This window comes from Phyllobates terribilis, unplaced genomic scaffold (assembly GCF_046119375.1).
Source record: "Phyllobates terribilis strain yellow unplaced genomic scaffold, ASM4611937v1 Scaffold_8__6_contigs__length_399053987, whole genome shotgun sequence".
Taxonomy (NCBI): Eukaryota; Metazoa; Chordata; class Amphibia; order Anura; family Dendrobatidae; genus Phyllobates; species Phyllobates terribilis.
This window is the reverse complement of record NW_027362768.1, coordinates 279,542,223-279,614,311: the sequence shown is the minus strand read 5'-3', so window position 1 is coordinate 279,614,311 and position 72,089 is coordinate 279,542,223. Positions and strand designations below refer to the sequence as shown.

Genomic DNA, 72,089 nt, shown 5'->3' with positions numbered 1-72,089 from the left:
GTCATAATTATCGTCACCATCCCAATTCTCTGTCTTCTGAAACACTCTCTGCTCACTATCAAAGAGGATGCATTGCAGGCGGAGCACGATGAGATGGAGCAAGGAACCATACAGGGTGATTACACCCAGCCAAGCCTCATCTCATCCCAAAGTGGATTGGATGACAATGAGGAAGAGGAGGAGGAGGAAGGACAGGAGCTAGTTTCATACACTATAGACGGAACTACCTGCACAGCTGTCATACCGTCTGTTCAGCGTGGATGGCCAGAGGACAGAGAGGAGGAGGAGGAGAGCATGGTCAGTCATTCTCTTGGTGAGGACACGGAAGTCTTGACTGTTAATAGTCTGGCACGCGTGGCTGAGTTTATGTTACGCTGCCTTTCCATGACCCTCGCGTTCTCAAAATTTTGGGTGACAGTCATTACTGGTTGGTGACACTTCTAGACCCACGCTACAAGGAGAACTTTATATCTCTTATTCCTGAGGCGGACAGGTCTACAAAAATGGGGCTGTACCAGAAGGCCCTTGTTGCGGAACTATTTAAAAAATTCCCATCTGAAAACGCTGGCGCACACTTCGTTGGACAACCAAGGAGTACAGGCGAGAGAGACACAACTTGAATCCAGCAGAGGCAGGGGAACACTGTCAAAGTTCTGGGAGAGTTTTCTCAGACCCTCCCATCGGACAGGCCCTGAGGCACGGGGTACTCTCACAAGGAGTGTAAAGTTTGGGAAGATGCTGAGGGAGTACCTTGCCGACCGTACCAATGTCCTCCGTGATTCCGCTGTGCCTTATAATTATTGGGTATCCAAGCTGGATGCGTGGAATGAACTGGCTCTCTATGCCTTGGAGGTCCTGGCCTGCCCTGCCGCCAGCGTTTTATCAGGGCCGGTTTTTAGTGCTGCTGGTGGAATTATAACTGATCAGCGCATCCGCCTGTCAACTGAAAATGCTGACAGGCTGACTCTTATAAAAATGAACAAGGGCTGGATTGGGCCAGACTTCTCAACACCACCGAATGATAGCAGCGTAACAAACTCCAATCCAGTGTATTTTCTTGAGAGGTGTATTCCCATGCACCTTTTCACACCCACACATGGGTATACGCTTCCTGATTTTGGCTATTTGCTCTTGCCCTCCTCCTTCTCCACCACCATATCACCAGGGTGACCGTGGTCCGTGATGCAACACCCACCTAATTTTTTTAAAGGGTGTATATGATGCCCGTAAAAAAATTTTTGATGCAGTATGTTCATGTATACCCCCCAGGGGTAAATGTTTGCCAGCCAATACACTTAGTGCATGGGCATTACAAGCATAGGAGGCCCGCTCCTTTCTAATAAGAACATTTTTTTATGAGGCCCTGCTCCACGTCTCTTCCAAGGGGCATTGAAGTGCCTCCAAATTTTGGGCAGCCCTTGCATTCACTGCATAGGCCAACACTATGGGAAACTCTCTCCTTTCTAATGGGAATTTGTTGTTACTGTGTCCCTGCTCTATGTGTCTTTAAATTCTTAGTGGGGTTTTTCCTAAAATTGGTCAGCCGTTGGACTCACTGCATACCCTATAACTGTATAGCAGACCTTCTCCTTTCTAATGGGAACATGTCGTACCTTGTTACTGTGGCCCTGCTCCGTGTGTCTTTAAATTCTTAGTGGGGTTTTTCCCAAATTTTGCCAGCCCTTGCAGTCACAGCATGGGCATTACCACTATAGGAGACCCGCTCCTTTATAATGGGAACATTTTTTTTATTGAGACCCTACTCTATGTCTCTTCAAAGGGGTATTGGGTTGCGTCCAAATTTTTGGCAGCCCTTGCAGTCACTGGATACGCAATAACAGTATAGGAGACCCACTTGTTAATAATGGGAAAAACAAAGCATAGCCGGCTGATGGCTCTCTAACAATCGCTAGGGCCGACTGCTGGCCTTTTAAGAATAGTAAGGGCCATCTGATGTCCCTATAAAAATAGGCTTTATGAGTTTCAGAGTCCCTCCATAATAAATAAATCAGGAAGTGTCTGATGATGTGTCACACACCACATTGCCAGCTAAGGTTGTAAAATGTTAAAATGACTTTTCCCGGTGAATGCATTTGTCTGAAAAAAAAAACTTAAAAAAACCAAAATAATAGGATCTTTCTTTAGTATAAAAAACAGCGTCACCAATTTAACAACAATGTAATCACATTTTTCAGCTCATGCACCTCCTCCTCCATCTCCGAAATGACCACATCAGTCACAAGCTGACAGCACTGTAGCACTACCTTGGCCAAGCGGCAACAGGCTGTGCTGAAGATAACATGCTTAATGCTTAATTGACAAACCGCCCAGCGCTACAGAGTTGTTGAAAGCTGTAACACAGCAGCCTGATCTGTGGCTCTCACCGCTGAACATACAGCCAGGCATGGTCGTGTGTGACAATGGGCGGAATCTGGTGACGGAGAAATGACAGCCGGGGTAGATACAGTTTCCCTCTATGCCAGTCCTTTCACTGTGCTAAAGAATATGGCTGTGGTGAAATACAACTCCCACTGACAAGCTGTTTCAGATTGAAAAACATTGTGCCCACCAGAGGATTTGATTCTGAGGGCTAACCTTTCTCCCCTGCTCAAGAGCCCCATAGCAGCTGCAAAGTTAGCGCTATCATGAACTCTCCTGAGGTAGAAGCCAAGGCACACCAGAGGATTCTCTTTTGGGACCGTCCAACCCTGCCGAGAAGTAGTCCTGGCTAAGAAAAGTGTGTGGAAAGGTTCCCGGACACTCTATGGCTGCTTTTTTACGGAGGTGGAAACCCACGCAAACACGGGGAGAACATACAAAGTCCTTGTAGATGTTGTCCTTGCTGGGATTTGAACCCAGGATCCCAGGGCTGCAAGTCTTCAGTGCTAACCACTGATCCAATGTGCTGCCGTTCATCCTCTAAGATCTAACAGGCTGGAGAAACTTGCACCTACTGCCACTCTATCTTCAGCTCCTTTGTGAGAAAATGTATTTGGGCATCCACTCAGTCTACCAAATAAAATTCATACATGAAGAAAGCGAGGTGACACACCGATGTAATAAAATCTTCCTTTAATTCCATTTCCATTAAAAATGCAGGGAAGCGGCACCTTTAGCGGACGACGGCCGTTTTGCGTGTCTATCACGCTTCCCCGGGTCCAGGCATATGGTCATGGGGGTGTGCAGGGGTTAAAATACTCCCTACCCCACCCCCTGGACCAAACAGCCATACAAAATGTTGCAACAAAAACTACAAAATTAAAAACAATTGTTTTAAAAATAATTTTTACAAAATATTCATCGAGCCATCATAAAAGTACTGCCATGTCTAGCTTGTCGTTTAAGCCGAGGGGTCCCTGGGCATTAGTTCGGAGGATCCATTTCGCCTCCCTCTGTAAGAGGATCCTATTGTGGTTTCCTCCCTTGCGTGGCAATTCCACTTTTTCTAATCCTATGAAGCGCATGACTTCAGGATTACCCCTATGCTCACTGCAAATATGCTCTATTAAGCTTTTAGAGCCCTTCCCTGAAAGGATTGAATTGAAATGCTCTCTGAACCGTGTGAACAGGGGTCTAATTGTTTTGCCTATATAGAACCTTCTACACTGGCAAAAAATTGTAAAACTTAAAATTGTGGATGGCAATCTATCCACAGAATCTTTTTCAAAACCCACATCCTGTAATGCACTGCTTCACTATCAGAGTGCACATCCTTTACACTCGCAGCAGTCTCTACCCTACAGTCAATTTTTACGCTTGAGAAAAATTAATAACAATACTGCCTCCTTTGTAAAAGAAGCACGAAATCTGAAAATGAAGTTTAAACAAAGAGGATATCCAGACGATATCATAGAGAATGCCTATCAAAGGGTAAGCCAATTTCCTCAGACCTCGTTATTAAATCCCCCAAAAAATGAGGACAATACAGATAAGTTTAAGAGATTCCTTTTCAATTTTAAGTTTGGTCCTATGGATAAAAAAATTAGATCAACAATTCTGAAAAACTGGCACCTTGTCACTGCAGACAGGGATTTCCAGGTGGGAGTGGGAAACCCATTGATTACTTACCGCCGGGGACCAAATTTGAAAGACAAGCTTGTAAAGAATCGCATAGAGGGTAACTCGGCGAGGAATTGGTTAAATAAATCAGTAATCACGGGCAATCACAAATGTGGTACGTGTAATTTTTGCAGTTTTCATGAGAATGCCCGGCAAATAGAACTTGGAGGGGTACACCATGTGATCAGGGATCTGATTACATGTAGAACCAAATTCACGGTTAAGGCTGTGTGCCCACGATGCGTTTTTAATGCGTTTCTGCAGCTGCGGAAACGCATTAAAAACGCATGGTAGAAGGGCAGCAGTGTTCCCCAATGATAGTCCTCATGTGCTGTGCACATGCTGCGGAAATTTCCGCTGCGGATTATTATTGCGGAAAAAAACGCAGCACTACCAATTATTTTGCGGAAATGCTGAGTCTTCGCCGCCACTGACTTGCATTCATTAGAACGCGCCAATTCCGCAAGACTGCATCTGTACTTGCGTAATTGGTGCGTTCTAATGTGCGGATGGTACCCGGGTGTAGAGGACAGGAGACTCTCCTCCACACCCAGGTACCATTAAAAAATCTGTAAAAAAAGAATAAAAAATAAATGTATATTTACCTTCTGGCGGCCCGCGGTGCGCTCCTGCTTGCTTCCCGGCACTTTGCAGTGGATTAAAGGACCTGTGCTGATGTCGGCAGGTCTTTCAATCCACTGCAACCGACCGAGCGAAGCAATTCAGCGCAGGCCATCGGAGGGTAAGTATATATATTTTTTTAACCACTCTCTTGGGTCACACTATATAAATCCATGCAGTTTGCATGGATTTATATAGTGTGACCTAGTTGTCACAAGCACTTTCCAAGTGATGCTAATCGCTTGGAAAGCGCTTGTCAATCCGCATGCGGAAATGTCAGTGAATAACGCTCCATTTCCGCATGTCCCTGGCAGGAAAACGAATGTACAATCCGCATGCGTTTTTTTTCTGCCAGGGAGATGCAGAAACGCTCAGGAAAAAATCCTGAGCATTTCTGCATTGTGGGCACATAGCCTTATGCAATTTTTTGCCCGTGTAGAAGGTTCTATATAGGCAAAACAATTAAACCCCTGTTCACACGGTTCAGAGAGCATTTCAATTCAATCCTTTCAGGGAAGGGCTCTCAAAGGTTAATACAGCATATTCGCACTGAGCATAGGGGTAATCCTGAGGTCATGCAGGATTAGAAAAAGTGGAATTGCCACGCAAGGGAGGAAACCACAATAGGATCCTCTTACAGAGGGAGACGAAATGGATGTCATGAAAGTTAGCCGCCATCTTAGGTATGATACGTCATACCTGAAGATATTCCCTACTGTCATTTCTAAAAATCCCTCACACAGCTCCTACCATGTCACAATTCTCCAGCCCCTGGTAAACAGAGCAATTCGCCCTCACCTCTGGAGATCAGTCTCAAGGAACTTCTTTGATATGGTAAATAGATGGGCCAGCTCTGTTGTGTCCAGAGACCCTAGGCGGTAATTAACACCGTGATGTTACTTGAAACCAGAAGTAAACCATTTGTGCAAGCCTGAAAACCTCTCCACTGCCTCAAGAAACCATGTGCTTTCTTTGTGGAAAATGGCCGCCAAAAGCTACAGATATACCATCAATTCATAACCACACGATACAAGTTAGGGAACCCGAACAAAATGTATCATGTGGGGAATGTGCCCGCGGACACAGTCATGGGACTTATAAATCCATGAGTGGCCTGGAAAGCTAGATATTTAGAAGAACCATATACAAGGTCCCAGGGGAGGCATGTTTAGAGTCAATGGCTTCCCCAGAAGAGTAGGATCACGACGAGACCTCTGGTGATACGATGAGATCACCCCAGGGAAAGTTATGGTTACTTTTCTCAAATGGAGCCAAAACTGGCATTAGTAGGGGGGGCGGGGCGTAGTAAACTGACATCACCAACAGTGGGCGTGACAGGACTCTAGTATAGCCGACAGCCAGAAACCCCCTTCAGTTTTGACCAAGGAGATGATGTGAACAACTCCTAACGTCGGGTCCAGGTGTCTGTGTAGCACCCTGAGGATTCGGCTGCTACAGGGGTATTGCACCTCAACCCGGAGGTGTGATATTCCACTCCCGGGTAAGGATGGAGTGTGGGACTGAGCTCAGAAAGCTGCATGCACTACACACATCCCATTTCCGGAGGGCAGACCAACGGTACTCCCACTTAGAAATGTGCAGGTACGACCGAGTCTGTCCTTGGCTGGAGTGGGAGGGGGGTGGACCATCCCAGTAGTGTAGGGGCAGATAGGGGGAGCAGTCTGGGTAAAGATAGGAGCTCATTGGGTGCTGGTCACCTGAGCTCACACATAGAGGGAGTATATAAGGTGGGAACCATCTAAGATCAGGGTCAGTCTGTGAGAAGTCAGCCTGTTGTAGTGAAGACTTTGCAGAGCAGTGGAAGAGAGCAGAGGAGCAGAGCAGCCCCAGAGCCAGAGTGAGAGAGGAGAAAACGAAAGACCCAGAGGGGGAGAAAGAAGGAACTCTGAGAGCCCAAATACAATCACAGGGTGAAGAGTTGGCAACAGGGTACCGGATCCCAAACTGGTGGGGGCTACAGCATACCTCAGCCAGAGACCGGAGGCCGTGGGCAGCATCTGCCACGGCCACCCACTATATCCACCCGGAAGGCAGACCACGCATAGGGTCAGGGAACCCAGAGGCAAGGGTTCGCCAACAAGAGGCCCGAGGGAGCCGGACATAGGTGGATCCCTGGTGGGGAAGGCCAGAGACGAGGACAGGACAGAACGGGAGCTCAGAACCACGCTCCAGAACTACTTGGGGGTTGGCCGAGTCCAGGACCTGGTGGACGCAGCACGGCTCGGGTGGTCACTCAAGGCCGGAGTGACCGGAACATCTGCAGTAAGTAAAAACCCTGAACTGCACAACCCGACTCTGTCTCTGATTACCATCCTCCCTGCGCCTCCACAACCACCATCCTCTGCACCTGACCCCCTGAGGCTATACCCCTCCCGTTGGGGGTTATACTACCTAAGCTGCACCAACACCATCAGCCTCAGCGGACCCTGCTGCAGCGGCGGCCGTAGTGACCGCAATTCAACGGGTGGCGTAGTCGACATAAAGAACTTTAGTAACATCAGTAAGGACTGCCACACACTGAGCTTGACACCCTGGGCACGGACCGGGTCACAGCCACTCGGAGACTACAACCCCCATCTGATCCGGCTCCGGGTATCCCTAACAGCACTGGCCCAGGGGGCGCGTCATCTGAGTGGGAGGAGCACCTTTGCCATGTGCTACTGAGGCTTGGACGACTGCAACTAAGCTTAAACCTGTGGGATAGCAAATCCTCCCTTGCACCACAAGAACAGTAACTGATTTATCGTTGTTATTCCTGTGTTTTGTATTTCTAATTGTTATATCTCTTATTCTGGCAAAATACCATTGTATAGTTAATTGTATAGCCTTGTAATCTAGTGTATTCTTATAATCGATTAAATCATAAATTAATCGTGGGCTGTATCCTTTACTCTGCATATACGAATCCATAGGTCCGGAAACGCTTGGCTGAAACGCTACTGGGTTGGTTCCTGACCCGATGCAAGTCTATTAATGGACCGGGCTTGTATCAAACAAGAACTGGTGGCAGCATACCATCTGGGGGATTTGAGGAAGGCTGGCAGTGACGGTCGGAGGTGTGGATATATATTACTGGCGCAGCCAGGGAAATATATATATACCGCCCTCACTGCAGAGGGCCTCAAATACCCAGAGGGCTACAGGACGGCCTCTCCAGCGACCACTCATTCTAGGTGCAGTACCTTGACTGACCTGAGAGGCAGGGGGCGCCAGAGAGTTGTGCCTGTATCGTGGCATCACGGATTGGTGACGTGTAAGGGACAACACACCACCGTGTTTTCCCCCGCTGGTAGCAGCTTCCTGGCACTACTTACTCTAGGCTCAGTACCTTGACTCACCTGAGAGGTAAGGGGGCACCAGAGAGCTCAACCACCGGCCGGCATTTCATCACAGGATCCTCCGAACTAATGCCCAGGGACCCCTCAGCTTAAACGACAAGCTAGACATGGCAGTATTTTTATGATGGTTCCATGAATATTTTGTAAAAAAATTTTTTAAAACAATTGTTTTTAATTTTGTATTTTTTGTTGTAACATTTTGTATGGCTGTTTGGTCCAGGGGGTGGGGTCGGGAGTATTTTAACCCCTGCACACCCCCATGACCATATGCCTGGACCCGTGGAAGCGTGATAGACACGCGAAACGGCCGTCGTCCGCAAAAGGTGCCGCTTCCCTGCATTTTTAATGGAAATGGAATAAAACAAGATTTTATTACATCGGTGTGCCACCTCGCTTTCTTCATGTATGAATTGTGACTTACTTTGTTTCTGGAGGGAATTGCACCCGATGGTAAGTTTGATTGCTCCAGCTGGTGAGGTCGAGCTTCTGGAGTCTCTGCACAAGGACTGAGTCGCTGCAGTGCTGGTTGCCTGTGCATTTGTATTCTACCAAATAAAATTCCTGAGAAGGAAAATGGGGATGGCTTCGCTACTGGTACTGGGGGCAGTGCTAATACCATGGTGTCGTACCATAGTTTCCTGGAAATATTCGAGGCTGGTAGGAGGCAAGCAAATTCCACAGAAAAGTACCAGCAGTAATGTTCAGGGACCCGCGCTTGTAGAAGACGGAGACAACACCGGGAGAAATAGTGACGGCTGGGGACAGAGTATGGACACGAGGCATGAGGCATGTGGTTGTGAAAAGCTTCCGCCTCCACGAGCCTAAAAGGCCACATTTCAAGTGCAAGCAGCTTTACAGGACTTCCTGTGAAAAATGACATGCAGGCTAGATAGGGTTTCCCTCTATGCCAGTCCTTTCACCGAGCTAAATAAAACGGTCAGCAAAAAAAGTTGTGGACTGGCTCCGTACCGTCCCTGGCCACATTCACCTGTCCACGTGTTTGTGGTTAGGCAGTCCTTCCCAGTAAGTGCACTGGGGAGGGCACGGGTAATGTTGTGGGACCCGTGCTTGTGGAAAGCGGAGGCGATACCGGGAAATATAGTGGCGGCTGGGGACCGAGTATGGACACCCGGCCGCCGCCGGCATGAGGTTGTGAAAAGCTTCCGCCTCCACGAGCTTAAAAGGCCATATTTCAAGTGCAAAAAGCTGCCCAGAAATCTGGCAGTTTAGTGTTGCGGCCTGTGGGAGGGTGGCTGGCTGCATACTTGCACTTGCATTCCAAGTAACAAAAAACTAAGCAGATGGTGACCTCTATCATCGTGGCCTCTATCATCATGGCCTCACCTCGGCACTATGAACTCTCCTGAAGGAGAAGCCAGGGGCCGCCGGAGGAGTCTCCGGTTCTCTGGTGGGCCAGTCCAACCCTGCCGAAAAGCAGCCCTGGCTAAGAAAAGTGTGGGGGAAGGTTCCCGGACACTCTATGGCTGCTTTTTTAATGTGGATCGGCCATGCTTATGCATGTTATTTCTCAAACCGCATTACAGATCAGGCCATTGTCCAACTCTGTATTAAAGAAATTAAATGCGCAAAGAAAGATGTGTGTGTGTGTGTCAAAGCACCACCGACAAGGGTGAGTTGATGTTGGACGGGCTGCCATTGCTTCTGCAACAAGCTGCATTACAGGACTTCCTGTAAGAAATGACATGCAGGCTAGATAGGGTTTCCCTTTATGCCAGTCCTTTCACCAAGCTAAATAAAACTGTCAGCAAAAAAAGTTGTGGACTGGCTCCGTACCGTCCCTGGCCACATTCACCTGTCCACTTGTTTGTGGTTAAGCGGTCCTTCCCAGTAAGTGCACTGGGGAGGGCACAGGTAATGTTGTGGGACCCGTGCTTGTGGAAGGCGGAGGCGATACCGGTAAATATAGTGGCGGCTGGGGACCGAGTACGGACACCCGGCCGCCGCCGGCATGAGGTTGTGAAAAGCTTCCGCCTCCACGAGCTTAATAGGCCACATTTCAAGTGCAAGCAGCTGTAAAAAATTTGGCAGTATAGTATTGCAGCCTGTGGGTGGGTGGGTGGCTGGCTGCATACTTGCGCTTGCATTCCAACGAATGGGGTAGGGACAACTGAACGCTGCACTGGGACAAGGACGTGGACGGTGATTGTTGCAAGTCTGCAACGACAGGTGCATGGCGGGAGGCATCTTCGCATGCGCCAAGGATCACTTATGATGGGCACACTTTTAGGCAGTGACCTGGAAGTCAGAGATGCTTCAAGAGGTCTTCCCCATGCTGTTCTCATGTCTTTTCAGCACTGTATGCATGTGTCTGATGATGTTTCACACACCACATGGCCAGATAAAGTTGTAAAATGTTAAAATTACATTTCCTGGTGAATGCATTTGTCTTGGTTGAAAGCAATGCAAAAGTGCAAAAACGCATCAAAAACGCAACGTGTGAACATAGCCCACGGTGTGGAGGAGTATTTTTGGTTTTGGTTATTTATTTTGCCTTCTATACAAGTCATTACCCTGGAAAAGATGTTCCTTAACATATTTCCTAGGAAAATCCATTTTGGTTTTGTTTTTGTATGTTTTATTGCGAGTCTGTAAAAGTGACGTAATACTCTGACAACGTTGTTAACAGCAGTGACCTGGGAGTCAGAAATGCTTCCAGGGGTCTTCCCCATGCTGTTCCCATGTTATTTGAGCACTGTTCCCATCGATTTGGGCAATTTTTAGGCCCCCTGCAGACCGCCGGGGGGAGCTGCCTGAAAAATGCTCGAGTTTCCCATAGACTTACATTGGGCTCGTTGCTCGGGTCGAGCACCCGAGTATTCCAATTTGCTCGACCCGAGCAACGAGTACCCGAGCATTTTAGTGCTCGCTCATCACTACTAATGATGTCATATTCATTCGATGATGTCATAATCATTCAATTATGTCATAATCAACTGATGATGTCATAATCATTCGTCAATGCCATAATTAACTGATGATGTCAATCATTTGGTAATGTCATATTCAACTGATGGCTTAATCAACTGATGATGTCATAATCAACTGATGTCATAATCAATCGATGATGTCAATCATCTGATGATGTCATAATCAGCTAATGATTTCATAATCAAATGATGATTAACAGGAAAATATTAACAGAATATTAGCCCCTTCTTCCATGCCCTCTCCTGTAGTGTTTGTCCAGAGATGACAATTATACAGTGTCTTCCTGCAAATTATCACCCACAGCCAAAAGGCCTTACATAAACCAATGCCAGCCAAGAGCTGTCCCCAAACTTAATTAAGATGCGAGCCTCTTGTCCTTGGAAGACGCAGGGGGAAATTACTGGCAGGATTGAAATAATTTGCGTGTAACTAGCAAAGTTGTTTTCCCCAGCTTCAAAGAGAGTTTAACAGAAATTTCAAAAATGAAATATTGTGAAGCCATATGCTCACTGGTCGCTTACTGATAGGCTGTGTGCCCACGTAGCGTTTTTCAAGCGTTTTTGATGCGGAATTTCCGCAGCGGAAACGCTTGTAAAACGCTTGGTAACCCGCACCCCATGGTCCCCAATGGGATTCCGCAAGTTCTATGCACATGCTGCGGTTTTTTCCGCAGCGTTTATGCTGCGTTCAAAAATCCGCAGCATGTCAATTAATTTTGCGTTTCCGCAAGCAGAATTGCCATAGTCCAATGCATAAAAAACGCAAGGCAATTCCGCATGTGGAAAACGCGTGATAAACGCGCAAAAAACGCGCGATAAACGCGTGCGGAATTCCGCATGCGTTTTTCCGGGAGAGGACTTGCATTTATGCAGCAGAAATTTTCTGCTTCATAAATGCAACGTGGGCACATAGCCATACCTACGCAGCGAGTAATCTGGATAGCATGCTCACGACTCCGGACGAAATACTGACAGCATGACGGCACGGTGAGATATCGCGTGATCTTCCCGGTGTCGTCCCTCTGTGTGTGTTGGAATTACTAACAGTCATAATCAACTGATGGTGTCATAATCATTCAATAATGTCATAAACTGATGATGTCATCAATAGATGATGTCATAATCAGCTAATGATTTCATATTTAATGGATGATTTCAGAATCATTTTATGAATCAACTGATGTCATAATCATTGATGATGTCAATTATTTGATGATGTCTTATTCATACAATGATGTCATAATTAACTGATGATGTCATAATCAACTAATGATGTCGTAATCATTCGATGATGTCATAATCATTCGATGATGCTCTAATTAACTGATGATGTCATAATCATTTGATGTCATATTCAACTGATGATGGCTTAATCAACTGATGTCATAATTTATTGATGATGTCATAATTTATTGATGATGTCAATCATTTGATGATGTCATAATCAACTGATGATGTAATAATCATTTGATGATGTCATAATCAACTGATGATGTAATAATCATTTGATGATGTCATAATCAACGGCTGATATGATAATCATTCAATGATGTCAAAATCATTTGATCATGTCATAATCATTTGATTATATAATCAACTGAACATGTCATAATCATTCGATGAGGTCATAATCATTTGATAATGTCACAATCATTCAATCATGTTTTAATCAAATGATGATGTCATTGACATTCGATGATGTCATAGTAAACTGAGGATGTTATACTCATTTGATGATCTCATAGTTAACTGATTGTCATAATCATTCGATGATGTCATAATCATCTGATGATGTCATAATCATTTCATGATGTAATAATCATTCGATGTCATAATCAGCTAGTGATTTCATAATCAACTGATGTCAATCAAATGATGTCAATTATTTGACAATGTCTTTTTCATACGATGTCATAATCATTTGATTATGTCAATCAACTGATGATGTCATAATCATTCGATGATGTCATAATCATTCGATGATGTCATAATCAACTGATGACGTCATAATCATTCCATGATGTCATAATCATTTGATGTTGTCATAATTATTCGATGATGTCATAATCAACTGAAAATATCTTAAACATTCGATGATTTCATAATGATTCGATGTCATAATTATTAGATGATGCTATAATTAACTGATGACGTCATAATCAGTTGATGATATAATCAACTAATGATGGCATAATCAACTGATGATGTCATTGTCATTTGATGATGTCATAATCAACTGCTGATATAATCATTCGATGATGTCAATCATTTGATGTCATCATTCGATTATATAACTAATGATGTAATAATCAAATGATATCATAAAAAATGATGTCATAAGCATTCGATGTCGTCATAATCAGCTATTGATGTCATAATCATTCGATGATATAATAAAACTGATATCTTAATCAACTGATGATGTCATAATCCTTTGATGTCATAATCAACTGATGATTTCATAATTAACTGATGTCATTCAATGATGTCAAGATCAATTGATTGTCTTAATTATTTGATTGACATAATCACTTGATTGTCATAATCAACTGATGTCAACTCTTGATGTCATAATTATTTGATGATGTCATAATCAACTGATGTCAATCAACAGATGATGTCATAATCAACTGATGTCATAATAATTTGATGATGTCGTAATCATGCAATGTCAATAATTTGATAATGTCGTAATCAACTGATGTCAATCATTCAATTATGTCATAATCAACTGATGTCATAATCATTCGATAATGTCATAAACAACTGATGATGTCATAATTATTTAAGGATGTGATGATCAATTGTCAATCATTCGATATAATCATTTTATGATGTCATAATCAACTGATGATGTAATCAACTGATGATGTCAATCATTTAATGTCACAATCAACTGTTTATGACAAACATTTGGTGATGTCATGATCAACTGATGATGTCATAATCATTTGATGCCATCATAATCAACTAATGTCTTATTCATTCGATGATGTCATGTTCAATGGATGAGGTCATAATCATTCGCTAATGTCATAATCATTTGATGTCATAATCAACCGATGTCATAATCAACCGATGATGTCATAATCAATGATGTCATAATCAACTGATGATGTCATAATCACTAAACGATGTCATAATCAACTGATGATGTCGTAATCATTCAATGATTTCATAATCATTTGATAATGTCATAGTCAACTGATGATGACATAATCATTTGATAATACACAATAATTCGATGATGTCATAATAATTCCATGATGTCATAATCAACTGGTCATAATCATTCGATAATGTCATAAACAACTGATGATGTCAATTATTTGATGATGTGATGATCAACTAATTATGTCAGAATCATTCGATATCAATAATTTTATGATGTCATAATCAACCAATGTCATAATTATTCAATGATGTCATAATCAACTGATATCATAATTATTTAATGATGTCAAAATCAACTGTTGATGACAAACACTTGGTGATGTCATGATCAACTGATGTCAATCATTTGATGTCATCATAATCACTAATGATGTCTTATTCATTCGATGATGTCATGTTCAACGGATGATGTCATAATCATTCAATTATTTCATAATCAACAGATGTCATAATCAGCTGATGATGTCATAATCATTCGATTATGCCATAATTAACTGATGATGTCATAATCATTTGGTGATGTCATAATCAACTGATGTCATAATCATTGATGATGTCAACTATTCGACGATGTCTTATTTATACGATGATGTCATCATTAACTGATGTCATAATCAACTGAACATATCTTAATCATTTAATGATGTCATAATTATTTGATGATATCACAATCTACAGATGTCATAATCATTTGATGTTTTCATAATCAACTGATGATGGCATAATCAACTGATGTCATAATTAACCGATGATGTCATAGTCAACTGATGATGCCATAAAAAACTGATGTCAATCATTTGATGAAATAATAATCAAATAATGATTTCATAATCAAATGATGATGTCATAATCATTTGATGTCATAATCAACTGATGATGTAATAATCATTGCTGATGTCATAATTATTTGATTACGTCTTAATCATTCGATGATGTCATAAATAACTGACGTCATAATCAACTGACAATGTCATATTCATTTGATGATGTCATATTCAACTGACGTCATAGACAACTGAAGTCAATCATTTGATGATTTCATAATCATTTGATGTCATAATCAACTGATGATGTCAATCATTGATGATGTCATAATTATTCGATGATGTTTTAATTATACAATAATGTCATAATTAACTGGATGTCATAATCAACTGATGTCATAATCATTTGATGATGTGATAATCAACTGATATAATCATTCGATGATGTCATAATTAACTGATGTCATAATCAACTGAAGATGGCATAATCAACTGATGTCATAATAAACTGATGATTTCATACTCATTAGATGATGTCATAATTAACTGATGATATAAACAACTGATATCAAACAGATGATGCTATAGACAACTGATGATGTCATAATCATTTGATGTCATAATCAAATGATGATGTCATTATCATTCGATGATGTCCTAATCAACTGATGATGTCGTAATCGTTCAATAATGTCATAATAAACTGATCGTCATACACATTAGATGATGTCATAATCAACTGATGATGTCATAACCAACTGATGATGTCATAATCATTTGATGTCATAATGAACTGATGATGTCATAATCATTCAATAATGTCATAATAAACTGATGATGTCATACCCATTAGTTGATGTCATAATCAACTGATGTCATAATCATTTGATGAGGTCATAATCATTTCATGATGTCATAATCAGCTAATGATTTCATAATCAAATTATATCAATCATTGATGATGTCATAATTATTCGATGATGTCTTAATTATACAATGATGTCATAATTAACTGTGGATGTCAATCATTTGATGATGTCAAAATCAACTGAAGATGTCATAATCAACTGTTGATGTCATAATTATTCGATGTCTTAATTTTACAATGATGTCATAATTAACTTTGGATGTCATAATCAACTGATTATGTCATAATCATTTGCTGATGTCATAATCAACTGAGAAAATCTTAATCCTTTGATTTCATAATCATTCGATGATGTCATAATTATTCGATGTTATAATTAAGTGATGACGTAATAATCATTTAATAATGTCATAATCATTTGATGATGTCATAATCAACTGATGATGGCATAATAAACTGATCATATAATTATTCGATGATGTCATCAACTGTTGATGTCATAATATTTGATAATTTCATAATCAACTGATGTTATAATCAATTATATAATCAACTAATGATGTTATAATCAATGTCATACCCATTAGATGATGTCATTATCAGCTGATGATGCCATAATCATTCAATGTCATAATTAACTGATGATGTCATACTCAACTGAGGACATCACAATCATTCGATGATGTCACAATAAACTGATGTCATAATCAACTGATGTCATAGACAACTGATGTCATAATAATTTGATGTCATATCAAACTAATGATGTCATAATCATTCAATGATGTTATAATAGACTGATGTCAAACATTTGATAATGTCATAATAAACTGATGTCATAGTCAACTGATGTCATAATCAACCGAGGATGTCATAATGAACTGATGTTATAATCATTTTATGATGTTATAATAAACTGATGTCATAATTATTTAATGTCATAATCATTTAATGTCATAATCAACTGAAGATGTCATGATTATTCGATGATGTCATAACAAACTGATGTCACAATCAACTGATGATGTCATAATCATTTGATGATGTCATAATTAACGTATGATGTCATAATCAACAGATGGTCATAATCAACTGTTGATGTCATAATCATTTGATGATCTCATAATCAACTGATTATGTCAATCATTTGATGATGTCAATCATTTGATAACGTCATAATCAACTGATGATGTCAATCCTGATCTAAGGATCTCAGCTTTTAGTTGAGATGAATCTGTGCTACACTTTATGTACATGCTCAGTAGTGAGGCAGAGCTGTGGAGTCGGAGGTTTGGCTTACCGACTCCACAACCTTGCTTAACATTATAGCTTTGCGGGGCTCATATCCCACCAAGCACAACATCTCCAAGGTGTTTGTACGTTCTACCCGTGTTTGCGCAGGTTTCTTATTTGGTCTGATCCCACTCAAGAGCTGCTGTAGTAGAATTTCTGAGAAAGTTGATAGTGACAATGATAGAAAGGTGTCAGAACACAGCGCATCGCAGATTGCTACGGCCATGCTGATTCTTGTCTACCACCACAAGCGCTGACTATCGTTAAGCATCAACAGGACCGCGGAGAAACTGAATAAGGCTAACCTCTCTAAGCCAGTAGCGGCAGTGTGATGCTCTTTGCAATGTTCTGCAGGTGAACCTGGATCCTGGCCTTCATGTGGATGATACTTTGACATGTACCAACTACCTAAAAATGGTTGGTGACCAAATACACCTCTTCATGGCAGTGACATATTTCATCATGATATTTCACCCTGCCTCACTGTAAAAACTGTGACGAACATGATTTAAGATTTCTCTTGGCCTTCTATTTTCCCAGATATAAATCCAAATCGAACATCTGTGAGATGTGCTGGAAAAACAAGTCTGATCTATGAAACCTCAACTTGCTACTTTTAGAACTTAAAGAGGTTGTCCACTACTAGGACAACCCCTTATTAAACGAAATGTTTGGCCCCGATAAAATAAACAAAAATCTATACTCACCTCCCGAGCTGGCTCCGTTCCAGCAGTGTCTGCACTCGCACTGCCAGGGCTGTGATGCGGTGGAATGACACGTGATGCTAGGGATCAGCTGCGGCACGAGAGGAGAGTATAGTTTTTTTTACTTTATCGGGGCCGTACATGTTTAAGAAGGGGTTTTCCTAGCAGTGGACAACCCCTTTAAAAAATCTACTGCCAATAGTTTTGGGACTTTATAATAGCAGCACTCGGAGCTTGCCTCAATCGCTGCTATTAAACCATCTAAATGGTACTGTCAATCACTGACTGCAGCATGTAAATGACGAGATTACCAGTGCACATGCATGAGGCTTCCATCTGCCTCGTATGACGTGATTGTCTCGTGACGATGGTTTATCATTGCAGCCGAGGGTCTGGTGAATACCCCTCATCACCTCCATATTATTCCTCTTATGAAGCCCAACATCATATTCCCTATATCAGTGCTGGCGAACCTTTGGGACTCGTGCCAGAGGGGGCACGCAGAGCCCTCCATAAAGGCACACGCGCCATCGCAGCAGCACTAGCGCTCCTGGACAGGGCTGGCGGCTGAGGACTCTGAAGCCGCCGACGCCAGCCCCTACTTCAGCTAGATATGCGTTCTCTGACACACATCTAGCTGAAGTGTATTGCAGCACACCAACTTGCCAGACCCGTGCGCTGCAATACACGCTGCCAGCAGCTGGCGTCAGCGTACACGTGACTGGGCGCATGGCAGTGACATCATGCGCCCCGTCGCAAGGACGCTGAAGTCAGCTGCCGGTTACAGGAGAGGACGCAGCGCGGGAGAGGAAGGAAGGAGAGTAGGAATGTTTATCATGGTTTTTTTTGTATGCGATGAACAACAGCACCACCAGGATGGGGGGGAGGCAGCATATATACATGGAGTGGGGGTGGTGGAAGGCAGCATATATACATGGAGTGGGGGTTGTGGAAGGCAGCATATATACATGGATTGGTGGGGGGGGCAGCATATATACATGGATTGGTGGGGGGGGCAGCATATATACATGGATTGGTGGGGGGGAGGCAGCATATATACATGGATTGGTGGGGGGGAGGCAGCATATATACATGGATTGGTGGTGGGGAGGCAGCATATATACATGGATTGGGGGGGGAAGGCAGCATATATACATGGATTCGGGGGAGGAAAGGCAGCATATATACATGGATTCGGGGGAGGAAAGGCAGCATATATACATGGATTCGGGGGAGGAAAGGCAGCATATATACATGGATTGGTGGGGGGGAGGCAGCATATATACATGGATTGGGGGGGAGGCAGCATATATACATGGATTGGGGGGGAAGGCAGCATATATACATGGATTGGGGGGGAGGCAGCATATATACATGGATTGGGGGGGGGAGGCAGCATATATACATGGATTGGGGGGGAAGGCAGCATATATACATGGATTGGGGGGAGGAAAGGCAGCATATATACATGGATTGGGGGGAGGAAAGGCAGGATATATACATGGATTGGGGGGAGGAAAGGCAGGATATATACATGGATTGGTGGGGGGCAGCATATATACATAGACTGGGGGGAAGGCAACATATATACATGTATTGAGGGGAGGAAAGGCAGCATATATACATGTATTGGGGGGAAGGTAGCATATATACATGGATTGGGGGGGAAAGGCAGCATTAAAAAATTATGGAATCACTCAATTCTGAGGAAAAAATTATGAAATCACCCTATAAATTTTCATTCCCAAAACTAACACCTGCATCAAATCAGATCTGCTCGTTAGTCGGCATCAAAAAGGAGTGATCACACCTTGGAGAGCTGTTGCACCAAGTGGACTGACATGAATCATGGTTCCAACATGAGAGATGTCAATTGAAACAAAGGAGAGGATTATCAAACTCTTAAAAGAAGGTAAATCATCACACAATGTTGCAAAAGGTGTTGGTTGTTCACAGTCAGCTGTGTCTAAAATCTGGACCAAATACAAACAACATGGGAAGGTTGTTAAAGGCAAACATACTGGTAGACCAAGGAAGACATCAAAGCGTCAAGACCGGAAACTTAAAGCAATATGTCTCCAAAACAGGAAATGCACAACAAAACAAATGAGGAACGAATGGGAGGAAACTGGAGTCAATGTCTGTGACCGAACTGTAAGAAACCGCCTAAAGGAAATGGGATTCACACACAGAAAAGCTAAACAAAAGCCATCATTAACACCTAAACAGAAAAAAACAAGGTTATATTTTGCTAAGGAAAAGCAATCGTGGACTGTGGATGACTGGATGAAAGTCATATTCAGTGATGAATCGCGAATCTGCATTGGGCAAGGTGATGATGCTGGAACTTTTGTTTGGTGCCATTCCAATGAGATTTATAAAGATGACTGCATGAAGCGAACATGCAAATTTCCACAGTCATTGATGATATGGGGCTGTATGTTAGGTAAAGGCACTGGGGAGATGGCTGTCATTACATCTTCAATAAATGCCCAAGTTTACATTGATATTTTGGACAGTTTTCTTATCCCATCAATTGAAAGGATGTTTGGGGATGATGACATCATTTTTCAAAGAAGATAATGCATCCTGCCATAGAGCAAAAACTGTGAAAACATTCCTTGAAAGAAGACACATAAGGTCAACGCCATGGCCTGCAAATAGTCCGGATCTCAATCCAATTGAAAATCTTTGGTGGAAGTTGAAGAAAATGGTCCATGACAAGGCCCCAACCTGCAAAGCTGATCTGGCAACAGCAATCAGAGAAAGTTGGAGCCAAATTGATGAAGAGTACTGTTTGTCACTCATTAAGTCCATGCCTCAAAGACTGCAAGTGATGCATTGGAGTGTTCTTTTGTGTGTTTGTTTTTCATGATTCCATAATTTTTTCCTCAGAATTGAGTGAAATATTGTCCTCCATTAAAAATGTGGGGAAGTGGACATGATGGTGATGGTGCATGCAGAGGCCAAGGACGTGGGCAAGCTGAAATTGTGCCACAACAAACACTCACATCTTATCGCTCGACCTTCCTGTCCCAATTAATGGGAGACCGCAGAACACCACTATTGAACACAGAGCAGTGTCAAAAGGTTATTGGTCGGATAGCAGATAATGCTTCCAGTCACTTAGCCACCACCACCACCCTGTCTTCCACACGGTCAAGTCTCAGTAGCCGTGAGTCTGGCCCGTGTATTCCTCACCCTGATCCTCCTTCCTCCCACCGTGCCGAGTTTCTGGAGACAACTTATCCCACACTTGGACAATCAGAAAAGCTGTTCACTTTTACATTTGTAGATTTGGGCCTCTCGCCTGGCCAGCTTCAAGCGAGTCAAGAGGAGAACACGTGTAGCGATGCCCAAATATTGGAGCAGCCACGGTCACACGAAGGCGAAAGTGTAATTACTGTCGCAAGAGGTGGATGATGATAATGAGACACAATTGCCAGAAAGTCAGCAGGACCAGGGTGCGGAAGTGGAAGACAAGGTGGTGGATGATATAGTAACTGACCCAACCTGGCAGGGGGACATAAAGAGCGAGGACAGCAGCACACAAGGGAAGGAAGGCGTAGCACCACAACAGGCAGGAAAAAGCAGAGTGGTGGAAGCAGACACAAGGCGGGAAAGCGTTCCTCGTAACGCCAACACAACGGAAGTTGCCAGTACAACTGTTAGGTCTTCCCAAGTCTGGTTATTTTTTGAAGCCAGATAATCCCAAAAAGGCCATTTGCACAACCTGCCAGGCCAGCATCAGCAGAGGTAGCAAAACTAGCAGCCTGACCACCACCAGCATGATCAGGCACATGGCAGCAAAGCACCAGACTAAGTGGGCCGAACCCCAGGGTCCAGGAAGTGTCTGCAGGTGACACTACTGCTTGTTGCGCGTGCACGCCAATCCCCTCTCCATGGCGCATGCCAAGATGCCTTCCGCCCTACACCTGTCGTTGCACACTCTCAACTAGCACCATCAGCAAGCACGTCCATATCCTTGTCCCAGCGCAGCAGCATTCAGTTGTCCATACTCCAGTCCTTGGAATGCAAGCACAAATACACAGCCAACGCCCCACAGGCCACACTACTAAATACACACATTTTGCGAATGCTTGCTCTCAAAATGTTGCCTTTTAGGTTCGTGGAGACGGAAGCTTTCCGCAACCTGATGGCGGCGGCCATCTCTCGGTACTCGGTCCCCAGCCGCCACTATTTCTCTTGGTGTGCCATGCCCGCATTACATGAGCACGTCTCCCACAACAGTAGACATGCCCTCAACAACGCAGTTACTGGGAAAGTCCACCTAACCACGGACACGTGGACAAGTGCTTGTGGGCAGGGACGGTACATCTCGCTGACGGCACACTGGCTTAACATAGTGGAAGCCGGGACCCAGTTGGACCTTGGGACGGAACACATCGTCCCGACGCCAAGGATTGCGGGCCCTGGGTCAATCAGGGTTGCCCCCACATTTCACAGCTCCTGCACCTCCTCCTCCTCTTCAGCCTCCATCTCCGAAATGACCACATCAGTTGCAAGCTGGAAGCACTGCAAAACTGCCTCGGCCAAACGGCAAAAGGCTGTGCTGAAGCTAATATGCTTAGGTGACAAACTGCACAACGCTGAAGAGTTGTGGACAGCTCTGAAAGAGCAGGCAGATCTGTGGCTGACACCGCTGAACCTCCAACCAGGCATGGTTGTGTGTGACAATGGCCGGAACCTGGTGGCGGCTCTGAGGCGAGACGAGCTCACACACGTACCATGCCTGGCTCATGTGCTTAACCTCGTGGTTCAGCGGTTTCTCAAAACCTACCCGGATTTGTCAAACTACACCGCCTGTGTGCCCATATTAGAAAGTCAGCTACAGCTTCCGCTGCCCTTGCTATGCTTCAGCAGCGTTTGCAGCTTGCAGCGCACTGACTGATCTGCAATGTCCACACGCGTTGGAACTCTACATTGTAGATGTTGGGAAGGATTTGTGAGCAGAAGAGGGCAGTTGTTGACTACCAGCATCAACAAGGCCATCGGTATTCAGGTCAGACTCCACACATAAAACCTCACGAGTGGACATGGATTTCAGACATCTGTACCATTCTCCAAAACTTTGAAGACTCCACCAAGATATAATTAGCGTCACCATCCCGCTTCTCTGTCTTCTGAAATGCTCTCTGCTCTCTTTTAAAGAGGATGCATTGCAGGCGGAATACGATGAGATGGAGCAAGGAACCATACAGGGTGATTACACACAGCCAAGCCTCATCCCAACGTGGATTGGGTGACAATGAGGAAGAGGAGGAGGAAGATGAGGAGCTAGTTTCCTGCGCTATAGATGGTACTACCTGCACAACTGTTACACCGTCTGTTCAGCGTGAATGGCCTGAGGACAGGCAGGAGGATGAGGAGAGCATAGTCAGTCGTCCTCTTGGTGAGGACATGGAAGTCTTGCCTCTTTGCAGTCTGGCACACATGGCTGAGTTTATGTTCCGCTGCCTTTCCCGTGACCCTCACGTTGTCCAAATTTTGGGTGAGTTATTGGTTGGTGACACTTCTAGACCCACGCTACAAGGAGAACATTCTGTCTCTTATTTCCTTGCAGGACAGGCCTAATAAAATGGTGCAGTATGAGAAGGCCCTTGTTGCGGAATTATTAAAAAAATTCCCATCTGAAAACGCTGGCGGCAGAGGTCACAGTTTGTTGGACAACCAAGGAGTACCTGAGGGAGTACCTTTCTGACCGTACCAACGTCCTCCGTAATTCCTCTGTGCCTTATAATTATTGGGTATCCAAACTGGACACGTGGCATGAACTGGCTAAATCTTGGAGGTCCTAGCCTGCCCTGCCGCTAGTATTTTGTCAGAGCGGGATTTTAGTGCCGCCGGTGGAATTATAACTGATAGGTGCATCCGCCTGTCAACTGCTGACAGGCTGACTCATTAAAATGAACAAGGGCTGGATTGGGCAAGACTACTCAACACCACCGAATGATAGCAGCGTAACAAACTTAAATACAGTGTTTTTTTGGGGAGCTCTAATTCTATTCCCATGCACCTCTGTCTTCACACCCAGACATGGGTATACGCTTCCTGATTTTGTCTATTTGCTCTTGCCCTCCTCCTTCTCTGTATTCTCATCCTCCACCACCATATGTACCATATATCTACGTCTCTTAGAAGGGACATTGGAGTTCCTCCAAATTTTTGGCAGCTGTTGCTTCACTGCATAGGCAAACAGTATGGGAGACAAACTTCCTAATAATGGGAGTATTTTTTGCAGGAGGCCCTCTGACCTATACGTTTCTTGCAAGGGGCAATGGAGTTCCTCCAAATTTTTGGCAGCCATTGCAGTCCTGCATATGCAATAACAGTATAGGAGACTTACTAGTTAATAATGGGAACAACAAAGCATAGCCGACTGCTGGCCCTTTAAGAATAGTAAGGGTCGCCTGATGGCCCTATAAAAATAGGCTTTGTGACTTTCAGAGTCCCTCCATCATAAATGAAACAGGATGTGTCTGATGATGTGTCACACACCACGTGGCCAGATAAGGTTGTAAAATGTTAAAATGATATTTCCCGCTGAATGCATTTGTCTTGGTTAAAAGCAATGTAAAAACGCATCAAAAACGCTACGTATCAACATAGCCCAAGGTGTTTGGTTTTGGTTATTTATTTTGCCTTCTTCCGGGGTCGGCCGCATCGTACACACCATTCGCCGAGGTAGCTCCTGGTCACGGGTGAAGGCAAGCAAGTCATAATACCATAATGTCGGCACATAAACCTCATCTGTGCCGGTACCCGACTTCTTTGACTTCTCCACCCGGTTGAGTTCTTTCTTATATACGGTGCGTAGACCCTGGATCTTTCTCTTCACCAGCTCTTCATCCACCTTCTCATTGGGGCCATGCCTTTTAAAGAGGGCAATCAATTGCTGGTATGCCTCCCTCTTTTTCTCTCTATTGCAGTAGTCTGTTGATTTTATTTGCCAAAGGCACGGCAGGGAGCGGTAGAGGTCAATCATTTCCCTCACAAACTCTTCACTTTTGAAAGCCATCTGAAAAAGGATAGCATACAGTGAGCATACATGAAACATTTTAAAACATAGTAAAAAATACTGCACACCATTTGCTGACCCCCTTAAAAATGGCCTCCAATGCATAAGCAAATGTATACTTGTTGGGTGTGGCAAAAATCCACTAAAATAACTTACCGTGTAAACAAAGCAATATAGCTGCCCGAAGAACCCAAAAATCTATTTTGAGTCACAGCTGAAGAAAATCCACAAATGAATGGAATCACAGCTGTTGAACGCTACTAGGATCCAAAAATCAGGACGCTGACAAGGCTTCAACAAATCCCAGATGGACGAATCTTGCCCGGAGAACACTGCTACGATCCGAAAGCAGAGCGCAGATAGGAACAAAGGAACGGAATTGCTGCAACTTCGCCTTATTTTAAACCTGCGCCAATCAGAATGCAGTAGCGTCCACCAATCGGAGATGAGGGGGCGCGGAAAGGTAATTTTATGCACGCCTTTGTGACACAGTGCAGTCTCTGTCAAGGTGTGGATCGTTGAAATAGCTGCTGTGTGAAAGCGCCCCAGCGACCAACGAGATCGTTAGTTAGATCGCTGGGGCGGCCGAAATCGTTGGCAAGTTCTAGATGTTTGACGGCTCCCCAACGATCTCTCCAGCGATCTCAAAACCGTGACGTAGTAACGATCTCGCTAGCGATCTCGTTATGTGTGACAGGGCCTTTATATACAAGTCATTATCCTAGAAAGGATGTCCCTTAACATGTTTCCCAGGAAAATCCATTTTGGTTCCGTTTTTGTATGTTTTATTGTGAGTCCGTAAAACTGGCGTAATACCTCTGACAACGTTGTTGACAGCTGTGACCTGGGAGTCAGAAATGCTTCCAGGGGTCTCCCCCATGCTGTTCCCATGTCATTTGAGCACTTTTCCCATGGATTTGGGCAGTTTTTAGGCCCTCTGCAGACCGCCGCGGGGAGCAGCTTGAAAAATGCTCGAGTTTCCCATAGACTTACATTGGGCTTGTTACACGGTCCGAGCACTCAAACAAACAATGAGTACCAGAGCATTTTAGTGCTCGCTCATCACTAATTATTAGCAAATGCTGAACCCACCTCATTGCCACAGACTTCATAAGAAAGCAGCCAGGATGTACAGGATTACTTACCTCATACATGGGATCCATCTGCTCCTGCTACCAACTCCACAAGTAGCCCTATATGGTGTCAGACAACAGCATGTTGACTAGTTTAACCTAAGGTTTCGTTGTCTTCTAATTTGCTTCATTTCACAGGGTTCATCTCCCTTTCGCTTTTACAGTATATTTTGTTGAAGATAAACAATATACCAAAGATTGCACTTTAATGAGGCGCTATTTAACCACGTCACGCCGCGACCCTTTTCCGTATTTGCACTTTTGTTTTTTACTCTTCTTCCCAGAGCCATAATTTTTTTATTTTTTGGTCAATATGGCCGTGTGAGGGCTTGATTTTTGCGGGACGAATTGTACTTTTGAATGACAATTGGTTTTACCATATCGTATACTGGAAAAAGGGAAAAAAAAAAGCCAAGTGTGGTGAAATTACAAAAAAAGTGCAATTCCACAATTGTTTTTGGGTGTTTTATTTACCACGTTCACTATAATGGTAAAACGGACAATATGATTTCCCAGGTCAATACGAGTACGCAGTGCAATTCCACATTAGGTTCTTTTTTTTTTTAACCATGTTCACTAAATGCTTAAACTGACCTGCCATTATGATTCTCCAGGTCCTTAAGAGTTTGTAGATATCAAACATGCATAGGTTCTTTTTTTTATTTAAGTGGTGAAAAAAATCCAAAGTTTGTTAAAAAAAAGTCACCATTTTCCGAGAATCACAGCGTCTCCATTTTTCAGGATATGGGGCGGTTTGAGGGCTTAATTTTTGCCCGCCGAGCTGACGTTTTAATTGATACCATTTTGGGGTAGATACGATCTTTAGATCGCCCGTTATTGCATTTTATTGCAATGTTGTGGCGACCAAAAAACGGTAACTCTGGCGTTTTGATTTTTTTTTTTTTTTCATTACGAAGTTTACCGATCAGATAAAATTCTTTTTATATATTGATAGATCGGGCGATTTTGAATGCAGCAATACCAAAAAAGTGTATGTTTGATTTTTTTTTTTTTTATGGTTTTATTTTGAATGAGGCGAAAGGGAGGGGGTGAATTAAACATTTATATTTTTTTTTAAATATTTTTAAAAACATAAAAATATATTTTCATTTTTTTTTACATGCTTCAACGGGAGACTAGAAGCTGCAATCATCAGATTGCCTGTGTGTAGCAGGAATGCTTACTAGCTATGAGCGCTGACCGTTGTAAAAAAGTTACAGCTCTCAGAATATAGCGACGAAAAAAAAAAAGAGCATTTTTACTGTGTTATAGCAGCAAAACTTTAAAAAAAAAAACTCAAATCTAGTATCGCTGTAATCACACCATCCCGAAGAATAAATCCGCCTTATCACTGATACCGAACAGAGAACGGCGCAAAAACAAAAATAAGGACTATTCTTGTACTGCTATTTGTTCATTCTGCCGCCAAAAAAAAAATCGGAATAAGTCTCGGCTCACATTTATCCTGCACTCTCCGTTAAGCGCTTGTGTTGGGGTTTCCGTGTAAATTCCCCAAAACCGCAATTCAGACAAAAACCCAGACTCACTTATGAGGCTGATAGAGTCCCTTTGGACTGGTCTAGCGCACAAGTGTGGGCGACCACAGATCTGTGTGCACCTAAAAAGATGGACACCACCGGAGCAGACGTCAAACGGACTTCAAAGTGTCTCCATTCTGAATCTCATTTTTGTGTAATTTACACAGAAACTCTGACGCAAGTGCACAGCGTAGACTGGAGATCCAGTCTTATTCTGGAAGCAATTGAAAATGATGTACCCCAAAATGTTACCAATAAAACCAGCCCCCTCTCAGGTCCATCATCTGTCACTGGAACTATAGAGGGTCCCACGTTACTGGTAGAACAAAGATTCTGGAAAAGCGACGGCTCCCACCCCCTCAAATAAAATCCAGTGAATTCTGCGCTCCCAAATCCAAATGCCCCACCTCTTTCTGAGCCCCACTGTGCCTAAACTGCATTAAGTGGTCAAATGTTTGGCATTATTGTAGTGGGGAAACACTTAATTTACAGGGTGCGTGTCACCAGGAGAAATGTATGGAGCGCTACAATATATGGGGGCACAATGTATGGGCACTAACCTGGCATAAGAATAAAGCCTGGCGTGGATGGTACATAATAGTCACTGCAGCAATAGATTAATTCATTGAGAGGTGTCATTTCGGGGGGTTTTCTGCTATTCTGGCACCTTTGGAGCTCTGCAAATGTCGCCCACAAACTATTCTGCCGAAATCTATGCTCCAAAAGCCAAACAGTGCTCCTTCCTTCTCAGCCCTGACGTGTGGCCTAATAATTTCTGACGACATATGGGGCATCATCGCGTTCGGGAGAAATAGCATAACAAATTATGGGGTCTGTTTTCTCCTATTATCCATTGTAAAATTACAAATTTGGGGCTAAAACTTCATATTCATGAAAAAAATGAAAATTTTCAACGTGACGACCTAATGTTATCAAATTCTGTGTAGTACCTGTGGGTTCAAAATGCTCACTATACCCCTGGATAAAATCCTTGAGAGGTGTAGTTTCCAAAATGGGGCAACTTGTCGGAGTTTTCCACTGTATAGACACCGGCAGACCATTCCATCAAAGTCTGCGTTCCAAACGTCACTCCTTCCTTTCCAATCCTTGCCGGACACCCAAACAGTAGTTTTACCCCACATATTGGGTATGTGCGTACTCTGGAGAAATTGCATAACAAATTTTGGGGTCAATTTTCTCCTTTTACCCTTGTGAAAATAAAATAAATTGGTGCTAAAAGAACATTTTTGTGGAAAAAAATATATTTTTTTTATTTTCACAACTGTACGTTATAAACTTCTGTGAAGCACCTGGCGGTTCAAGGTGCTCACCACACATCTAGATAAGTTCCCTTAGGGTTCTAGTTTCCAAAATGAGGTCACTTGTGTGGGGTTTCCACTGTTTAGGCACATCAGGGGCTCTCCAAACACGACATGGCATCCACTCTCAATTCTGCGTTCAAATAGTCCAACGGTGCTCCTTCCCTTCTGAGCTCTGCCAATGCGCCCAAACAGTGGTTTTCCCCACATATGGGGTATTGGCATGCTCAGGTTAAAGTTGCACAACAAAGTTTGTGGTCCATTTTCTCGCGTTACCCTTGTGAAAATGAAAAAATTTGAGGCTGAAGTAAACATTTTGTGAAAAAAAAAAGTTAAACGTTCATTTTTTCAGTCGACGTAACTGAAGCAACGTTAATAAACTTCTTGAATGTGGTTTTGAGCACCTTGAGGGGTGCAGATTTTAGAATGGTGTCACTTTTGGGTATTTTCTGTCATAAAGACCCCTCAGAGTCACTTCAAACGTGATGTGGTCCCTAAAAAATGGTTTTGTAAATTTTGTTGGAAAAATTTGAAATTTCTGGTCAACTTTTCAGCCTTCTAACTTCCTAACAAAAAATAATGATTTTTCAAAAATTGCTGATGTAAAGTAGACATGTGGGAAAGGTTATTCATTAACTATTTTGTGTGACATATCTCTCTGATTTAAGGGCATAAGAATTCAAAGTTCGAGAATTGCAAAATTTTCTAAATTTGACAAATTTCAGGGTTGTTTGTTTTGTTTTTTTTTTTACAAATAAACACGTCATATAAAAAAAAAAAAAAATGTACCACTATCATGAAGTACAATATGTCACGAAAAAACAGTCTCAGAATCAGGGTGTTCCAGAGTTATTACTGCATAAAGTGACAGTGGTCAGAATTGTAAAATTTGGCCTGGTTATTAAGGCCATAATTGGCTCCATCACTAAGGAGTTAAGTCATTGGGCAGTCCACAAACCTATAGATATTGTTGCAGAAAACACAACAGAATAGGCTTTTCCTTTTTAATAAAATAACAAAGAACAATAATAATGACATTACAATGTCGTTTTCACAGCACAACAGAATGGATTGTAGAAAGAGACAAAAAAATGAATATATTTTCTCAGGAAGATAAAGAAAACACAGATATGATTGTTCTCAATGCTTAAACAATCACATAAACAGAACAGTGCACAACATACAACACATCCTACGATCGTCCGTCATGCTCAGCAATATTGCTGCACAGTAAGAGAAAGATTACCAAGATTAGTTCCGTGTCTGGGGAAAAACAAACAGCCAAAACTTAATTCCAGTCTGGGGGCTGGTGCACCTGAAGTGCTTGTAGCAGATATCTCAGTAAAGAGGTCAGCTATCTCAGGACACAACCTTAAAAAGATACCTGTCAGCACGATTTCACTAGTGAAACCTTAGTATGATGGCAGAAGCTGATGAACAAGAATACAAATAATGCCCTTTTTGTAGTAATCCAAGAAAAAGCTTTGAAGCCACATGTAAATTAGCCTGAAGTACCTCGGGGTCGTGGTGAAGCACTTGGAGTACATTGAAACCCCCCGCTGCACTTCTAGGCTCCAAAGATCAATTTTTCAGCTCTGGCACATTGGATCACTACAAAATGGGTATCATTTTTTATTATAGTAAGATGTATACAGACATAATAATTTCATTAGTAAGATAGTCTTGACGGATTTCCTTTAAGGGGATATAAGCAAATGAGAAAAGAAAACTTAGATTCTATTAAGTGTCAGTTGTACATTATAGGCTCGTCAGGGTTTCCGATATTTATTATGGCAAGAATAGCGCAGTTAATGGGGCCTATCAGGATACTTTGAAAATAATGACGATTGGTTATAGCTGTCATGATTCTGTTTGAAATAGAAATCGATAATACTAGTGTGAACACAGCCTGAGAGACAAAACTTAAAGGGATTGGCCAGTGAAAACAAGTCATCACATATACAGTCATGGCCAAAAGTATTGAGAATGAGACAAATAGTAATTTTTCCAAAGTTTACTGCTTCATTTTTTGTAATGGCAATTTGCATATACTCCTGAATGTCAAAGAGTGATCAGCTTAACAGCAATTACTGTACTTGCAAAGTCAATATTTGCCCAGAAAATGAACTTTAACCCCCAAAACACATTTCAACATCATTGCAGTCCTGCCTTAAAAGGAGCAGCTAACATCGTTTTAGTGATTGATCCATTAACACGGGTGTGGGTGTTGATGAGGACAGGGCTGGCAATCAGTCATGATTAAGTAAGAATGACATCACTGGACACTTTAAAAGGAGGCTGGTTCTTGGTATCATTGTTTTTCTTCAGTTAACCATGGTTGTCTCTAAAGAAACATGTGCAGCCATCATTGCACTGCACAAAAATGGCCTAACAGGGAAGAGTATCGCAGCTACAAAGATTGCACCTCAGTCAACAATCTATTGCATCATCAAGAACTTCAAGGAGAGAGCTTCCATTGTTGTCAAAAAGGCTCCAGGACGCCAAAGAAAGACCCGCAAGCGCCAGGACCGTATCTTAAAACTGTTTCAGCTGCGGGATCGGACTACCAGCAGTGCCGAGCTTGCTCAGGAATGGCAGCAGGCTGGTGTGAGTGCTTCTGCACGCACTGTGAGGTGGAGACTCTTTGAGCAAGGGCTGGTTTCAAGGAGGGCAGCAAAGAAGCCACTTCTCTCCGGAAAAAACATCAGGGACCGACTGATATTCTGCAAAAGGTACAGGGAGTGGACTGCTGAGGACTGGGGCAAAGTCATTTTCTCTGATGAATCCCCTTTTCAATTGTTTGGGACATCTGGAAAACAGCTTATTCGGAGAAGAAGAGGTGAGCGCTACCACCAGTCTTGTCTCATGCCAACTGTAAAGCATCCTGAAACCATTCATGTGTGGGGTTGCTTCTCAGCCAAGGGAATCTGCTCACTCACAGTCTTGCCTAAAAACACAGCCATGAATAAAGAATGGTACCAGTATATCCTCCGAGAGCAACTTCTCCCAACAGTCCAAGAGCAGTTTGGCGCCCAACAATGCCTTTTCCAGCATGATGGAGCACCTTGCCATAAAGCAAAGGTGATAACTAAATGGCTCATGGAACAAAACAGAGATTTTGGGTCCATGGCCTGGAAACTCCCCAGATCTTAATCCCATTGAGAACTTGTGGTCAATCATCAAGAGACGGGTGGACAAACAAAAACCAACAAATTCTGGCAAAATGCAAGCATTGATTATGCAAGAATGGACTGCTATCAGTCAGGATTTGGTCCAAAAGTTGATTGAGAGCATGCCAGGGAGAATTACAGAGGTCTTGAAGAAGAAGGGGCAACACTGCAAATATTGGCTTGTTGCATTAACTCATTCTAACTGTCAATATAACCTATTGGTACTCATAATATGATTGCAATTATATTTCTGTATGTGATATAAACATCAGACAAACACAAATAAAAACCAGAGGCCAGCAGATCATGTGAAAATATAATTTTGGTGTCATTCTCAAAACTTTTGGCCATGACTGTACACAGGATAGGTGATAACTTTTTGATCGGTGGGCGTCCAACTGTTGGGCAGAAAGAGAACTTTGATCCCCATCAGAATTGAGCACTCATGCTTAACTACAGCTCCATTCATTCCCTATGGGGCTGCTAAGAGCAGCACTTGGAATTTTCCAGCAGCCCCATAGAGAATGAATGGGGCCACGTGTGGGCGTCCAATAAAAGTGCCCCATCGCCATTAAAAAATTAACCGTTCTGACAATTGGTGCGGGTCCCAGCAGACCCCAATGATCAGTAAGTTATTACATACCCAGTGAATAGGTGATAACTTCTTTTCACCAGACAACCCCTTTAATGTCAGCTGCCTGGATACGGGGCCTATATCCATAGTGCAGCCTCCAAATGGCATGAAATAATTTACAGCTATAATGGGTAGGGGAAAAAATGGTTTCCTCATTAATATAAATGGATACAGTAAAAATGCAGCTGAAATATGGAGAAATCAAGGCATATTTCTAAAAGAGACATAAACCATCACATTGCACAATGATAGAAAAAAATGGAATTCCACAGAAATTCTGAAAATATATAGCACCGCAAGTCAAGAAGAAAACAGAGGCTTCAAAAATAAGATTGTCACAATAGCATGGGACCCGCATCGCTCAATTTCTTTATGAAAGTTTGTCACCTTCAAATGAAAATTGGGACCTTTAAAGTATGCTGTACTTTTCAGACTAATTTTACCATGAAAGCAAAACCTTCATGTTGGAGTTTAATAGTGGACAATCCATGCTAGAGTGGTCAGATATTCGTACGCCGGGCGGTCGTCAGATTTCAGGATGATACAAATCTCGTGGTAGACTGGTTACATCAGAGCAAGAATGACACAGAACAGCTTCTGATGAAGTTACTCAGGAAGGGAGAACGCTGCACGTCCGGCTACCTGTTCTCCATGTTCTGCATCTGAATACTCAGTGATGTGAAGCTAGCCAGCAACTCTGTCACCTCATCCACCTGGAAAAAGAAAGAAAATTAATTTATTGTACACCAAAAGATAATGGATCTCGAGAAGAGTGAATATAATGACTCAGCCTAGTACTGAATACAATAACATTACTTTAAAAAGAATCTGTCAACAGGTTTTTGCTACATAATCTGAGGACAGCATGAGGTAGGGGCTGAGACGCTGATTTCAGTGATGTGTCACTTATTAGGCAATGTGCTGTTTCAGTATAACGAGTGTTTTATCAGCAGGAGATCATCACAGCTGGGACTACAGCTTACATGCCTCCTGGTCCAACTGCGTTCCCAGCACTGATTAGCAGCTCACTGTCAATATGCAATGTACACAAAAAGCCACTAAATCAGGGTGTGAGCAGGGATTAGCTTTCTGAGCTCTGCTACATCTAAAAACTCTTGATTGTATCACATCCGCGGCATCCAGTAAACTAAGTGACACATCGCTTGAATTAGGGTCTCTTGCCCTACATAATGCTGCTCTCAGGTAAAGGTAGCAAATCAAGATGTCACTGTTGCAGCCCGTCAACAAAGACCAAAGCAGCGGCCGAAATGAAGAGCTAGATCTGGGTAAGGTGAGTAAAACCTGACTGTATTATTGTTAAAGTGCAAGCTCATAGGGTAAAAAGAAATTCACTGGAAAATCCCTTTAAAGGCAAATCCAAGTGCAAGTCATAACCTGCTCCTTGGTGCTTGTTCTCTGTAGTCTGGAACAGATGTGGTCTAGCTGTTCTGTCTGCTCCTGCTGACCCAGCCTTTCCAGGTATTCTCGTAACATCTGAATAATCTACAAAGAAAAAAAAAAAAAGTCATATTCAGGACAAATAAATGAATTAAATCTGATCGTGCTAGTAGATTTCACATGACAGGCAAGGAAGGAGGCCCCCGTCTATCCGCCTATGACATAGCTAGCACGCGCTGTGCACGGAGCAGGTCAGCTTCTGAGCCTACGCCAAAAAACTTACACCTGACAAAGTTCTTCCTCATTCATTGCGAATTGTACTGAACCTTTACCCTTTTGTAGTCAGGACGATTTTCACACTTTTGACAAACGCAAAAAAAAAAAAATCTGCATTAAGAAAGTAAAAAAATAAACTACACCCCCATACCGAAGCCTATTGTATCGAAAAAAATGCATTAAGTTATGGTTTGTGAAAAAAAGTCTGACCCCAGCTGAAACTGCAGAACAATAAGTAGTCAGCACGTGGAGAGGTCATGAATACCACCATACTGATGTCTCCACAAAATTGCACATATTCATCAGAATTTACCAGATCAAAATCTTTGCAATCCAGATGGCAGTAAATATTTAAAGGAGTTGTGCAGAACTCTTATATTAAAGGGGTTGTCCGGCCTTATAGAAGTCTGCAGCCACTCTACAACTGCGGACTTGTGAATCCTTACATCACGTGCACTGTGAGGATTCTCTGGCGCCGTTAGCTGCAGCTGTGTGACCGAAAGTATGCAATTTGTATACAAACAGTCAAGTGCCGACTAGACTTGTGCGGCCTCGCTCAATTAAAGTGTATTGAGCAAAGCTGGACACGTTTGGTCAGAATGTGCCCGGAAGTATGCAAATCACATACTTTGTGTCACATGACAGGTCGCACCCGACACCGGCACTAGAAAATCCTTGCAGGGCACAACCAAAGAGGATTCACAAGTCTGTAGTCACTCTAAGGCCGGACAACCCCTTCACTACCTCTGTACGTCAAAGGTAGTGACACTGCCTTTGATCTTTGATGTGCGCTCGCACATCAGCCATCAAGTGCCTCCATTAGCCACAGGTGAAAATGTGTTCCGCCTGCAGCTGTTGATCTGTTAAACCCAAATAAAAACAAAACAACTATACATGTTTGGTATCTGCGTACACGTACTGACCAGGGGAATCATATTGCAGGTCAGCTTTACCATATAGTGAACATGGTAAATAAGAAAACCAAAAAACAATTGTGGAGTTGCACTTTCTTTTGCATTTTCAACATACTTAGAATTTCTTTTTCCAGTTTTCAAGTACATTATATAGTAAAATCAATGGTGTTGTTCAAAAGTACAACTAGCCCCGCAAAAATCAAGCCGTTACACATCTATATGGGCAGAAAAATAAACAAAAAATAAAAAGTTATGGCTCTTAGAAAAAGTGCAAGAAAAAAATGAAAAATTGCTCAGTAGTGAAGGATCCCCCCCCGAGGCTGTTAACCAGTTAAATGCCGCTGTCAATCTCTGACTGCGGCATTTAACATAGTCGTGCTGGAAGTGCGGCATTAGCCCCACCCATTGGTGACCCTGTCACATGATTGCGGGTTACCGATGGGTTGGCATGACAGCCCGGGGTCAACAGGAGACCCCTGTGGTTGTCATGCCCTGACTGCCATGAGCGCCGCCCAGTGGTCGGCGCTCATAGCAAGTGAGCATTTCTGCTGCATTCAGGTGATCTGCTCATCGCCTGTATGCAGCAGGGGCAATAGGACAAGTGCTGCTTCTAGCCTCCTATGGAGAGTAAAAAAAAATGTTTTTAAAAATATAAAAAAAAAAATTAAAAAAAAGTTTAAATCACCCCCCTTTCACTCCATTCAAAATAAAATAAATAAAAAAAAAAAAACACACACACATATTTGGTATCGCCGCGTTCAGAATCGCCCGATCCATCAATATAAAAAGGAGATTTTTGTGTACTCACCGTAAAATCCCTTTCTCTTAGCCTCTTATTGGGGGACACAGGACCATGGTTATGCCGCTTGTCCACTAGGAGGCGACACTATGCTTATCTGAAAGACAAAGCATTGCTCCTCCTCTGCAGTATACACCCCCGGGAGGCGATAGCCTACACCAGTTTTGTGCAAAAGCAGTAGGAGAAGTTAACATACATAACATAATTATGCCTATAACAAAGGCAACAATGTTGGAACTCAAAGGAAAACCAATATGAGAACTCAACTTAAATGGCCCTAAGGGGCAACAGGGTGGGTGCTGTGTCCCCCAATAAGAGGCTAAGAGAAAGGGATTTTACGGTGAGTACACAAAAATCTCCTTTACTCTGTCGCCTCATTGGGGGACACAGGACCATGGGACGTCCCAAAGCAGTCCCTAGGTGGGAAGCAATGGACGAAATCGTGCGGACGGTTCCCTAGGATTGGGATACCGCCGCCTGTAGCACGCATCTGCCCAGGCTCGCATCTGCTGAGGATTGGGTATTAACACTGTAGTGCTTGGTAAATGTGTGCAGGCTGGTCCAGGTGGCCACCTTGCACACTTGCTGAGCCGAGGCCTGATGGCGAATGGCCCAGGAGGCCCCTACCGCACGTGTAGAATGGGCCTTGATACCTGCCGGAAGGGGAAAATTTTTGAGGCGGTAAGCCTCTTGTATGGTGGACTTGATCTACCTGGCGAGGGTAGCCTTAGAAGCTGGTAGACCCTTGCGACCGCCTTTCAGGAGAAAAAGCGAATCTGATTTTCTGAAGGGGGCAGTCCTAGACACATAGATACGCAGTGCCCTAACGAGGTCAAGCATATGCAAAGCCTTTTCCACTCTATGAACCGGAGCCGGACAGAGGGATGGTAAGGAAATCTCTTCGTTGAGATGGAAGCTTGAGACAACCTTTGGGAGAAAGGAAGGAAATGTATGAAGGACTACTTTATCCTGAAAAAAAAATTTAGGAACGGTTGTCTGCATGAGAGTGCCGTGAGTTCAGACACTCTTCGTAGTGACGTGATTGCTACAAGGAAAACCACTTTCTGAGATAGAAGGCGGAGTGGAATTTCTTTGAGTGGTTCAAAGGGGGCTTCCTGTAGTGCTGTGAGTACCAGGTTAAGGTCCCACATTTCTAATGGTCGTTTGTAGGGTGGAATCAGTCGTGAAACACCCTGCAGAAAAGTTCTGACTTGCGGCCTGTGGGCAATGCTCTTCTGAAACAGAACTGATAGCGCTGACACCTGACTTTTAAGGGAGGCCAGGGATAGTCTGACTTCCAGTCCTGACTGGAGAAAACCAAGGACCCTAGGTAATGAATAGGGTAGTGGAGCCTGGTGGTGAGATTCGCACCAGGTAAAGAAGGCCTTCCAAGTACGGTAGTAGATTATGGCAGAGTTTGGTTTTCTCGCTCTGATCATGGTTGAAGTGACTTCTGGCGAAAAACCTGCTTGTGTTAACACCCAGGTTTCAATGGCCACGCCGTCAAACTGAGTGCCTGTAAGTTCTGGTGGTAAAACGGACCTTGTGACAGAAGATCCGGGCGGTCGGGAAGACGCCAGGGAACGTCTGCGATGAGGCGTACTATGTTGGCGTACCATGTACGTCTGGGCCAGTCTGGAGCGATTAGGATGGTTGGTACACCTTCCTGTTTGATCTTTCTCGCTACTCTGGGAATCAGAGGGAGAGGCGGAAAAACATACAGGAGTTGGAAAGGAGTCCAATCCTGAACCAGGGCGTCCGCCGCCAGAGCTCGGTGATCTCGTGATCTGGCCATGAAGTTGGGGACCTTGGCATTGAAGTGAGATGCCATTAGATCCACATCCGGAGTGCCCCAACGGTGGCAGATTTGCTGGAAGACTTCGGGATGGAGAGCCCATTCTCCAGAGTGTATTTCTTGTCTGCTTCCCAGTTGTCTACACCTGGAATGTGAACTGCCGATATGACAGTTTGTTTTTTCTGCCCAGTGGAGAATGTGTGAGACTTCTCGCATTGCTCGAGCGCTGCGGGTCCCCCCTTGGTGATTGACATATGCCACGGCTGTGGCATTGTCTGACTGGACTCTGATGTGGGAGGCCGCCAGCAGATGCTGGAATGCTCTCAGGGCCAGGAGGATGGCTCTAATCTCCAGGATGTTGATGGGCAAGGTTGCTTCCGCCGTAGACCATTTGCCCTGTGCTCTGTGGTGTAGGAATACTGCACCCCAATCCGTCAGACTTGCGTCGGTGGTCAGTATCTTCCATTGAGCCGGGAGAAAGGATTTTCCTGTCGTTAGAGATGACCAGATGAGCCACCAGTGGAGAGATTTCTTGGCTGACGAGTTCAGTTGGAATGACCTGTCGAGGGAAGAAGGATTTTTGTCCCAAGACTGGAGAATGTTCAATTGGAGAGGTCTGAGGTGAAGCTGGGCAAATGGAACTGCTTCTATTAACGCCACCATTCTGCCAAGGACTCCCATCGCGAATCGGAGAGATAGGGAGGATCTGCTGAGAAGGGTGTGAACTCCTGAGCGTAGAGGATGCACTTTGTCTTTGGGGAGAAATATCAGGCCTCTTGAAGTATTGAATCTCATCCCTAGGAATGTCAAGGATTGGGTTGGTGTTGGAGATGACTTTTGTAAGTTGACTAACCAACCTAGGCGGTTCAGAGTATCGATCGTGATTGAGACACTGAGCTCGCAGTCCTTGAAGTTGGGAGCCTTGACGAGAAGATCGTCTAGGTAAGGGATGACCACTATACCTCTGGAGTGTAGGACCTGCATGGTGGTTGCCATGACTTTGGTGAACACTCTGGGAGCCGTGGCGAGACCGAACGGGAGCGCCAATAATTGATAGTGGTCCTGATTGATTGCGAATCTGAGGAATGTCTGATGAGCAGGCGCAATCGGTATGTGCAAGTACGCATCTTGAATGTCTATAGAGGCGAGAAATTCTCCTTCTTCCATGGATGCTATGATGGAGCGAAGCGACTCCATTCGAAAATGACGTACTCTTACGTACTTGTTGAGATGTTTGAGATCTAGGACAGGCCTTGCTCCGCCTCCTATCTTGGGAACTACAAAAAGATTGGAGTAGAACCCGTGAAAGCGCTCTGCTGTTGGAACAGGTATGACTTGCGCTTGGAGTAGCGAGGAGACCGCCTTGTGAAAAGCTTGTGCTTTTTCTTGCGGTTTGGGGGGAGCAGAGGTGACGAATCTGTATGGGGGAATGGAGGTGAACTCTATCTTGTATCCTGAGGATACTAGCTCTCTGACCCATCTGTCTTTTGTAATAGGCAGCCAGTGTTGGTAAAATAGTGAAAGGCGGCCGCCTACTGGGGGAGATTTGTTTAGGGTCGGTGAGTCAAGATGAGGAAAAATTCTTTGATTTCCCACTGTGAGAGCTTGGTTGGCCTTTCTTTGACTGCCAGGAGTTGTCCGATTTTTGAGTCGACCTGGAGTCTTCCTTGCGTGTGAAGCGGCTGTTGTTCTGTGCTGGGCGAGAGACGGACCAGCCGGAAGAGTTCCGAAAGGACCGGAACCTAGATTGGTTACGTTTAGTAAAGGAGCGTTTGGGTTTCAATTGGGGAAGAGAAGTACTCTTACCCCGCTGTGGCGTTGGATATCATTGTATCCAATTTTTCGCCGAACAGTCTACCTCTGAAGTATGGGAGCTGTGTGAGCGACTTTTTTGAGGTTGCATCGGCTTTCCAGTCGCGTAACCAGAGTATGCGTCTAATGGTGACGGCATGCAATAGTGCTACCGCTGCACATCTTGTTGAATCAAGGATCGCACGCATTAGGAAATCTGCCACAACTGCTATTTGAACTTCTTTTTGAGACAATTCAGGAGCAGAAGCTTGAAGGCTAGTTTGTATATCATTAGCCCAAGCTATTATGGCTCTAGATGCCCACACCGAAGCAAACTGGGGAGCTAGGGACGCTCCTATGATTTCGTAATTTGAGCGTGCCAAACTTTCCACCTGCCGATCTGCTGTATCCCTGAGGGTTGAGCTGTCTGGCAAAGAAGCGTCTGTGCTGCCAGCCTGGATACTGGAGGGTCCACTGCTGGGGTATCTGTCCATTCTTTGAAAGTTTCCGGAGGAAAGGGATACCTGGCTCCCATTAGCTTGCGTGTGGCGAGCTTTTTGTCAGGATGTAGAAACTGATTGGTCAGAATAGATTTGAATTCTGAGTGATCTGGGAAGAACTTAGGCGGTTTTGGTGGTCCCTCAAATGAAATTGATTCATTAGGTACATCCGGGGTCAGGTCAGAAATGTTTAGAACTCGATGAATGGAAGAGATTATGTCCTCTAATAGTGTGGCATTATTAATTGGAGAAGACGATTCGTCGGCCTCCTTATCTGAGCTGGAGTCACAAATGCCTTCAGACTCCAGTGTATCACTGATATGTCTGCTAGGCGAGTCAGGCTGGGGTATTTCTCTGGCCGCTGTGTCCCCCAATAAGAGTGAGTGGATATATTCCCTGTCCCTGGTAGTGGACTGTCTAGAAGATCTGGGACTACGGTCTCTATCCCTGGATCTGGAGGACCGTGCACTGTGTGATGACGCAGGGGAGCGTAATCTGTGGGTACGCTTGCGTCCTGACTCTGATCTGGAGGTGCCTGGTTCAGAGTGTGGATGTGTCATAGAAGAGATATGACTTTGCATAGCCTGAAGAAGTTTGTCGGCCATGTTATCCATGGACTGTGACATAGATTGTGACATAGATTGTGACAATTGAGTGACCCATTCTGGCATGACAGCGGTGGTAGGGGCTGCTTGGGACTCTGGCACAGTAGCCTGCATGCAATCCTTACAATGCGGATACGTACTACCGCTGGGGAGAGCGATGCTACAGGCTGTACAGAAAGCGTAGAAGCTATCTTGCCTGGTTTTCTTAGACTTTGAGCCCGGCATATTGCACCTGGATGTGGTTATGCAGGGGGGCTGTCTGTGCAGAGGAGGATGTGGCATATGCAGTTTCACAGCTGAGAGTCTCAGGCTGTGCACTTACCCCACCTCTAGTGTGCCCCTGTGCGCGCGCAAATTCCCTGGTCCTGTGCCTCCCCGGAGCGCTGGCTGGCCTGTGTCCATGGTGCAGCAAGATGGCCACCGTCAGACTGAGGAGAAGGGGGGGGCGGAGCGCTGAAAGGGCGCGTGTATCCATGGAAATGCGCGCCCTGCAGCTCCGCTCCACCCTCTGTATGACGCTTGGCAGTGTCAAACGCGTCACCGGGGGGCATGCCGGGGAGCGTAGGGTGGGCGGTGGCTTCGGCTAGGCCGAAGCCGCGGCCTAAATTTAAGATAGTGCCCGGAAAGGGCTCCAGGAGAGCGCGGTGGGCCGGGGGGGGGGGGTCGGAAAAGCAGCAGACCCCCCCGGATCCATAGGTAATATGGCGGTGGGGATCATAGAAGGGGTAGACTCTGAGGAGCCCCCTTTTTTGTGTCACTGGCGCAGGGTCTTTGTGAGACTGCACCGCTTTGGCCATAAATACCTGCACCGTCCCCGGCTGTACAGGAGCCTCCAGTGAAAACTGTGGCTCCTGTATGTGCTGCTGAGAGATGACCGCTTGCTGGGAGGGTCCGCAGCTGCTGCTCACCGAAGCCTACCTGAGGATGTCTCAACCTAATACCCCCCGAGGGGGGATTAGGGAGGGTGCCGCTGTCACCTTCAGGGGCTTTATCCACCCTCAACCTCTGAGCAAGTCGTGGAGAAATGGAGAAGGAGGGGGTTCTCAACTTCGTACCAGACCCAAGGGCCGGCGAAGGAGCAGTATGGTGGCAGCGCCATCTCCACTTCAACCGTGCCCCACAGACGGGGGCAAAGGAAGGAGCCATACCGGGGGTCTCTGAAAAGAGACCCTCTTTTCTTAATCTGTGATCCTGTGCTTGAAGCGAGGAACGAGTGAAAATAAAACGGTGTGCCTCCTACTGACACTAAGCTAAAAACTGGTGTAGGCCATCGCCTCCCGGGGGTGTATACTGCAGAGGAGGAGCAATGCTTTGTCTTTCAGATAAGCATAGTGTCGCCTCCTAGTGGACAAGCAGCATAACCATGGTCCTGTGTCCCCCAATGAGGCGACAGAGTAAAAAGAATTAATCCGATCGGCAAACGGCGTAACGACAAAAAAAATCTAAACGCTAGAATTACGTTTTTTTTGGTCGTCACAACATTGCAATAAAATGCAATAATGGGCGATCAAAGGTAGGATCTACCCCAAAATAGTATCAATAAAAAAGTCCATTCGACGTGCAAAAAATAAGCCCTCACCCAGCCCCAGATCCCAAAAATAGGAGACGCTATGGGTCTCGGAAAATGGCGCCATTTTTTTATTTATTTATTTTTTGGCAAAATTTTAGATTTTTTTTTTCACCACTTAAATAAAAAAGAACCTTATACAATTTTGGTGTCTACGAACTCCTAATGACCTGGAGAATAATAATAATAATAATAATAATAATAATAATTTTAGCATTCAGTGAATGTGGTAAAAAAAAAAAAAAAAAGAAAGAAAAACAGAAAACAACTGTGGAATTGCATTATATTTTGCAATTTCACAGCACTTGGATTTTTTTTCCCAATTTCCAGTACACAAAATGGTAAAAACCAGTGATATCATTCAAAAGTACAACTTGTCCTGCAAAAAATAAGCCCTCACACGGCCATATTGACAGGAAAAAAAAAAGTTATGGCTCTGGGAAGAAGGGGAGCAAAAGATGAAAACGGAAAATCGCAAGGTCATTAAAGGGGTTAATTGTCCTATATTTCGGATCAAAAATCAATATAAGAGCGGCAGATGTCTGAGCCTGCCACCTTCACTAATCAGCGGTTGTCAGTGCCCGTGGAAGCTGGATGGAGTGGAGCAGCAGAGCTCCATACATTTTAGCACCTGCGGCCTTTACTGCAAATCAGCTTCAATTCTCTTCAATAGGAGCCGACCGACTGTACCTGGCAGCAGTAGATTCCATTTTTTGTCTCCCAAGTGATCTCTAAATCAGTCTATATGTGAAATATGGTACATTTAATTGAAAGTTATAGTTCCCAAGCGCTCACCTGTTTTACTTCAAGCCGCAGAGATTCCAGAGTCTGAGACTTTCCATCTTGCAATATGTTTAGCTTAGACTTAGCTAAATGAAGAGGGGTCCGGCCTGCACGGTCTAAAGCATCTACTCTGGCTCCTTAAGAGAAAAAAAAAAGACATTTTTAAAATGAAATAAAAATAAATAATGTATATGATTTTTTCTGAAGAATGAATAAGCTTCTTACCGCCTCGTAAAAGGGTTGTTATTACTGGAACATGACTGGTGCAGGCAGCTTGAAAAAAATAAAATTAAATGTACAGCTCATAAAATGTAATGCTAATCCATGTAGAAGATTCTCATAAAATACCTACCCAAGTGTAATGGGGTGTTCCCCAACCCATCTCTCTGATTTGGATCAGCACCATGGTCCAAGAGCAAATGCACTGGAATAATGGGAAGAATAAATAATAGTGTCATACTGAATTATCTTGTAATTTGAAACTAATTATATTTTGGGCAATAAAACATTCATGTAAAGTTACCAGACTACGGCTATGCTGAAATGAGAAAAATAAGCAGCAGACGGCTTTGGCCTTACGAAAAGTCATTGTGACTATTGTGTCTTTAAAAAAAAACATTAGGGTCCCCTGTCGTTGTGATTCCATGATTCACAGGGGACACAGTGTTGTTGTGCGCAGCCCTAATCTTACGCTGAATCTTTATCCTTTTCCACGGCCCAAAATTCAGTGCTAACTAATTTTCTAATAAATGATTATTCATATTGTGCCTCTGTTTTTCTAATACAGAGTTCAACTTTCAATTTAAAAGTAAAAAATCTTAAAAAAAAAAAAAAAAAAAGATTGTTTTAAGACGAGATTTTTTTTCTGAAAAATTGCCACGCTGCAGGTCAATTATCGAGTGGAGAATTTCTGCAAAATGTGCACGAGATTTCACATTTTTGCTGCTATTGCACTCCATGGTATATCTCGAATACGCTTGGATGGACACACGGGTATATATTGGGCCAAGGAAAGAAAAAGGAGTGAAGAAAAGATGCAAACTTGTGAAGACTTGTCAAATAAATCTTAATCGGGCTATATGGAATTATCTGCGTCGCGATAAAAAAAGTACACATATTTGGTATCGTCGCGTTCGGAATGACCCGGCCTATAAAACTGTCCCACCAGTTAACCCCTTCAGTGAACACCGTAAAAATAAAAATAAAAAGATTTGAAAAACAAAGCAAAAAATTATGCTTTATCATACCGCCGAACAAAAAGACGAATGTAAATAAAAATGGTATCGCTAAAAACGTCATCTTGTCCCGCAAAAAAAAAGCCGTCATACAGGTTCGTCAGCGGAATAAATAAAAAAAGTTATAGCTCTTAAAATAAAGCAATGTAAAAATAATTATTTTTTCTATAAAATAGTTTTTATTGTGTAAAAGCGGCAAAACACAAAAAAAAAACAACTAAACAAATGTGGTACCGCTGTAATCGTACTGACCCGAAGAATAAAGCTGCCTTATCAATTTTACCAAACGCAGAATGGCATACAAAAAATCCCCAAAAAAACAATTCCTGAATTGCTGGTTTTTGTTCATTCTACCTCCCAAAAAATGAAATAGAAAGCGATCAAAAGATGTAATTTGCCCGAAAATGGTACCACTAAAACGTCAACTTATCCCGCAAAAAAACAAGCCGTCACATGACTGTCGGTAGAAATACTGAAAAATTATAGCTCTCAAAATATGGCGATGCAAAAACTTGTTTTTACAATAAAAAGCATTTTTTAGTGTGTGAGCTGCCAAACATAAAAACCTTCTGTTGATTGGTTCATTTTGCCTCCCAAAGATCACAGTAAGGCTCAGCTCAAATTTATCCTGAGCTCTGCGCTGAGCGCTTATACTGTGGGCCCTATTACTCTGCATGGAGGACTATGTGGGGCCCATTATTCTGTATGGAGGACTATGTGGGGCCCATTCTGTATACTGGTTGGCCCACGACTTTGTCCAAGTTTTTAATTTTGGCTCTGTGTTTGAGTTTTACATTCCTGCTTTATGGTAAGGCAGTAAGCCCTGCATTTCCTCCAAGACCATGTTATTGTTGTAATTTATATCTACCCAGAACACACGGAGATTGGAGCAAGTAAAAAAAAGGTGCTCAGTGGAGGACATTTGTACACCTTGCTGTGTGTATCTTCCTCTTAGATTCTATACCTATTTATACTTCCATACAAATAAAGATAGAAACTACATATTCTGCCACATTCCATACCAATTTTATCATTTCCATTGCAAGAAGCAAAGTGCAATGCTGTACGCCCCTTGTCATCAGCTGCACAAGGATCCACTCCTTCATCTAGCAGGCGATGTACTGGAGAAAAAAAAAAAAAAAGACAACCTTTATGCTGTATCTTTATTAAAATTCGTAATAACAACCTGAGCCTATATATATATATATATATATATATATATATATATATATAGATTAGAAAGAAAATTTATAGACAAGCATATTAAAAGGTAAAGGTTATAAGACCATCTCCAAGCAGCTTGATGTTCCTGTGACTACAATTGCACATATTTAGAAATTTAAGATCCATGGGAATGTAGCCAACCTCCCTGGACGTGGCCGCAGGAGGAAAACTGATGACAAATCAAAGACATAATACGAATGATAACAAAAGATCCCAGGAAAACTTCTAAAGAGATTAAAGGTGAACTTCAAGCTCAAGGAACATCAGTGTCAGATCACACCATCCGTCTTGTTTGATCCAAAGTGGACTTCATGGGAGGCGACCAAGGAGAACCCCATTGGAGAAAAAAAAATCATAAAAAAGCCAGACTGGAATTTGCCAAACTACATGTTGACAAACCACAAAGCTTCTGGGAGAATGTTCTATGGACAGATGAGACAAAAAATTGAAGTTTTTGGCAAGGCACATCAGCTCTATGTTCACAGACAGAAAAATGAAGCACATCGCGAAAAGAACACTGTCCCTACTGTGAAACATGGAGGAGGCTCTGTTATGTTCTGGGGCTGCTTTGCTGCATCTGGCACAGGGTGTTTTGAATCTGTGCAGGGTACAATGAAATCTCAAGACTATCAAGGGATTTTAGAGAGAAATGTGCTGCCCAGTGTCAGAAAGCTTGTTCTCAGTCGCAGGTCATGGGTCTTGCAACTGAAACATGCCGTCTGCAAAAGGCACCCTTCACACACGAGACAACTGGAGCAGTTTGCTCATGAGGAGTGGACCAAAATACCTGTCGAGAGGTGCAGAAGTCTCATTGACCGTTACAGGAATCGTTTAATTGCAGTGATTGCCTCAAAAGGTTGTTCCACAAAAAATCTGTGGAAGCAGGGTTGAAAAGCAATGTCTGACTTTCATTTGTTCATTTTCATAGATTTTTAATTTATTATTACTTTTGTCAGATTCAAGTTATTTCTGTGACCATTGTGGATTTTTCTTTCACTAAACGGGAAATTTCATTATTTTTGAAAGAAAAGCATATTTTTTTTTCAATGAAGCTAACATTAAATGAATCAGAAATACACTCTATACATTGTTAATGTGGTAAATGACTATTCTAGCTGCAAACGTCTTGATTTTATTGCAATATCTACATAGGTGTATAGCGGCCAATTTCCAACAACCACCACTCCAGTGCTTTAATGGTACATTGTGTTTGCTAACTGTGTAAGAAGGCTAATGGATGTTTAGAAAACCCTTGCACAAGTATGTTAGCCCAGCTGAAAATGGTTTGGCTGATTTGAGAAGCTATAAAATGGACCTTCCTTTGAGCTAGTTGAGAATCTGGAGCATTACATTTGTTTGTTCTATGAAACTCTCAAAATGGCCAGAAAAAGAGAACTTTCATGTGAAACTCGACAGTCTATTCTTGTTCTTAGAAATGAAGGCTATTCCATGCGAGAGATTGCCAAGAAACTGAGGATTTCCTACAACGGTGTGTACTACTCACTTCAGACGAGAGCACAAACAGGCTCTAACCAGAGTAGAAAGAAGTGGGAGGCCCCGCTGCACAACTGAGCAACAAGACAAGTACATTAGAGTCTCTAGTTTGAGAAATTGACGCCTCACAGCTCATCAACTGGCAGCTTCATTAAACAGTACACGCAAAACGCAAATGTCAACGTCTACAGTGAAGAGGCGACTCCGGGATGCTGGCCTTCAGGGCAAAGAAAAAGACATATCTGAGACTGGACAATAAAAAGAAAAGATTAATATGGGCAAAAGAACACAGACATTGGACAAAAGTTTTATGGACAGACGAATCAAAGTTTGAGGTGTTTGGATCACACAGAACATTTGTGAGACGCAGAACAACTGAAAATATGCTGGAAGAGTGCCTGACGCCATCTGTCAAGCATGGTGGAGGTAATGTGATGGTCTGGAGTTGCTTTGGTGCTGGTAAAGTGGGAGATTTGTACAAGATAAATGGGATTTTGAATAAGGAAGGCTATCACTCCATTTTGCAATGCCATGCCATACCCTGTGGACAGCGCTTGACTGGAGCCAATTTCATCCTACAACAGGACAATGACCCAAAGCACACCTGCAAATTATGCATGAACTATTTAGGGAAGAAGCAGGCAGCTGGTATTCTATCTGTAATGGAGTGGCCAGCACAGTCACCAGATCTCAACCCCATTGAGCTGTTGTGGGAGCAGCTTGACCGTATGGTGCGCAAAAAGTGCCCATCAAGCCAATCCAACTTGTGAGAGGGGCTTCAGGAAGCATGGGGGGAAATTTCTCAAGATTATCTCAGCAAATTAATAGCTAGAATGCCAAAGGTCTGAAATGCTGGAATTGCTGAAAAGGAGCATTCTTTGACGAAAGCAAAAGTTTGAAGGAGAAAGCTATTCTTTCTAAAAAAAATCATTATTTCTAACCTTGTCAATGTCTGGACTATATTTTATATTCATTTTGAAACTCATTTGATAAATAAAAAGTATGAGTTTCCATGGAAAACACAAAATTGTCTGGGTGACCCCAAACTTTTGAATGGTAGTATATACAGTACAGACCAAAAGTTTGGACACACCTTCTCATTTAAAGATTTTTCTGTATTTTCATGACTATGAAAATTGTACATTCACACTGAAGGCATCAAAACTATGAATTAACACATGTGGAATCATATACTTAACAAAAAAGTGTGAAACAACTGAAAATATGTCTTATATTCTAGGTTCTTCAAAGTAGCCACCTTTTGCTTTGATGACTGCTTTGCACACTCTTGGCATTCTCTTGATGAGCTTCAAAAGGTAGTCACCGGAAATGGTTTTCACTTCACAGGCGTGCCCTGTCAGGTTTAATAAGTGAGATTTCTTGCCTTATAAATGGGGTTGGGACCATTAGTTGTGTTGTGCAGAAGTCAGGTGGATACACAGCTGATAGTCCTACTGAATAGACTGTTAGAATTTGTATTATGGCAAGAAAAAAGCAGCTAAGTAAAGAAAAACGAGTGGCCATCATTACTTTAAGAAATGAAGGTCAGTCAGTCCAAAATATTAGGCAAACTTTGAATGTGTCCCCAAGTGCAGTTGCAAAAACCATCAAGCGCTACAAAGAAACTGGCTCACATGAGGACCGCCCCAGGAAAGGAAGACCAAGAGTCACCTCTGCTTCTGAGGATAAGTTTATCCGAGTCACCAGCCTCAGAAATTGCAGGTTAACAGCAGCTCAGATTAGAGACCAGGTCAATGCCACACAGAGTTCTAGCAGAAGACACATCTCTTCAACAACTGTTAAGAGGAGACTTTGTGCAGCAGGCCTTCATGGTAAAATAGCTGCTAGGAAACTACTGCTAAGGACAGGCAACAAGCAGAAGAGACTTGTTTGGGCTAAAGAACACAAGGAATGGACATTAGACCAGTGGAAATCTGTGCTTTGGTCTGATGAGTCCAAATTTGAGATCTTTGGTTCCAACCACCGTGTCTTTGCACGACGCAGAAAAGGTGAACCGATGGACTCTACATGCCTGGTTCCCACCGTGAAGCATGGAGGAGGAGGTGTGATGGTTTGGGGGTGCTTTGCTGGTGACACTGTTGGGGATTTATTCAAAATTGAAGGCATTCTGAACAAACATGGCTACCACAGCATCTTGCAGCGGCATGCTATTCCATCCGGTTTGCGTTTAGTTGGACCATCATTTATTTTTCAACAGGACAATGATCCCAAACACACCTCCAGGCTGTGTAAGGGCTATTTTACCAAGAGGGAGAGTGATGGGGTGCTACGCCAGATGACCTGGCCTCCACTGTCACCAGACCTGAACCCAATTGAGATGGTTTGGGGTGAGCTGGACCGCAGAGTAAAGGCAAAAGGGCCAACAAGTGCTAAGCATCTCTGGAAACTCCTTCAAGATTGTTGGAAGACCATTTCCGGTGAGTACCTCTTGAAGCTCATCAAGAGAATGCCAAGAGTGTGCAAAGCAGTCATCAAAGCAAAAGGTGGCTGCTTTGATGAACCTAGAGTATAAGACATATTTTCAGTTGTTTCACCCTTTTTTGTTAAGTATATGATTCCACATGTGTTAATTTATAGTTTTGATGCCTTCAGTGTGAATGTACAATTTTCATAGTCATGAAAATACAGAACAATCTTTAAATGAGAAGGTGTGTCCAAACTTTTGATCTGTACTATATTATATATATATATATATATATATATATATATATATATAGTTGGTGGCCAAAAGTATTGGCACCCCTGCAATTCTGTCAGATAATGCTCAGTTTCTTCCTGAAAATGATTGCAATCACAAATTCTTTGGTATTATTATCTTCATTTAATTTGCTTGCAAGGAAAAAACACAAAAGAGAATGAAGCAAAAATCAAATCATTGATCATTTCACACAAAACTCCAAAAATGGGCCAGACAAAAGTATTGACACCCTCAGCCTAATACTTGGTTGCACAACCTTTAGCCAAAATAACTGCGAACAACCACTTCCGGTAACCATCAATGCGTTTCTTACAATGCTCTGCTGGAATTGTAGACCATTCTTCTTTGGCAAACTGCTCCAGGTCCCTGATATTTGAAGGGTGCCTTCTCCAAACTGCCATTTTGAGAACTCTCCACAGGTGTTCTATGGGATTCAGGTCTGGACTCATTGCTGGCCACCTTAGCAGCCTCCAGTGCTTTCTCTCAAACCATTTTATAGTGCTTTTGGAAGTGTGTTTTGGGTCATTGTCTTGTTGGAAGTCCCATGACCTCTGAGGGAGACCCAGCTTTCTCACACTGGGCCCTACATTATGCTGCAAAATTTGTTGGTAGTCTTCAGACTTCATAATGCTATGCACACGGTCAAGCAGTCCAGTGCCAGAGGCAGCAAAGCAACCCCAAAACATCAGGTAACCTCCGCCATGTTTGACTGTAGGGACCGTGTTCTTTTCTTTGAATGCCTCTTTTTTTTTTCCTGTACACTCTATGTTGATGCTTTTTCCCAAAAAGCTCTACTTTTGTCTCATCTGACCAGAGAACATTCTTCCAAAACGTTTTAGGCTTTCTCAGGTAAGTTTTGGCAAACTCCAGACTGGCTTTTTTATGTCTCGGGGTAAGAAGTGGGGTCTTCCTGGGTATCCTACCATACAGTCCCTTTTCATTCAGATGCCGACGGATAGTACGGGTTGACACTGTTGTACCCTCGGACTGCAGGGCAGCTTGAACTTGTTTGGATGTTAGTCGAAGTTCTTTATCCACCATCCGCACAATCTTGCGTTGAAATCTCTCGTCAATTTTTAAATTCCGTCCACATCTAGGGAGGTTAGCCACAGTGCCATGGGCTTTAAACTTCTTGATGACACTGCGCACGGAAGACACAGGAACATTAAGGTCTTTGGAGATGGACTTTTAGCCTTCAGATTGCTCATGCTTCCTCACAATTTGGTTTCTCAAGTCCTCAGACAGTTCTTTGGTCTTCTTTCTTTTCTCCATGCTCAATGTGGTAAACACAAGGACACAGGACAGAGGTTGAGTCAACTTTAATCCATGTTAACTGGCTGCAAGTGTGATTTAGTTATTGCCAACACCTGTTAGGTGCCACAGGTAAGTTACAGGTGCTGTTAATTACACGAATTAGAGAAGCATCACATGATTTTTCAAACAGTGCCAATACTTTTGTCCACCCCTATGTTTTAGGTTCGGTGTGGAATTATATCCAATTTGGCTTTAGGACAATTCTTTTTGTGTTTTTTTCATTGAAGACAAATTAAATGAAGAGAATAATACCAAAGAATTTGTGATTGCAATCATTTTCAGGAAGAAACTGAGTATTATCTGACAGAATTGCAGGGGTGCCAATACTTTTGACCACCACTGTAATATATATATATATATATATAACACTTAAAGGGGTTGTGCCGCCACACACTTTGCTGCTAAAAGCTCCTAAACAGGTATAAATGTTCACAGAAAATGTTTAGTTTGGATAACTCAAATAATTAACACCATGCGACATTACAACTTGACAGAAAACCTTTTTATCTCCCTAAAAACGGTGTTTGCGCTCATTATTTCCCCTCCCGAAAACTCTCTATGCGTCTCTCCCTGTCTCTCTCTATACATGAGCAAAAAGGATGATAGGACTCTGGTCCAGTGGCCAGGTTGGTAGTCCAACAATAAAATAAGTGCCATCATGTAGTGACATTCACACACAGTCCCAGGTTACGAATTAGATAGCTTCTGTGGGTTTGTTCATAACACCAATTTGTATAAGTTAGAGTATGGCCGGCAAAAAAAAAAAAAAATTACAAAATCACCTGAAACGCTGACTTCTCCAGTCACCCCACTGTCCGGTCCTCTTCTATTCACCATTGTGCACCGTACCTCTGGTTTCTTCACTATAGGTCAGGACTTACAGCCGCATCCAGTCCTCGGAGATCACTGCGTGTTGTAAGGTTGGGAATGCAAGACGCGCGCCAACACCTTATGTTGTGCAGTGATCTCTGATGTCTGGAGACGGACAAAGTCCTGACCTATAGTAAAGAGACCGGAGATGAGATGCTCAACAGCGGAAAGAAAAGGACTGGACGGTGGGAAGCGGGGTGGCATAGGGATTGTGAGCAATTAGGGGAGTTTTTTTTATATTTTTCCTATCATAAAGACAAGCTGCGTGTAAGCCAAATGTTCATTAAGTTGAGGACTGCCTACATATTATGTACCAGAAAAATATATACACATTTACATTATATATACATACATACAGCACAGACCAAAAGTTTGGACACACCTCATTTAAAGATTTTTCTGTATTTTCATGACTATGAAAATTGTACATTCACACTGAAGGCATCAAAACTATGAATTAACACATGTGGAATTATATACTTAACAAAAAAGTGTGAAACAACTGAAAATATGTCTTATATTCTAGGTTCTTCAAAGTAGCCACCTTTTGCTTTGATGACTGCTTTGCACACTCTTGGCATTTTCTTGATGAGCTTCAAGAGGTAGTCACCGGAAATAGTTTTCACTTCACAGGTGTGCCCTGTCAGGTTTAATAAGTGGGATTTCTTGCCTTATAAATGGGGTTGGGACCATCAGTTGTGTTGTGCAGAAGTCTGATGGATACACAGCTGATAGTCCTACTGAATAGACTGTTAGAATTTGTATTATGGCAAGAAAAAAGCAGCTAAGTAAAGAAAAACGAGTGACCATCATTACTTTAAGAAATCAAGGTCAGTCAGTGCGAAAAATTCGGAAAACTTTGAAAGTGTCCCCAAGTGCAGTTGCAAAAACCATCAAGCGCTACAAAGAAACTGGCTCACATGAGGACCGCCCCAGGAAAGGAAGACCAAAAGTCACCTCTGCTTCTGAGGATAAGTTTATCCGAGTCACCAGCCTCAGAAATCGCAGGTTAACAGCAGCTCAGATTAGAGACCAGGTCAATGCCACACAGAGTTCTAGCAGCAGACACATCTTTACAACATCTGTTAAGAGGAGACTTTGTGCAGCAGGCCTTCATGGCAAAATAGCTGCTAGGAAACCACTGCTAAGGACAGGCAACAAGCAGAAGAGACTTGTTTGGGCTAAAGAACACAAGGAATGGACATTAGACCAGTGGAAAACTGTGCTTTGGTCTGATGAGTCTAAATTTGAGATTTTTGGTTCCAACCACCGTGTCTTTGTGCGACGCAGAAAAGGTGAACGGATGGACTCTACATGCCTGGTTCCCACCGTGAAGCATGGAGGAGGAGGTGTGATGGTGTGGGGGTGCTTTGCTGGTGACACTGTTGGGGATTTATTTAAAATTGAAGGCATTCTGAACCAGCAAGGCTACCACAGCATCTTGCAGCAGCATGCTATTCCATCCAGTTTGCGTTTAGTTGGACCATCATTTATTTTTCAACAGGACAATGACCCCAAACACACCTCCAGGCTGTGTAAGGGCTATTTGACCAATATTGAGAGTGATGGGGTGCTACGCCAGATGACCTGGGCTCCACAGTCACCAGACCTGAATAGAATCGAGATGGTTTGGGGTGAGCTGGACCGCAGAGTGAAGGCAAAAGGGCCAACAAGTGCCAAGCATCTCTGGGAACTCCTTCAAGATTGTTGGAAGACTATTTCCGGGGACTACCACTTGAAGCTCATCAAGAGAATGCCAAGAGTGTGCAAAGCAGTCATCAAAGCAAAAGGTGGCTACTTTGAAGAACCTAGAATATAAGACATATTTTCAGTTGTTTCACACTTTTTTTGTTAAGTATATAATTCCACATGTGTTAATTCATAGTTTTGATGCCTTCAGTGTTAATGTACAATTTTCAAAGTCAAGAAAATACAGAAAAATCTTTAAATGAGAAGGTGTGTCCAAACTTTTGGTCTGTACTGTACACACATTTCTATAAACTCATATCAATTTCTAATACATTTTTACTTACTTTATTGTGTAGTCTCGTGGGACTTGAACCTATAAATCGCCCGTCTGCTTGTACTATATACACTGCAATTTCAACAGTATCGCACTATATAGGTGAAATCATGGTCTCTGACTGGGCTTCATCATTTGTCAGGGGATAGTCAGGAGGCCCCATACACATTAGCCTGATGGATAATCCTCACAATATTAGTGGGTTTGGATGACCTTACTCTAGTGTGCTAGTGTGTATAGGGGCTTCAACCCTATCTATATCCCTAATCCAAACCCTAAATCCTAGTCCTAATCCTAGTCCAAACCAAAACCCTAAATCCTAACTCTAGTTCGGGTTAGAAAATGTTTGTAAAAATGTAACATTTTTTATGATAGTGATTCTTTTTTGTTTTAATGGACATTTTTTTTTATTACACTGGGGAAACCCTCACATCAAGTCTGTCTCCCCTCTCACAAAACTGCAAGGGAAAGAGGAGGCAGACGCTGTGGGAGGACTGGCAGGGATTGTGGAAGAGTTGTGGAGGCAGTGAAACCCTCTGGCTTACTTGTCTTCTGAGTGCAGAAGCTGTGCTGAGTTTGTCCTCATACACAGGCAGAGCAAACTCTGCGATCTCGACCTCTGCTTCGGCATAGCACAGCAGTCAGATGACAAACTCATCACAACTGCTGCACTCTGCACTGTCAGTAAGGAAAGAAGCTGCTGCCTATTCACTGCCTCTGCTCCTGGCTCCAAGAAAAGGGTGAAGAAGAGGCTAGAACTTGTGGGGAACGGAGGACATATTGGAGGAGAGCCAGGAGCATCAGGAAGACCGATAGTAACGACCATTGGGAGAGGTGTGAAAGGAGAGGCAGGGACCTGCGGAGCTGATTCAGTGCAGCAGGCAGCGCCTTTCTTGTCATCTCACTCGCTGCTGACAGTGCAGAGCTCGGTAGTTGTGAGGAGTTTGTGCGCTGGCCGCTGTGTTCTTCATAGTGCAGCCAAGATCTCTGTCACTGCCTGGGCAGAGTGCAGCAATCAGAGGACAAACTCTTCACAACTGCTGCGCTATGCACAGACAGCAGAAGAAGACAAGGAAGCCGCTGCCTTTACTGATCATTTCCCACTGCAAAAAAAAAAGCCGGGCATGAGGGTGCAATACTGGTCATCATAACTGCTGTGGTAGGTGAGAAGGGGCGACTCTCCTGCCCGTGTGCGCTGGGAACGTCACTCTATAGGCACTTCAGACGTTCCCAGCACACATCAGCTTTCAGTCAGTTGTATGAGATCCAGCTGGCTGACTTGTCAAGGGATCCTACTGCATAGCACAGGCCGCCATTTCAAAGAGAGAGAGGGATCTGCGCATGCCTGGCCAGTATAAGAGGGTTAGATGGATGGACAAAGCAGATAGTAGTTCTAACACTAGAGGGCGCCATATTGAACATCATAAGTACATATCTTTTAAATGGAGCATCATTTTTAATACATTTAAATTACAAAAATATTTATTTACAAGATGTCTGCAGTATTAACAGCATATTGTATCGTGGCACAACCCCTGTAAAGCTTTATTTATTCCCTTAAGGATATGAGGAGTTAAACTTCTGGGAACTGTGACAACACTTACCCTAGACGATACATGGCTGCGTATATCAGTCAGGCTCCAGCAGCTGATCGCATCAGAATGAATATATATATATATATATGTACAGTACAGACCAAAAGTTTGGACACAACTTCTCATTTAAAGATTTTTCTGTATTTTCATGACTATGAAAATTGTACATTCACACTGAAGGCATCAAAACTATGTATTAACACATGTGGAATTATATACTTAACAAAAAAGTGTGAAACAACTGAAAATATGTCTTATATTCTAGGTTCTTCAAAGTAGCCAAAATACAGCAATGGGGTTTCAAAGGTAACCACACAATAGAGTAGGTATTCAATCAAATATAGTGGTGCTACAAAAGGTTAAAACTCAACATTTATTACAAATGAATAAAAAGTGATGAACAAGTCGCAAGGACCTAAAAGCAAGTATATGCCTGCCTGTGGTGGTGAGTAACCATAGTAGTCAGTAACTCATTATGTCCAGGAATACGAAAATATGTTATACAGACAGTCTACCCGTAACATAACACAGATAAAATGGCAAAAAATAGTGGAGCTCTCAAGACAATATCACAGCATATAGTGTCTCAGCATATAAGAACCTTAGTACATTTAGGCTGGTTATGGTGAGCATTTAGACCTTACATTTACTATTGGAACAGCCTCACCAAATAAAATGTCGGTTCTTGCTCTCTGGCTTTAAGACAGCTCATGTGGTGGGGCATCTGAACCTTTTCAGCCTCCAGCAACACACAGCACACCGCTCCCAACGCGTTTCATTGCCTCAGCTAATCATCAGGGGAGAAGAGGGTGTCACACAGTATAGAAGCTGGCATCAACAGCTCAGCCTATCCCTGAGCGGTTGATAGGCTGAGCGGTTGATGAGGCAATGAAACGAGTTGGGAGCGGTGTGCTGTGTGTTGCTGGAGGCTGAAAAGGTTCAGATGCCCCACCACATGGAGCTGTCTTAAAGCCAGAGAGCAAGAACCGACATTTTATTTGGTGAGGCTGTTCCAATAGTAAATATAAGGTCTAAATGCTCACCATAACCAGCCTAAATGTACTAAGGTTCTTATATGCTGAGACACTATATGCTGTGATATTGTCTTGAGAGCTCCACTATTTTTTGCCATTTTATCTGTGTTATGTTACGGGTAGACTATGTCTGTATAACATATTTTCGTATTCCTGGACATAATGAGTTACTGACTACTATGGTTACTCACCACCACAGGCAGGCATATACTTGCTTTTAGGTCCTTGCGACTTGTTCATCACTTTTTATTCATTTGTAATAAATGTTGAGTTTTAACCTTTTGTAGCACCACTATATTTGCTTGAGTTCTTCAAAGTAGCCACCTTTTGCTTTGATGACTGCTTTGCACACTCTTGGCATTCTCTTGATGAGCTTCAAGAGGTAGTCACCAGAAATGGTCTTCCAACAATCTTGAAGGAGTTCCCAGAGGTGCTTAGCACTTGTTGGCCCTTTTGCCTTCACTCTGCGGTCCAGCTCACTCCAAACCATCTCAATTGGGTTTAGGTCTGGTGACTGTGGAGGCCAGGTCATCTGGCGTAGCACCCCATCACTCTCCTTCTTGGTCAAATAGCCCTTACACAGCCTGGAGGCGTGTTTGGGGTCACTGTCCTGTTGAAAAATAAATGATGGTCCAACTAAACGCAAATCGGATGGAATAGCGTGCCGCTGCAAGATGCTGTGGTAGCCATGCTGGTTCAGTATGCCTTCAATTTTGAATAAATCCCCAACAGTGTCACCAGCAAAGCACCCCCACACCATCACACCTCCTCCTCCATGCTTCATGGTGGGAACCAGGCATGTATAGTCCATCCGTTCACCTTTTCTGCGTCGCACAAAGACACGGTGGTTGGAACCAAAGATCTCAAATTTGGATTCATCAGACCAAAGCACAGATTTCCACTGGCCTAATGTCCATTCCTTGTGTTCTTTCGCCCAAACAAGTCACTTCTGCTTCTTGCCTGTCCTTAGCAGTGGTTTCCTAGCAGATATTTTACCATGAAGGCCTGCTGCACAAAGTCTCCTCTTAACAGTTGTTGAAGAGATGTGTCTGCTGCTAAAACTCTGTGTGGCATTGACCTGGTCTCTAATCTGAGCTGCTGTTAACCTGCGATTTCTGAGGCTGGTGACTCGGATAAACTTATCCTCAGAAGCAGAGGTGACTCTTGGTCTTCCTTTCCTGGGGCGGTCCTCATGTGAGCCAGTTTCTTTGTAGCACTTGATGGCTTTTGCAACAGTACTTGGGGACACTTTCAAAGTTTGCCCAATTTTTCGCACTGACTGACCTTCATTTCTTAAAGTAATGATGGTCACTCGTTTTTCTTTACTTAGAATATGTATTATGGCAAGAAAAAAGCAGCTAACAGTCTATTCAGTAGGACTATCAGCTGTGTATCCACCAGACTTCTGCACAACACAACTGATGGTCCCAACCCCATTTATAAGGCAAGAAATCCCACTTATTAAACCTGACAGGGCACACCTGTGAAGTGAAAACCATTTCCGGTGACTACCTCTTGAAGCTCATCAAGAGAATGCCAAGAGTGTGCAAAACAGTCATCAAAGCAAAAGGTGGCTACTTTGAAGAACCTAGAATATAAGACATATTTTCAGTTGTTTCACACTTTTTTGTTAAGTATATAATTCCACATGTGTTAATTCATAGTTTTGATGCCTTCAGTGTGAATGTACAATTTTCATAGTCATGAAAATACAGAAAAATCATCAAATGAGAAGGTGTGTCCAAACTTTTGGTCTGTACTGTAATAAATATTATACATACCAATTTGTGTTGCACAAAGCCAAGCACTTCCGCATGTAAATCTTTACAAGACACCTGTACAGAAATGGTTTTCCCTATGCGGTCATGCCATACACACATGAATATATGGAAACACTTTTCTAAAGAAAGTATAGGTTTCCCATTTCGTATACATTGAAGCAATGTCTGGCCTGATCATGTGGTATGAAACAGGAGGATTTTATACATTTAATGTTGGCCTGGCCACCCCAAGTGCAGTACATTAATGTATTAGTGAGATAAAACCTACCTTGGAGCAGCCCTTTAAACAAGAATATGTGACAAAGATCTATTTTCTTCAGCGATTTAGTGCCGCTTCATTACAATAGAATTATGATCAGTGTGTGAACCATGGCAGGACTCTCTGACAACCACCTGATGGAGTTTGCCATCCACCATGTCATCAGTGGCTCGCTGTACTTAGTCACTGTTTAATACTACTCATTGCAGCTCTACCGGATTATCACGGCGGTAACTAAGCCGGAGCATAGCAAGAAATCAGAGGGACAGAAGGCCACAAATACACAGAGGAAGCAGATGTGCTGTAATGATGCACATATATAGTATATAGATGATTGAAGTAAAGGAGTACCTGTGTCCAGATCATTTCCATTGGCCGCTTCTCGTAACTTGCGAAGAGCTGTTAGGAGATAAATACATTTTTTAACAAAGTATAAAACTGTTAATGGGTGGTGGAAATATATACTTATATTCATTCTGTGTTTCTAGATTTCAAGAGGATCTCTCAGCAGGTTTAAAGTAACCAGGTTTTTTTTCTTATAAATTATAATATTTCTGCTGCTCCTTTGAGTATTTTTTTTTTTTAAATCTTCCATACAGTTCCAGAAATGTGAACCTCTTTATTAGTGCGGATATGCCTGGTCTTCACCAATGGAACGTGGCGGACATGACTCTGGAGGGGCGAGGCGGGAGGTTAGGCTGTTCTGTATAATCACCGAGCACCGCCTCCTTGGAAAAACAGAAAAAGCAGCAATAGAACTGTGGGAAATAGACTACAAAGTACTCAGGGGAGCAGAGAGAATAAAAAGTGCAAAAACTGGTTACTTTTGATCTGGTAACAGGTCCCTCCAAAAATCAAAAACAAGCGGATTGCCATAAATGGAGCATTTTGTATTTGGGACCTTCCCTGATCTTATAAATAGACGGGCTGCAGCACTGGTTGATTACATACAGCCTCACATGAGAGAATATAAAGAAAAAAAGCAATTGTCAATCCACAGCAAAACCTGAATATTATTACAGCAGGTCTGAAGTGCAGGGAGTCCCCACCTGCACAGGGCGGCTGATGGGCGGCGGCCCCCCCTCCACAGGGCGGCTAACGGGCGGCGTCCCCCCCTGCACAGGGCGGCTGACGGGCGGCTTACCCCCCCCCCCTGCACAGGGCGGCTGACGGGCGGCTTACCCCCCCCCCCCTGCACAGGGCGGCTGACGGGCGGCTTACCCCCCCCCCCTGCACAGGGCGGCTGACGGGCGGCTTACCCCCCCCCCCCTGCACAGGGCGGCTGACGGGTGGCTTACCCCCCCCCCCCCTGCACAGGGCGGCTGACGGGCGGCTTACCCCCCCCCCCCCTGCACAGGGCGGCTGACGGGCGGCTTACCCCCCCCCCCCTGCACAGGGCGGCTGACGGGTGGCTTACCCCCCCCCCTGCACAGGGCGGCTGACGGGCGGCTTACCCCCCCCCCCTGCACAGGGCGGCTGACGGGCGGCTTGCCCCCCCCCCCTGCACAGGGCGGCTGACGGGCGGCTGACGGGCGGCTTACCCCCCCCCCCTGCACAGGGCGGCTGACGGGCGGCTTACCCCCCCCCCCCCTGCACAGGGCGGCTGACGGGCGGCTTAGCCCCCCCCCTGCACAGGGCGGCTGACGGGCGGCTTAGCCCCCCCCCCTGCACAGGGCGGCTGACGGGCGGCTTAGCCCCCCCCCCTGCACAGGGCGGCTGACGGGCGGCTTAGCCCCCCCCCCTGCACAGGGCGGCTGACGGGCGGCTTACCCCCCCCCCCTGCACAGGGCGGCTGACGGGCGGCTTACCCCCCCCCCCTGCACAGGGCGGCTGACGGGCGGCTTACCCCCCCCCCCTGCACAGGGCGGCTGACGGGCGGCTTACCCCCCCCCCTGCACAGGGCGGCTGACGGGCGGCTTACCCCCCCCCCCCTGCACAGGGCGGCTGACGGGCGGCTTACACCCCCCCCCCTGCACAGGGCGGCTGACGGGCGGCTGACGGGCGGCTTACCCCCCCCCCCCCCTGCACAGGGCGGCTGACGGGCGGCTTACCCCCCCCCTGCACAGGGCGGCTGACGGGCGGCTTACCCCCCCCCCCTGCACAGGGCGGCTGACGGGCGGCTTACCCCCCCCCCCCCCTGCACAGGGCGGCTGACGGGCGGCTTACCCCCCCTGCACAGGGCGGCTGACGGGCGGCTTACCCCCCCTGCACAGGGCGGCTGACGGGCGGCGTCCCCCCTGCACAGGGCGGCTGATGGGCGGCGTCCCCCCTGCACAGGGCGGCGTCCCCCCTGCACAGGGCGGCGTCCCCCCTGCACAGGGCGGCGTCCCCCCTGCACAGGGCGGCGTCCCCCCTGCACAGGGCGGCGTCCCCCCTGCACAGGGCGGCGTCCCCCCTGCACAGGGCGGCTGACGGGCGGCGTCCCCCCTGCACAGGATAATTGTTTGCAGTACACTGACTAGTGCCCCATACACGTCCTGCATATATAGTGTAAGCTCCTGTGAGCAACCTGCACAGTGTATAGGAGGGATTCTCTGCACCTCCAGCAGTGACAGCTGCAGCAGCTTACCATAGCTCTCCCTGGCCAGTGGGCACAGCCTGTACCGATGCTGCCGGTGGGACTTGACGCGGCCTCCAGGACTCCTCCTGGGTTTCTCGGGCTCTTCCCACAGCACTCTCAGCAGCTCGGGCACCCCCGACGCCAGCTCTCCGGGAAGAGACGACTTCCCCTGCTCTTCAAGCTCCATTCGCTCCACGGGCTACAGCCAGGGTAAACGCTAGACTGTATGGGCTCCTTCCAGGTATGACGTCATTTCCGGGGGCGTGTCCTAACGGTGCATTACGGGCGTGTTCTAGTTTAGCAGCAGACGCCATAGCCTCATCCAGAGGGACTGGGAGACAAGCTGCTGGTGAAGCTGCAGGAGGAGATCAGTGCTGCGGGCTTGCGGGGGCGGCTATGTGGGGAAAGCTGCGGGCTCTGGGTGCTGTGTGGGGATGCTCTGAGTAGATGCTGCGGGCTTGTGGGGGGATGCTGGGGCCTCTGGGGGGAATGCTGCGGGCTTGTGGTGGCTCTGGGTGGATGCTGCGGGCCTCTGGGGGGGGGGATGCTGCGGGTTTATGGGGGCTCTGGGTGGGATGCACGCTTGGGGGCTTGTGGTGGCTATGTGGGGGATGCTGCGGGCTTGTGGGGGCTCTGGGGGCATGCTGCAGGTTTGTGTGGGCTCTTGGGTGGGGCATGCTGCTGGCTCTTGGGGGTCATGCTGTGGGTTTGTGGGGGCTCTGGGGGGATGCTGCGGGTTTGTGTGGGCTCTTTGGGGGGAGGGTCATGCTGTGGGTTTGTGTGGGCTCTGGGGTGGATTCTGGGGGCTATGGGGGGATGCTGCAGGTTTGTGGGGGCTTGGTGGGATGCACGCTTGGGGGCTCTGGGGGCTGGTGGTGGCGGCTATGTGGGGGATGCTGCGGGCTCTGGGTGCTTTGTAGGGATGCTGGGGGGGGCATGCTGTGGGCTCTGGGGGGGCATGATGGAGGTTTGTGGGGGCTCTGGGAGGGCATGCTGTGGGTTTGTGGGGGCTCTGGGGGGGTTGCTGTGGGGCTCTGGGAGGTTTGTGGGGGCTCTGAGGGCATGCTCTGGGGGGGTTGTGGGGGCTCTGGGGAAGGGGGTGCGGGATGATGGTGCACGCCTGCGGGGGCTCTGGGGAAGGGGGTGCGGGATGATGGTGCACGCCTGCGGGGGCTCTGGGGAAGGGGGTGGGTGGGATGATGGTGCACGCCTGCGGGGGCTCTGGGGAAGGGGGTGGGTGGGATGATGGTGCACGCCTGCGGGGGCTCTGGGGAAGGGGGTGGGTGGGATGATGGTGCACGCCTGCGGGGGCTCTGGGGAAGGGGGTGGGTGGGATGATGGTGCACGCCTGTGGGGGCTCTGGGGAAGGGGGTGGGTGGGATGATGGTGCACGCCTGTGGGGGCTCTGGGGAAGGGGGGGGGGCGGGATGATGGTGCACGCCTGTGGGGGCTCTGGGGAAGGGGGGGGCGGGATGATGGTGCACGCCTGTGGGGGCTCTGGGGAAGGGGGGGGGGCGGGATGATGGTGCACGCCTGTGGGGGCTCTGGGGAAGGGGGGGGGCGGGATGATGGTGCACGCCTGTGGGGGCTCTGGGGAAGGGGGGGGGGCGGGATGATGGTGCACGCCTGTGGGGGCTCTGGGGAAGGGGGGGGGGCGGGATGATGGTGCACGCCTGTGGGGGCTCTGGGGAAGGGGGGGGGGCGGGATGATGGTGCACGCCTGTGGGGGCTCTGGGGAAGGGGGGGGGCGGGATGATGGTGCACGCCTGTGGGGGCTCTGGGGAAGGGGGGGCGGGATGATGGTGCACGCCTGTGGGGGCTCTGGGGAAGGGGGGGGCGGGATGATGGTGCACGCCTGTGGGGGCTCTGGGGAAGGGGGGGGGGCGGGATGATGGTGCACGCCTGTGGGGGCTCTGGGGAAGGGGGGGGGGCGGGATGATGGTGCACGCCTGTGGGGGCTCTGGGGAAGGGGGGGGGGGCGGGATGATGGTGCACGCCTGTGGGGGCTCTGGGGAAGGGGGGGGGCGGGATGATGGTGCACGCCTGTGGGGGCTCTGGGGAAGGGGGGGGGGGGGATGATGGTGCACGCCTGTGGGGGCTCTGGGGAAGGGGGGGGGCGGGATGATGGTGCACACCTGTGGGGGATGGTGCACGCTTTTGGGGCCTCTCGAGGGGGAAGATAATGTTTGTAGAGGGCAGTCTGCTGGGATTTTGGGGTGGGGGTTTATGCTTTGGGGGCCTCTGGTTGATGTGGGGGGATTAATGCTGGGGGGATTTGGGGTGGTGGGTTAATGTTTCATTGGGGAACACAAAAAAACATTGGTGTATGTTGCTGACACTATGCACAAAAAGCTTAGCTCTTCCCCAGAAGGGTGCATCATCAACTGGCATGAAGCTAATCCGTTTTAGCTTAGTGTCAGTAAGAGGAAGACATGGGTCTGGACCCAGGCCCATCTCTACCCTAGGGTGTTTTCACATTGCGTTCTGTGTCGCTGTCGGGGCATACGTCTACTGTGTCTGAGAGTCCGCCTCCTCTAGGCGTACACTCCCGAAAAAAAGTGCATGTTCGCTCTGCCATCACCATTGCAGTCTATGGCCCCTGTCAGCGCATACATCAGACCCCGTTTTGCTGGGGATTTCGGACGTATACCCCGACTGGGACACAGAACGCAATGTGTATGTAGCCGTAGGTTGTTTTTTTTTTTAATTAATGATTCCCCTTTTTCTTTCAGATACTGTTTGTGAGGGCGACAGTGGAATTGTTTCACTATTGTATCCTCTGTGGTCTACGGGGCAGGACCCTAACACAAGAGTGTTTGGGATTCCCTGGCAGACTGTCCTTGGCACTAATCTTCTGCCCGCTCGCCCCCCCAGATCCAGAAGGATCAGGTTATCTCATGCCCAGCTTCATCATCGGTCTGCAAAGAAGGATTCAGGTTCTTCACCATAGATATATCCTACCAGGCAGTGAGGGTGCTTGATTCGCCACCTCCACATTTTTCAGAGGCTCCTGCAGCCCCTCTTTTAAAAAATCCAGACTTCAGTCTAGAGTTTCTCCAGTGGACGGGCCAAACCCCTGGTAGCCTAAACAATCACACACGCCGGCTCTCCAGCGCTTTCCGCCCCTCACCTATCAGGGCCCACTTTGCATTCTGGTGCGCAAGATCCATGCACGTGTTTTTCCTGTTACTGCCTCTTTCTCCTCCTTCTACTCGGCGCCATCTTTCTGTTGCCAGTTTATAACACTGCCTCAGCTCACCTGAACTCTTCTGCCTTATTGCCTGGTTCTGCCGGATCACCGCCACCTTCAGCCTCTCAAGGTCTTCAGGATGCAGTGTCTGAGTAACCTCTGCCACCGGGGGCAGCTCTTTATCCACAGCCTAGCTCCCCTCTAGCATACCTAACACCAGGGAGTCTCATTTTGCATGTTTCTCCTGTAACAAAAGGTTTCCTTCTGGTCAGACCTTGTCCCTCTGCCAGGACTGCAGTCTGGCCACAATGTCACCTCCCCAGGAGCTCCTCACTGCCTATAACGAGTGTGCCCCCCCTTGCAGCCGCCTATTCAGCCCTGGCAGGCGGCAACATCACCATCCACATGGCCTCATAGCTGAAATCATGGAACGTGGATTCAGCTTCCAAAAAGTCCACCAGCCTCACCTTACAGGGCTCCCGCCTTTTCAAAGAGCTAGATAAGATGATATCTAATGCCATGGGGGGTAAGAGTATTTTGTATCCGCAACAGAGGGCCAAATGCCCTCTTCCCAAGAGACGCACAGTCCAGTTTTTTTTCGTCCTTTCGGAAATTTTCAGTGTAGAACAGCAGCCAAAAGGGCAACTCTCCGGCCCGCCAGGAAAAGAAGAGACCTTCCTTTAGGCTAGCCCCCTCCTGGCCTCAACGAACTCGCCAGCGCCGGTACGGATCTAGCAGATTCTCTTCGGTATGACGCGGTGTTCCCACCTGAGATGTTTCTGAGGGTGGATGGTCGTCTCCTTTGGTTCTGCGATGAGTGGCTCTCAGTAGTCAACAATGCTTGGGTCTGAGATGTTGTCGACTACAGCCACAAAATAGAATTTTCCATGCTGCCTTATATTCGAGACCAATTTCCCAAAAGTCCTCCTTCTATTATTCCCGGGTTTTTCAAGGCTATTGATTTGCTATCCAAAGCAGGCATCATGATCTCCGTTCCAGGACGCTGAAACATCAGACACCGGAGGCAGGCTGAGGGGTTGGGGCAAAGCCAAAAACCTTACCCACAATCCTCCCATAAATGACCTTTTATAAAATTAGAATTATTTTTATACATAATGGTAAAATGTTATTTCTACAATTAAACGTTTGAGATTTCTGTGGTAATGGTTACTTGTTTCTGTAAATAAAACATTTCTGATTAAGTTTCCACATTGTATTTTAGCCTTTTATTTTACTCATAGGGCAGGAAAAGCCCATGATGCATCTGTGTAAACCATGTAAAAGGTACTATAATAACATGGCTTAGACAGGTAACCCACTTTTGAAACCATGAAGTTCACTTGTACAAGCTGCATAGATGAAAGAGATTAGTTACTTACCGGTAATGGGATTTCTCGGAGACCATGACAGCACCACGAGAGAGGGAATCCGCCCATCAAGGACAGGAAACCTACAGGCTTAAAAGGGGGCGGCCCTCCTCTCGCCTCAATTTGGATTACAGAGCATTGAGAGGACCGCCCGGTTAGTAGACATAGTAACATAATCATGAAACAAACAGTATATACATTTTCTTACAACACCAATGTGTGAGAATAAAGAATGAAAACAGATAAGTGCTCCCAAAAAGGGGTGAAGGTAGGGAATATAAGGGTGCTGTCATAGTCTCCGAGAAATCCCGTTACTGGTAAGTAACTAATCTCTTTATCGGTCGACCATGACAGCACCACAAGAGAATTGCAGAGATGAAGATTCTAGGGAGGGACCACCGCTTGGAGCACCCAGATCTAGTCTATAGTGCTTATAGAAGGTAGAGGGAGAAGACCAGGTAGCTGCCTTACATATGTCCTCCATCGAGACGCCAGACGTCTCTGCCCATGAGGTTGCCACGGGCTGGGTAGAGTGAGCTTTCAGGCCACGTGGTGCTTCCGCTCCGCTGGATACATAGGCTAGCGCAATGGCCTCCCTAATCCATCTAGCTATGGTGGATCTAGAGACCTTAAGCCCCTTCCTAACCCCCTGATAGGAGATAAATAAGGAACTATCTCTCCTAAAGGGCTGAGTGACAGCAAGGTACCTAACCACACACCTTCTCACATCTAAAGCATGGAAATCTGCTATCTGATTACTAGGGTTTGGACAAAAAGAGGGTAATATTACTTCCTGAAGTCTATGAAACCGGGAAGCTGCCTTAGGCAAGTATGCTGGATCTGCTCTAAGAATTATTCTGTCGTCCAGAACCTGGGTGAAGGGAGGGCCAGAGGACAGAGCCTGAATATCACCAATCCTCCTAGCAGATGTTAGGGCTACAAGAAGCGCTGTTTTGAGGGTAATAGATCTCAGGGATACAGAATCTATTGGTTCAAAGGGTGCCCCAGCTAACGCTTTCAGAACCAGGTTTAGGTCCCATGGAATGACATTAGTTTAGGTAACCGGCCTGGACCTACCTACTGCTTTTATAAAGCGGGAAATCCAATAGTTTTCTGCGAGGACACAGTTATAGAGGGCACCTAGTGCCGACACTTGGACCTTCAAGGTGCTTGTTGCTAACCCCAGCTCGAAGCCCCTTTGTAGGAACTCTAAAATCTTCCCAATTGACGCTCCCTTATCCACTTAAGATTTAGAAAAAGATAAAAATTTGTTCCAAACTTTTGCATAAATTTTGGCAGTGACAGGCTTTCTACTATGTAATAAAGTAGATACTAGACTCTGGGAAAAACCTTTTAGTTCTAGCAGGGACCTCTCAAATTCCACGGCGTCAAGTGGAGGCCCGGAGCTCACGGATGGAGCACTGGACCCTGGCTGAGGAGATCCGGAACTTCAGGCAGGACCCAAGGGTCCCAGATGGACATGTTCCTCAGGCATGAGAACCAGGGTCTTTTGGGCCAAAAGGGGGCGATCAAGAGGACCCTTGCCTTGTCCTCTCTGATCTTTCTTAGCACCATAGGCAGAAGGTTTAACGGTGGGAAGGCATAGGCCAGACTGAAGTTCCAAGGGATTTGGAGAGCGTCTACTGTCAGGGGCCTTTCTCTCAGATCTAGAGAGCAAAAAACCTTTGTCTTCCAGTTTTGCTTTGTGGCGAAGAGATCCACCACCGGAAGACCCCATTTCCGGACTAATAGGGAAAAATGTCCTGTTTTAGTTCCCATTCGCCTTGCCTTAAAAAATGACGGCTTAAGAAGTCTGCCTTTGAATTTTGTTTCCCTTTGATGTGGAGGGCTGTTAAAGAGAGGAGATGGTGTTCCGAGATCTGAAAGAGATGATCCGCCACTCTCATTAGCAATCCAGCACGAGTACCCCCTTGATGGTTAATATAAGCTACTGCTATATTATTATCGGACAGGATCCTAATGTTCTTATTGTGAAGGAATGGTAAGAAATGATTAACAGCCCTATCAACTGCCAGTAGTTCCCTAGTATTAGAGGAAAGAGCTCTCTCAGCGTCCGACCAGAACCCCTGGGCAATCATATCCCCCAAGTGAGCTCCCCATCCATGTAGACTTGCGTCAGTTGTAATTATTTCAGATATTCTGACCACCCAGGGAACTTCTCGAGACAAGTTTTCTAAATTCACCCACCACTGTAGAGAGTCAATAGACCGGGGAGATAGGAACATCTGTCTCTCCAAGTGCCCATGTAACGAGACCTCATTCTGTAGGATGTCCCACTGTAAAACTCTGGAGTGGTATTGTGCCCACATTACCCCCGGCAGACAAGATATCAGGGTACCAAGTAAGGACATTGCAGCCCTAAGGGACATGACCGTGTTCGCAAGAGCTCCTTCCACCAGCCTTTTGACCTTCTGTTTTTTGGCTTCTGGAAGGAAACACATCTGGAGGTCTGAGTCTAGCATGATACCTAGGAACTGCTGTACTCTCGAAGGGACTACCCTGGATTTCTCCAGATTTAGGATCCAGCCCAGGCCTTCCAGAATAGAGGAGACCAATTTAAGATGGGAGAGACATTGAGAGGCTGAGTCTCCAATGATCAAAAAATCATCTAAGTAAGGGATAATTAACACATTATGTTCCCGTACATGAGCCATCACCTCCGCTATCACCTTCGCAAATATTCTAGGGGCTATAGCGAGACCGAATGGCAAGGCCGCAAATTGGAAATGTCTGATTTCATCCCCTATGACCAAGGCCACTCTAAGGTATTTTTGGAAGCTTCTGTGTATAGGTATATGGTAATATGCATCCTTTAGATCCAATACTACCATGTGACAGCCTGAGAACAATAGTTTTCCGCCTGCGACCGGCTTCCTCCATCAAGGACAGGAAACCAAACTGAGGCGAGAGGGAGGGCCGCCCCCTTTTAAGCCTGTAGGTTTCCTGTCCTTGGTGGGCGGATTCCCTCTCTCGTGGTGCTGTCATGGTCGACCGATAAAACCTGCTTAAATGGAATCTGTCACCTGGTTTTCCCCATATAAAGTATGACCACCACCTGTATGCCCTAGAATGCTGTATATAAGTCCCCAAGCTGATCTGTATAACGTAAAAAAAACTTATATTAGACTCACCTACAGGGCGGTCCCGTCCAATGGGTTTCTCTAGTGTTAATCCGGCGCCTCCTCTTCCTGAGATTGCCGTCCTTCTTTCTTCAAGTGGAGGACGTGTCCTACATTATCCAGACAGTGTCTTTCATTGCACTCCTGCGTAGGCGCACTTCTCTCTGCCTTTTCCCCGCACAGAGCAGAGAAGTGTGCCTGCGCAGGAGCGTGATGGCAGAGGCTGTGTGGCTGACGTTGGATTTGTAGTCCACATGAAGCAAAGAAGGAGGATTGTGTCGGATGAAGACCAGCGACATCCATAGGACTGGACTTTACCAGATTGTGCTGGCCGTGCCCTAGACCACACGTGAGGATGGTACTAGATGGTGCCTGCCGTGCCTCAGACCACCGTGAGGACGGTACTAGATGGTGCCTGCCGTGCCTCAGACCACCGTGAGGACGGTACTAGAGAGTGCCTGCTGTGCCCTTGACCACACGTGAGGACGGTACTAGAGAGTGCGTGCTGCGCCGCCGACCACATGCTGCAGATAGCAGAGCAGAAAGGCAGTTATCTAGAATATAACCGGAGATCTGCGTCTCAGTTTGAAATACTTCTCAAAAAAATAAAGGGAACACTCAAATAACACATCCTAGATCTGAATGAATGAAATATTCTCATTGAATACTTTGTTCTGTACAAAGTTGAATGAGCTGACAACAAAATCACACAAAAATCATCAATGGAAATCAAATTTATTAACCAATGGAGGCCTGGATTTGGAGTCACCCCCAAAATTAAAGTGGAAAAACACACTACAGGCTGATCCAACTTTGATGTAATGTCCTTAAAACAAGTCAAAATGAGGCTCAGTATTGTGTGTGGCCTTCACGTGCCTGTATGACCTCCCTACAATGCCTGGGCATGCTCCTGATGAGGTTGCGGATGGTCTCCTGTGGGATCTCCTCCCAGACCTGGACTAAAGCATCTGCCAACTCCTGGACAGTCTGTGGTGCAACGTGACGTTGGTGGATGGAGCGAGACATGATGACCCAGATGTGATCAATCGGATTCAGGTCTGGGGAACGGGCAGCCAGTCCATAGCTTCAATGCCTTCATCTTGCAGGAACTGCTGACACACTCCAGCCACATGAGGTCTGGCATTGTCCTGCATTAGGAGGAACCCAGGGCCAACCGCACCAGCATATGGTCTCACAAGGGGTCTGAGGATCTCCTCTCTGTACATAATGGCAGTCAGGCTACCTCTGGCGAGCACATGGAGGGATGTGCGGCCCTCCAAAGAAATGCTACTCCACACCATTACTGACCCACTGCTAAACCGGTCATGCTGAAGGATGTTGCAGGCAGCAGGTCACTCTCCACTGCGTCTCCAAACTCTGTCACGTCTGTCACATGTGCTCAGTGTGAACCTGCATTCATCTGTGAAGAGCACAGGGCGCCAGTGGCGACTGCCAATCCTGGTGTTCTGTGGCAAATGCCAAACGTCCTGCACGGTGTTGGGCTGTGAGCACAACCCCCATCTGGATGTCGGGCCCTCATACCACCCTCATGGAGTCGGTTTCTTACTGTTTGTGCAGACACATGCACATTTGTGGCATGCTGGAGGTCATTTTGCAGGGCTCTGGCAGTGCGCCTCCTGTTCCTCCTAAAACAAAGGCGGAGGTAGCGGTTCTGCTGCTGAGTTGTTGCTCTCCTACGGCCCCCGTCTCCTGGTGTACTGGCCTGTCTCCTGGTAGCACCTCCAGCCTCTGGACACTACGCTGACAGACATAGCAAACCTTCTTGCCACAGCTCGCATTGATGTGCCATCCTGGATGAGCTGCACTACTTGAGCAACTTTTGTGGGTTGTAGAGTCATGCTACCACGAGTGTGAAAGCACAACCAACATTCAAAAGTGACCAAAATATCAGCCAGAAAGCATTGGTACTGAGATGTGGTCTGTGGTCCCCACCTGCAGAACCACTCCATTATTGAGGGGGTCTTGATAATTGCCAATAATTTCCATCTATTGTCTATTCCATTTGCACAACAGCATGTGAAATTGATTGTCAATCAGTGTTGCTTCAAGTGGACAGTTTGATTTCACAGAAGTTTGATTTATTTGGAGTTCTATTCTGTTGTTTAAGTGTTCCCTTTATTTTTTTGAGCAGTGTAGTTTAGAGCATATCTGCTATGTTATAGAGGTCTCATCCACACTAAAATACTTTCTTCTGTTACGTCATACACTGGGGGACATCTCAGGGTGCCAAGGGAGGGTGGTTCACTGTGATTGAAGGGGGGTTGGTGGTACCAGACAAATTGTTAGTGAAGGTGCAAGAGGCGAGGAACAAATGGAAGAGGTGATGGGGGAGAGCAACAGTCAGAACATGGAGGATAATCATCCCTTCTCTGTTCAAGTTTGGTGGGAGGGGACAGAGGAAACAAGCTTCAGAATTACCCAGCCACCAACACAGCATGGGCTTGAACCTCTTGGAAGAGCCCAACATATGTGTGCCTTCTTTCTGAACTATCTGCAACATGATCCCCGTATAGTTATGATTCTAAATAATGCTGACTACTGGCTTGTAATTCTGTTCGATCCATATTATAAGAGTAAATTTTGCCACATGCTTCCCGCCCTGAAAAAGGACCCTCGAATACTGGAGTATTGAAACACGTTTTTACAAAACCTTAAGAGAGTTTTTTCCCAAGACAGCAATGAGGCACACAGAGTGCATTGCAGCTCTACACTTCCAACATGGCACGTCAATTTATCAACGCAAAAATATTAGTAGCAGCAGTAGTGTAAGTGGCAGAAGCAATTTCTGTGAGTCCTTTCACACATTTTTTAGACCAGCCCATGCTCATGCACAAGCACAACAGAGTACAAGTCTAACACATGAACGACTGGAGAGGATGGTGCACTCCTGATTGAGTCTCCATCTGCTGGGTTGGCTGTAGTGGAAGAGGTTTTGGTCTCTATTATAATAGTTATACTTTAGTGAAATTAATTTTTTGGTGCAGATATTGATCTCCACACAGGGGTACACAAACATGTTAAAATTAAAATTGATTTTCAATAAACAACCACCATTAGCCAACCCATTAAACGCATCTGCTGCTTCTTCCTCCTCTTTTGTTACCATGCCAAGTATTGTCAAGCAGGTCACCGACTGCAGAACCTCCGGTTCTTTACCCACTTCAGTCATCCTGAGTGAGAGCCCATCACCTGTAATGGAAGAGGACATGCCT

At 45.2% G+C, this 72,089-nt stretch overlaps 1 protein-coding gene across 1 annotated transcript; it reads right to left on the bottom strand.

The window, feature by feature from the left end:
- Positions 1 to 29,809: 29,809 nt before the first annotated feature.
- ANKRD54 (ankyrin repeat domain 54) lies at positions 29,810 to 61,434 on the bottom strand. Its single transcript, XM_073644299.1, has 8 exons — positions 61,169 to 61,434; positions 58,951 to 58,998; positions 45,309 to 45,407; positions 43,404 to 43,475; positions 43,277 to 43,324; positions 43,064 to 43,188; positions 34,019 to 34,126; positions 29,810 to 33,336 (listed from the first exon to the last, which is right to left on the bottom strand). Exons 1-8 carry the CDS (start codon positions 61,344 to 61,346, stop codon positions 33,262 to 33,264), a joined length of 753 nt encoding a protein of 250 aa, XP_073500400.1. The 5' UTR covers positions 61,347 to 61,434; the 3' UTR covers positions 29,810 to 33,261.
- Between the last annotated feature and the right edge of the window lie 10,655 nt (positions 61,435 to 72,089).

What these genes read in the sequence shown, in the direction of transcription:
- ANKRD54 (XM_073644299.1), bottom strand. Translation starts at nt 61,346, where the DNA reads ATGGAGCTTGAAGAGCAGGGGAAGTCGTCTCTTCCCGGAGAGCTGGCG. An exon ending in GAACACCCCATTACACTTGG is followed by an intron (nt 43,325 to 43,403) that starts GTAGGTATTTTA and finishes ATTTTTTTCAAG; the next exon opens with CTGCCTGCACCAGTCATGTT. An exon ending in GAACAAGCACCAAGGAGCAG is followed by an intron (nt 33,337 to 34,018) that starts GTTATGACTTGC and finishes TTCTTTTTCCAG; the next exon opens with GTGGATGAGGTGACAGAGTT.